At 37.6% G+C, this 72,089-nt stretch overlaps 1 protein-coding gene across 1 annotated transcript; it reads left to right on the top strand.

Moving 5' to 3' along the window:
• Nucleotides 1-12,506: 12,506 nt before the first annotated feature.
• Nucleotides 12,507-63,633, top strand: SLC38A11 (solute carrier family 38 member 11). The gene is made up of 12 exons (XM_082630983.1): nucleotides 12,507-12,701; nucleotides 13,190-13,307; nucleotides 15,073-15,147; nucleotides 21,289-21,423; nucleotides 22,303-22,368; nucleotides 25,820-25,926; nucleotides 27,920-27,999; nucleotides 47,470-47,540; nucleotides 48,539-48,700; nucleotides 51,960-52,072; nucleotides 55,032-55,163; nucleotides 63,177-63,633. The coding sequence occupies exons 1-12, from the start codon at nucleotides 12,663-12,665 to the stop codon at nucleotides 63,468-63,470; spliced, it is 1,392 nt and encodes a 463-aa protein (XP_082487109.1). The 5' UTR covers nucleotides 12,507-12,662; the 3' UTR covers nucleotides 63,471-63,633.
• The last annotated feature ends 8,456 nt before the right edge of the window (nucleotides 63,634-72,089 follow it).

Genomic DNA, 72,089 nt, shown 5'->3' with positions numbered 1-72,089 from the left:
AATATTATAAGCATACCCAGTGGGTCCTACACTGTTTTTCTGGTCAATGCCTGTGAGCTTACAGATATGTGACAGGAGTGGGCTTATACAATGGAGCCTTGTACATTCTTTCTCCTCATTATGGAGGATGAGTGGATAATCCTCTTGAAACATGAATGGATAATTTTTGCCTTCAACTGTTAGTATTTTGGATGTCCTTTGCATCTATTTAAAATATTTCTAGCAAACATTTGTAAAGCAGCACCTGTCATAGGTAGTTGAAAGGGTCATTTGGCTTGAGTCTTCAAGGTTTGAAAATTCTCAGAATTAGACATTAACTCTAAATGAAGTTATACATACAGCTACAGAGATACACTATAGAGGTTAAATTATGTCACTCACAATAAATTTTAAAATCATGTCCCATTAAAATGCCACTTCATTTTCATGAATTAGGAATAAATATATTAAATATTAATATATCCTATAATTATTGTATGAATCACAGAATGACAATGCACTGTATTTTGCAGTTAAAGACAAAGCATTAGTTTGTTAAATGGAAATATTTAAGATTACATCACAACTTTGTGTCACCCTGTTCCATAATTTCTTTATTTTTTCCAATATTCTGGTTGCACTAATAAATGGAGATGAGCCAGTACTTTCTCAGTTTCACAGAGGCCCTCAAGGCAAATGAGCATCATAATCTCATTATTGAAGTATTCTCCTGATGGTCCTTATTTCTGGCCACATTAAACTTATTCTCACCTAACAACAAGGCTTTTTACAAGCTGATTCCTCTCAAGATTGTTTCTTCCATTTGGTACTTTTTTTTTTTTTTTTTTTTTTTTTGCGTTACTCGGGCCTCTCACTGTTGTGGCCTCTCCCAGTGCGGAGCACAGGCTCTGGACGCGCAGGCTCAGCAGCCATGGCTCACGGGCCTAGCCACTCCGCAGCGTGTGGGATCTTCCCGGACCGGGGCACGAACCCGTGTCCCCTGCATCGGCAGGCGGACTCTCAACCACTGCGCCACCAGGGAAGCCCCATTTGGTACATTTTTAATGAGCAGCAGCAATTGTATGAATCACTGTGCTAGGTTCAGTGAAGAAAAAACAACAACAACATCATTAACAGATCAAAATAAATGTGATCCTTTCCTTTCCCTCAAGGAGCTTACCATTTCCACTGATAAGTTCAAAATTACCAACAGCACAAAGTAAAGGACTGGGTATTGTATTTTAGGAATAAATAAAATTTCCTGAGACCAGAGAGAAGGAGACATAAATCAGATTAGGAGATTTGGGAAAAGTTGGCCGGATCCATATTTCTACACTATGGGCAATCCTGGCTCTAGTCATAAAGTTCCTTTTTGTCCCTTTGCTCCCACTTCCTGATTTTAACCCCACTTGCCATTCTTGGCGAGAAAGAATATTTCTGGTGCACATCATGCAGGAGAAGGCAACGCCCCAGCTGGGAGAGGATACAGAGTCACAGTTGTCGCTAACAATTCTGCTGCCAAAATTCTGCCCTACTCTTTGCTCCAGGACTGCAAGTTCTTGAGCTGATATAGTTGAGAGTACTATCTTGCAGGGTCCCTGATCTTCCTATCCACCCATTTGAGGGGTACACGATACCCTTTCTCTCAGTTTAATTCAACTGACATGGGGCTAAAATATTGCAAATGAAACTTCATGAAAACAAAAGGAGAAGAAATATCACCATAGGTGAATGAGCCCTTACTTATTTTAGTGTAACCTTCATAGATGACCTTGACTGGAAAAGCACTAAAGGGCACACACACCCAATTTCATTTCTTCATCTCTGTCAGTGTGAGTGTGCTTCCTTATCCAAAAATGTGAGCATATTTATTAATAAGTGATAAAAACTGGTACTCTTTGATTATAAATCTCAGCTTGCCCACGTTTGTCATGAATTACGTTATTCTCATTGCAGTGGACATGAAGGGACTGAGCTGTAACAGCCATTCACATCCAGCTTCTGGAGCTTGGGAAATGGTTCTGATTTTACAAGGTAAATATTGTGAGCTGCAAACATGAAGGATCAAATCTGAGTTTGAATTCCCAATAGAAAGATTTGTTTCCACATAACATTGTAAATCAACTATACTCCAATAAATTTTTTTTAAAAAGATGCAAGAAAGACATCGTAAATTAAAAAAAGAGGAATATTTGTTTCCATGGAGACTTAAAATTGCATTCTCTATCACAGATGCAGAGAGGACAGGCAGTAGAGCAGAAGAAGCTGAACATACACTCAAGTCAAAGTCAGAGCTGCTGTTTTGCTGGGTCAGTTCTCAGGATAATGATTAAAGACTAAGAATCTGTGTGATGAGTGAAGCAGACCCTGAAACAAGACATGGACAACCAGTACTTTCCAAGCACCTAAGGATCTAAGGAGAGGACCAACACAGGATACACAGAAGAGGACCCACATCGTATTGAAGAGAGCGTATTCCCAGCCATATTAGCCAAGGCTTCTTACCAGTTCATTAGTAAGGCAAAACTAAAAATATCAAAATCTAACAATTTATAGTTTATTTTATATGCATGTAATTGTAAACTGTATATATATATATATATATATATATATATATATTAATAGAGAGTTTAATTAAGCACAATAAATCCTCCTATCACTTCCACAAGGAATTCGGTTAAAGGACCACATTAGGTGTTGTAATAGTGAAATATCCAGATTGAATGAATCTTATCTGACTATCAGAATGATAGTCTTGGTACCCAGAGGTTGTGTATTAATGAGGATTAGGTTTGTCTATAAATGACAAATCCCAAATAAAAGTACTTTAAACACGATCAAAGTTTATTTCCATCTCACATCACCTGAACAATCCAGATCTGGCATAACCAGCAGGGACCCAGATCCTTTCTATCTTGTTACTCAGCCTTGTTTCCAACAGGCGGCTGGTTCAGGATAAAACTCCAGTTTCATCCATTGTGCCTCTGTACTCCAGCCGGCAGGAAGGAGCAAAAGAGAGGTAAAGGTATTACCCTTCTCTTGAAGAACTTACATTCTGCCTACATTCTTGATCCTAACTTAGCCACAACCAGCTGCAAGTAAAAAGGTGAATTTTATTCCTCTTTCTAAGTGGCCATGGTCCAGACAAAAATCAGAGACTCTGTCATGGTGGAAGAATAGAGATGGTTTCTGCTGCAGTAGCCAAAATTCCCTCTACCATATATAATTTTAGCCTAACAAATTATTTTTCTGTTTGGATATAGCAGCAGCAAACATTAATTGAGAGCATATTCTGTGCCAAGCAATTAACTAAAACCTTTAAAAATACTGTTATAGGCTGAATTCTGTCCTCCAATTAAGATATGTTGGAATCCTAACTCAAATACCTTAGAACGTGACCTTATTTGGAAATAAAGACCCTTATTGGGTCTTTATTTGGGTCTTTCCAGGTGTAGTCAAGTTAAGATGAGGTCATTAAGGTGGACCCTAATCCAATATGGTTAGTGTCCTTATAAAAAGGTGAACTTGGACACAGGCCCACACAGAGGGAACAGTAAGTGAAGAGTCACAGAGAGAATACCATGTGAAGATGGAGTAATGAAGTGATGCATCTACCACCAGAAGCTAGGAAGAGGCAAGAAAGGACTCCCCTACATGTTTCAGAGGGATCATGGCACTGATGATACCTTGATTTTGGACTTCTAGCCTCCAGAACTGTGAAAATAAATTTCTGTTATTTTAAGTCACCCAGTTTATGGTACTTTGTTACAGCAGCTGTAGGAAACTAACACTAATAGGTTATTTCATTTAATCCCACAACTACTCCTATGAAAGAAGTAGTTATTTTTCCTTTTTTACAAATAAGGAAATTAAGGCTCAAAAAGTTAAGCAACTAGCAAAGATCCCTTGAGCTTTGAATGACCCCTAGGTTTTTCTGATTTCAGTCCCTCAACTCCTAATCTGCTATACTAACTAAAGAATTAACAAAAATCCTTGTTTTTTAAATCTTCCATCCCTTCTCAGTTTGGACACCACTGGAAAAAAAAACTATGAATTGCTATGCAAATATTTTGATATTATTATCCGCAGGTGCCTTTGTAGCATGATGTTGTAACTGATCCTCAAAAGTGGGACACTTTGGAGAACGAAAATGATGCGATTCATAATTACAGTGGAACAAGAATCCTAAACCAGGACTATCTTGGGCAAACCAGGTTTTACAGTTACACTAATTTTAACTCATTCCTGAGTGCCCCATCCACTCTGACTCCTAACCAAAAATATCATTATAGTGGCTTACAGAATTCTAATAATTAGGTTAGAAAACATCGAAGTACCTTAACTATGCAATAATAATAACATAGTACCACAAGAATAAGATATTCCTGGATAATGAGTAATATAGAGATCATACAATATAGTTACAAGAATGATTTTGTAAGATGATAAATCCATTTTAAAAAGAACATACTTTGATTATTTAGTCAAAAGTATCTGAGCAGTCCTTCCAGACCTCTAAAGACTGAGGACCCCACCTTTGGAAAGTTAAAAAAAACAAAAAAGAAAGGTTTATCTTGTTTCAGACTCTGCATATTAAGGCTCTACTAATGCTAGTAGAATTAATAATCTAATACTGTGGATCATATCAAGCATTCATTTTTACAAAAAACAAAATTACTCCTCTTCTAGACTCCTTTCCAAACCTGAGGAAAAAGTAACTTCCCTGGGGATGTGGGTTGAAAATTGTTGTCTTTAGTCTCATCCAAACTTGAACCCTAATGTCAGAAAGAAGTCAGGTTAGCTATCAGGGAGAGCTTTGTAAATTCAGACTTCTGCCAAGATACAGCCTTACCCGATTATTTCTAAGAGAGCCAGGTGCTCTTAGAGTTCACCTAGTCTGGACTGTAACCAAATAATGAAGAAAAGTAATAATTCTACATAAGCATAGTATACTACTTACATAATTATACAATCTGATAAAAAGCTCAAATTTAGGCTCTCTAACACTCCTGAAAGTCTGGCTTCCATGGCCTTTATCTGGGGCTAAGACAGACTCAAAAAAAACTGTTTACCTGCATGTGAACATGCACTTATCCTCTACTTCAAACACTGTATACTCTGAGTAAACTTCAAGGCTCTAAACGCTCACTGTGTTTACCTCTGCATGGAAAGATTTCCAGTGACTATGTGTTCTATTCTTTCTTCTTCATGTTTTTTCATTGAGAATAGAGTATTTTTGAAATTAAACAAATAATACTTTTTAAACTAGAAAAAAAAGATCTCTAAGAAAGATCATTAAAATAAGCATAAAGAAATTTTGGTTTCTGATCCAGCATATGAGAAGCTGGAATATGTCACTCTGTCTTAAAAAAACAAGTAAAGGGCTTCCCTGGTGGCGCAGTGGTTGAGAGTCCGCCTGCCGATGCAGGGGACACGGGTTCATGCCCCGGTCCGGGAAGATCCCACATGCCGCAGAGCGGCTGGGCCCGTGAGCCATGACAGCTGAGCCTGCGCGTCCGGAGCCCGTGCTCCGCAATGGGAGAGGCCACAACAGTGAGAGGCCCGTGTACCACAAAAAAAACAACAACAACAACAAAAAAAAGTAAAAAGCTAACCAACCTGAAAAATCAACAACTCTTCTGAGACCCTTCAGAGAAGTAAGGTCACAGGGCAAACCACTGCCCCCAAAATTAGAGAGACCAACAGACAAATACAAGGAATCACAAACCTCCAGGGGAACCAGCACCAGCTAGGGAAACCTGAGCTGTAACTGATGAATTTCTGGAGGCTTAACATTACAAGTCTGAGAGATAAAAAATCCAGGGGTACCTAGTCATCAGGGGCCCCCGCACTTTTGTGAATTTTACTTCCAGGAGCTCAACCAAGTTCTCACAGTAAATACTGGAGAAAAATCTCCTCTTGCTTCCTGCAGGAGAAGGGGAAAGGAACCATTTTTAAACACTCCAGAGCATTCTGTACTTCTTAACAAAGTCTGCCCTCAGGATAAACTATTTAACTAGAGCCTAACCTGCTGGGGTTTTATCAGAGTTTAACTGACCTGGGGGAAGAAAATACACATCTCCAGCCTACTATAATTATCCTGTTCCAACTACGGGTGAGGAGAGTATTGAGAAACACGAGTGGAGTTCACAGTCCAGAGGTACAGGCTTACTAAAAGACTGAGACCTACTCATAGGACCATAGAATGCTTCCCCTCCCTCCTCTTCATCATCATGTTACTAAAGGTCTATTTACAGCAGTTCTTTTTACCCAGTACATCATGTCCGGCTATCAAAAAAAAAAATTGTAAGACATACTAAAAGCTAAACAACAGTCTGAAGAGACAGAGCAAGCATTAGAACCAGACTCTGATATGGGAGGGATGCCAGAATTATCAGACCAGGAATTTTTAAACTACGATTAAGATGCTAACTATTCTAATAGATAAAGTAGACAGCATGCAAGAACAGATGGGCAGTGTAAGCAGACAGATGGAAATCTTAAGAAGGAACCAAAATAAAATGCTACAAGTAAAAAACACTGTAACAGAAATGAAGACTGCCTTGATGGGCTTATTTGTAGACCAGATATGGCTGAAGAAAGAATCTCTGAGCTTGAGGATATCTAAACAAAAACCTCTAAAACTGAAAAGAAAAAAAAAAAGACTGAAACAAAAAAAAAACACCCCAGAACAGAATATCCAAAAACTGTGGGACAACTACAAAAGGTGTAACAGATGGACAGTAGAAATACCAGAATAAGAAGAGAGAGGAATAGAAGAAATATTTGAGAAAACAATGACTGAAAATTTCCCCAAATTAATATCAGACACCAAACCACAGATCCAGGAAGTGCAGAAAACACCAAAGAGGATAAATACAAAAAAAATACTACACTTAAATATCATTTTCAAACTACAGAAAACCAAAGATAAAGAAAAAATTCTGGAAAGAAACAGGGGAAAAAACAAACACCTGACTTATAGAGGAACAAAGGTAAGAATTATATCCAACTTCTCCTCAGAGACAATATAATCAAGACGAAAGTGAAGTGAAATCTTTAACGTGCTAAGAGAAGAAAACCTATCAACCTAGAATTCTGTACCCTGCAAAAGTATCCTTCAAAAGTGAAGGAGAAATAAAGACATTCTCAGACAAACAAAAGCTGACAGAATTTGTTACCAGAAAACCTGCCATGCAAAATTTTAAAATAAGTTATTTAGAGAGAAGGAAAATGATATGTCAGAAACTTGGATCTACATAAACAAGAGAGGAGCGTTGCGGAAGGAGTGAGTGAAGGTAAATTAAAAACTTTTATTCTTTTATTATTTTTTTTAATTTTAATTTTTTTATTATTTATTTTTGGCTGCACTGGGTCTTTGTTGCTGTGCATGGGCTTTCTCTAGTTGCTGTGAGCAGGCGCTACTCTTTGTTGCAGTGCGCGGGCTTCTCATTGCAGTGGCTTCTCTTGTTGTGGAGCACAGGCTCTAGGCATGTGGGCTTCAGTAGTTGCAGCAGACGGGCTCAGTAGTTGTGGCACGCGGGCCCTAGAGCGTGCAGGCTTCAGTAGTTGTGGTGCATGGGCTTAGTTGCTCCACAGCACGTGGGATCTTCCTGGACCAGGGATTGAACCCGTGTCCCCTGCATTGGCAGGCAGATTCTTAACCACTGCACCACCAGGGAAGTCCCTATTCTTTTATTCTTAATTGATCTAACAGATAACAGTTTGTTCAAAATAATAATAGCAACAATGTATTCAATCATATGTGCTTATGTGTGTACTATTAGAATGGTGAAAATGTAGAACACTGACAACACCAAATGCTGGCAGGAACTCTCATTCATTCATTGTACCATTCAATATAAAAGCCACTTTGAAAGACAGTTTGGTGGTTTCTTACAAAGGTAAACATAAGCTTACCATAGGATCCAGCAACTGTACTCCTTGGTATTTACCCAAAGGAGATGAAAACCTATGTCTACACAAAAACCCACACACCGATGTTTATAGCATCAATATTCAAAATTGCCAAAACTTGGAAGGAACCAAGATGTCCTTCAGTGGGTGAGCGGATAAATAAACTGTGGTATAGACAATGGAACATTATTTAGTGCTAAAAAGAAACGAGAGGGGCTTCCCTGGTGGCACAGTGGTTAAGAATCCACCTGCCAATGCAGCACACCCGAGTTCAAGCCCTGGTCCAGGAAGATCCCACATGCCGCGAAGCAACTAAGCCCGTGCACCACAACTACTGAGTCTGCGCTCTAGAGCCCGTGAGCCACAACTACTGAAGCCCAGGAACCTAGAGCCTGTGCTTCGCAACAAGAGAAGCCACCGCAATGAGAAGCCCGCGCATCACTACAAAGAGTAGCCCCCGCTTGCTGCATCTAGAGAAAGCCCGCGTGCAGCAACAAAGACCCAGCACAGCCAAAAACAATAAAATAAAATAAATAAATTTATTTTTAAAAAAAGAAATGAGTTACCAAGCCATGAAAAAAAAAGGGAGGAAATTTACATACATATTACTAAGTGAAATAAGCCAATCTGAAAAGGCTACATGTTGTATGATCTCAACTATACAACATTCTAGAAAAAGGTAAACTCTGGAGACAGTAAAAATATTAGTGGTTGCCAGGGATTTAGGGGAGGGAGGACAGGGATAAATCAGCTGAGCACAGAGGATTTTTAAGGCAGTGAAACTATTCTGTATGATACTATAATGGTGGATACATATCATTATACATTTGTCTAAGCCCATAGAATGTACAACACCAAGAGTAAACTCTAATGTAAACTATGAACTGTGGGTGATGATATGTCAATGTAGGTTCATCAGTTGTAACAAATATACAACTCTGGTGGGGAATGTTCTTCATAGGGGAGGCTGTGGATGTTTGGAGACAAAGCATATACGGTAAATCTCTGTACTTTCTGCTCAGTGTTGCAGTGAACCTAAAACTATTCAAAATAAAATAAATTCAAAAATGCAAATTAATTAATAAAAACTAACCACCAAAAAAAATAGTATAGAAATCCTATCTTAGTTTTCTATCATCATGCAACAAATAGACCCCAACTAGTGGTCTAAAACAACAGTAAACATTTTTGTGGAAGAGAAAGGAGCAAGCAGGTTGGTTGAGTGGCCCTGGCTCAGGTTGCATCTGGGATGTTGGCTGGGGCTTCAGTCATCTGAAGGGTTGAGTGGGGCTAAGGGATCATTTTTCAATATGACTTACTCACATGGCATTGGCAGAGGGTTCAGTTTCTTCTATGAGACCCTTGAATTTCCTCATGACATTGCAGCTGGCTTTTCCCAGAGTGAGTGATCTGAAAGAGAACAAAGCAGAAACCACAATGACTTTTATGACTTAGTATCAGAGATGACACATGTCACTTCCATCATATGCAGTTTATTAGAAACAAGTCACTGAGTCCAGCCCACACCCAGGGAAGGGAAATGAAACTCCACTTCTTGATGCGAGGAGTATCAAGAATTTGTAAACATGTTTTAAACCACCCAGAGAGCTCTATTCACAAAAAGGAATTCACCACTGTCACATACACAGACAAATATTTAATATATTGAAAAAATGTATAAAGTTATCACTGAAAGTAGAAATACAAAATTTATTAAAAATTCTCCGTTTTACTTTACTCTCTACTTTTAAAAATCAAATATATTTCTTTGGTAGATTAAAAAAAGGAAACTTTTACAAGCTCTATAAATTTACACCACAGGTGTTTTTGGTCAATATGGTGAAACTAATTGTTTTTAATCAATAAATCAACTTGGACAGAATTGATATCTTTGGAATATTTTGTCTACTTATCCATGAATTTGGTATTTCTCTCCATTTATTCAAGCCTTATTTAATGTCTTTTGATTGTTACAGTTTTCTCTGAAGAGTTTGCGTGTCTTTAGTTGAATTTATTCCTAAGTATTTGGTAATCTTTGACACTATTATAAATTAGCTTCTTTTTTCATTATTATATCTAGTTGTTTGTTGCTGCTGTAAAAATTAATATATTTTCAGGCAAATCTTATATCTATTAAGCTCCCTAAATTCTCTTATTGCTTCTAATATTTTCCTTTAAAGTCTGTTGAATTTTTTCTTTTTAAACAATTTCATCATCCCAAAATGACAGCTTTATTTCTACGTTTCCAATCCTCATACCTATAAATTCTTTTCCTCTTCTTATAGCTTTAGGCTACGGACTCCAACATCATGTAAAATAAGGGTCATTATCATGTGCATTTTTGTTTCATTTCTTAGTTAAATGGAAATGCTTCCAAAATTTCCCCATTAATGAAGATATCTGCTATAGTTTATCAGTTTAAGGAAGTTGTCTTCTGTTTCTAATTTACAAAGAGGTTTTCTCCAATCATGAATTCAACATTATCAAATGTTTTATTCTGTATCTAGTAAAACAATTACATAGTTTTCTCTTGTAATCTGTTAATGTGGGAAATTATAGTTTTTTGGGGGTTAACCCATCCTTCCATACTTGGGGTATACTCAACTTGGTCATAATATTGTTAGCTTTTTCATACACTGTTAGTTTCAATCTACTAACATTTTATTAAGGATTTTGAATCTATATTTTTTAGTGAAAGGGCTATAATTTTCTTTCTTTTAATGTACTTGTATCAGGATTAAGATTACTAATTTTAAATATTTCAAAACTGTAAACTTTGCATGAAAAAAATAGCACAATTTTAAAAGAAAGAAGCTGGAAGAAGATATGTACAAAATATGTAACTGATATACAGTTGGCCCCCCACATATATAAATAACTTACAGATCAATAAGAAAAAGACTAACAATCAAATCAAATGGGCAAAAGATAAAAAAAAAAGAAATTAACAAAGAGGATAACCAAAATATTTAATTATATTCATTAAACATTATAAAAAGATCCTCAACATCATTATAGATTAAGAAAATACAAATCTATACAATATTTATATACCATTTTAAAGCTCATCACAACGTCAAAACTTAAAAAGAAACTAAGTCCTGATGTTAACAGTGCAGAGCAGGAATTCCATCCCTGCTGGTGGAAATATAATTGGGGCTATCAATTTGTTGACCAGTTTGGAAATATTTAGTTAAGTTGAAAATATGCATGAACTACTTCCTCATAATTCTACTTCTAGAGAAACTGTCATTTAATATGCTCCAGAAGAGTACAAAATTAGAAACAATCTTAATGTCTTTCTGTAGGAGGATGGTTAACTGAACAGTGACACATAAAATGAATATACTGTGTATCTGCATGAATCTATATAATACATCTTGAAAACAGTACACTGGGTAAACAACAATAATGCTAGGAGGAAAATAGTGCAGTATGGGACCATCTTTGTAAATCTTGAAAATACTCAAATCATTGTTATATACCATTTATGGTTACAAATGAATGAATTAAAATATAAAGCATGAATACAAAAGATATACACAAACTTCATGAATTGGATGAGTCTAGCAATGTAGGGAAAGGAATTCGGAAGGGCAAAGGGGTTTCTGTTGTGACATTAACTGTTTATTTTCGCCATTTGAAGAAAATATGACAAAATATTAGTATTTGTTAGTTTGATAGTTGAGAGTATATGAAGTTTATAGTTCTCTTTAGGTTTTTCTATGTTTTTTAAATGCTTCATAATTTTAAATAAATCTTTATGAAAAAAGAACCACTTGAATTATTTGAGAAGCAGATGTTGTGCTATATTACCGCTCCAACTATCCTTGAAACTCTTCTCTACGTATTCTGTCTCTTTGTGATTGAATATTCTCTGGGCCTGCTTCCTCACCTGTAATGTAAGAGGGGTGAACAGATGGTCATTTCAGATTCTTTGTAGCTCAGATACTCTAAGTGCCTTTCCTTCCCCATCCGCTGACACCCCATCCCGCCACCTTTTTAAGGTTCGTTACCTGACCCCATCTTCCTTTCCTTTCTCCAAGTCTCCTTTTCTGAAAAGTCACCCGGAAACATTTGACCAAAGCATGCTCAGTAATCAAATTTGCTAAAACTCGAGAAAAGCTTTTTAACAGTTCCACATTTTCATTTAACAGTCCTACATTTTCATCTGTCAGCTCTGACGGAAATCCGTGTAGGGAGCAGCAGGAGGAAGCAATAGAAAAGACGCTCCATGGGAACAGGTGTGCTAGTGCGTTCTTACCTGGACGTCAGACTCCGGCCAAGGAGCAGCTAATTTGGGAATGGACTATAAGGCCAGCTTAACTCTGTACAATCTGAGCAAGTCAGCGTGGACGCAGCATATTGTACTTTGCAGCTGTTGGTTGGGTGGGAGGCGAGGGGAGAGAGGCCGCAGCTGAAGGTTTAAAAAAAAAAAAAAAAAAGGCGAGGTGCGGGGAAAGAGGGCTGCCCGAATCAGAAACACCCTGTAGCGTCTCCGCCTCAGGAGGAAGGCGTATTTCGCAACCTCCGAGGGAAATCTCCTCGGCCGCGGCGTCCAAGTGAGCTGAGGCGGCAGCCCGCGCAGCCCGCGCAGCCCGCGCAGCCCGCGCAGGAGGTGGGCCCGAGGGCGCCCGGGAAGCCTTTCAACCCAACTCGCCCGCCGCGCGCTGACCCCGGGCTTGGAGGTCGCGGAGGAGGCTGTTCCGGCGAGTCGAGTACCCGCGCCCGCGAACATTCCACCTGCCCAGGACCCGGGTGCAGCCATGGGCTACCAGGGGCAGCGGCCCGTCATCCCACCACAGGTAACGAGACTGGGGCTGGTTCTGAAGGCAGGTCATTCGTTCGTTCACCCTGCAACAGCGTTTAGCTACCTTCACCCGGCGTCTTGATGTAGCACCACAGAAAGTTCTCCAGGAGAAAAAAGAAATTTTGCCTTGATCTTTTTTTTTTTTCATAGCGGGCACTTTTCAATGTAACCCCTTTAATTTCACAAAAATCACATCCTTTGCTCCCTAAGAGATCCTAAAGTACTAGGATTTCACGCAGTAGTCCACGAACTTGGTGCAGCTGTAATCAGGACATTTTAGGATGGAGTTTGTTCACAAGCTCTGTTTGAATTACTAGATATTGTTGTTACTCTATTATCCTAATTTTCTTATCGTTATTGGCATTACTTATTATTATTACTAATATCATGTTAGTCTCCTAAATTGCATATTTGTCTTACAATTTTCTGAATTTTTGAGCTAGTTAAATATTTTTTTAATTGCACTTTTATATACTAAAATAGAGCCATCTAGATGACAGAGAAACCCTCGTTTCTGAACATAAGCACAAAGGGAAAACTTGTCGTCAGTCTGCTGCTGTTTTTAATGTTGTCAACTCGATTATAGGATCTGGTATAATAGGTAAGTTTTTTTTTTTTTAATTTTCAGTGAAAAGGCCAAATTTAAGACACTTATTATGTTGCTAGTATTAATAGGTTAATTTTAAAGGAAAAAATCTTAAATGATAAAATTGGTAATTGTATTTTCATAAAAGTCTTCCTTTTTTTCCAATGTAACAATGTGCACACATCGGTCTCTCTTATACTAAAAATGGGGTGGTGATTCACACTCTTTCCACATTTGAGAGCATCCTCCATGTGTGATAGATTAAGGTGGAGCTGCAGATGGGAGATTGCTGAATTTTTTTTTCATAGGCTGCATGGTCAAGTGATAATGTTACCTAATTTACTTTTTTCCCTGTTCCTGGAGTGGCCAACCGTTACTTGAATCACCTTTCTATAACCTTCTATAGGTGTAGAACTTCCAGATACTTGCAAGTATTGGAGATACAAAAGTTTAATGTGAAAACATAACAATCGTGAAGAATCAAATCCACGTAATATTTCCTTACCCATTTATAGAGTGTTAAATTTTAAAGTACAAACTTATTATGATATATCAATTGTAAATATAATTTAATCAATAAATAGAAATGGTTTTTTAAATGATTTTTTAAAACAAAGGAGCCAAATAATCAGAAGTGAAAGAAATGAGCCTCTCGTATTTTCCCAATTTGAAGCAAAGGAGAAGTTCTGAAAAAATTAAGTGTGTTGCATTATAATAATAAAGGCAGTTATTTTTTCAGCGCTTTTGTTATTTGAAACATCCAATTTAAGAAAAAGCAAGGACAAAACAAAATCCTCATTGAGAGGATTTCTCATTGAGAAATATTCTCATTGAGAATATTACTTTTTCCTGTAAAGTTATGACATTTTAGTCTCAGTCATCTGGATTGAGTTACTTTTCTTAACTTTCACAAGTTGATGTATTTCTTGATTTTACTTTCCATATACAGACAATTTTTTTTTCAAATGGTAAATAAACTGTAGGAACCTGAGGCAAAGTAGTAACAAGTAGGCGTAAAGACTTTTTTGAAATTCAGCCTCCATGTACCATAGAGGTGTAGGCCGAATTCCAGAGTTAATTCCTGATATGAACACTTTAAGCTGATTCATGTCAACTTAAAAAGTACTTCTTAATTAGGCTCAGCAGATTTTTGAAAGGGGAGAGTTTTCAGAGAATAAATATTCTGGGTGGAATTATTTTAAGTACATTTTATTTTAAATGTTTCATTGTCCATAATCTAAAATTGCCCATTTCCAGAAAAGATTCATAAGAAATAACATTACATACTCCTTTCAGCTTTATAAAAAATATTTTTGCCTTCTCATTTTCCTACAGAGTTGCCCATCTTGACCCCAGGGTTGGTCTTTCCTCATATCTCATAGCCCTTCTATCCTCTTGTTATCATCTCTGCTTTCCTGGCCAGCACATAAGGAGAGCTCTGGGTCATTACTCTCCACATATTCTGGGTCATATGTCCCCCTCACCCTGAAGGGAACATTATTTGTGTGAACTGTCATCTGTTTTTCATTTGATGCTTTCTTATTCTTATTTTTCCACCTCATAAACTTGCTCACTTGACATGCCCTTAACTTACAACATTTTATTCTGAAATAGGTGTTAATATGCTAACATTTAATTTTAGTATTCATATACACTGTTTACAACTATGTCATATAAATATGTCAATTTACTTAGCCTATTATATACAGAAATTGGGGGAAAACTTCTGTTTCCATATGTTTTATTACTGTGATGGGTGGACATTTTATGTTTTTTCCAGGATTGCCTTATTCAATGAAGCAAGCTGGCTTTCCTCTCGGAATATTGCTTTTATTCTGGGTTTCATATGTTACAGGTAAACTGCTATGTAATTGCTTATTCCTGCAACTTAAATTGTGCAATGACTGTTTTACACAAACACACACACACGCCCTGTAATTGAATTTCCTAATTAAAAAGTGCATCAAATAATCCTAAAGAATTTAAACATTTGTGTCTGAGGAGATTTACTTTCCTTGCTAATCCTCTGAACAGATTAGAAAAGCATTATATATTACCAAGCCTAAATCCTTTTCATGTGCCTTTTCACTTTATGCCAAACGTGGTAGATAGAGGAGTCACTTTAAAGACTGATTAAGGCCAAGACCGTACTCTGAAAATGCAGACATCAGGGATTCCTTTCCCACAAAAACCTCGGGCAGGTGCACACAGATGAACAACCTTTTTGAGCTCTGTTTGTGCAGGTGGCACCAAGAGCCCCGGTGCTCAACCAGCAGGGGTCCCCACACCCTCCCCACCTCACCCTGCCTGCCCAGCCTCCTGCCTGCCACTGTCTTCAAGGGCAGCAATAAGGTGCTTCTGTATCGCTTCTTCTGTTCTGCTTCCTGCTTTCCGTGTAACATGTTCATTCACACCCATTCCCCCGTCTAAGTGCAGGCTTTACAACTCCTAATCATCTTCTCTTCCTGTTGTTCTCACCCCTGCCCCGTCGCCCCCCCCCCCAGTTCACCTCAAGGCAAACACAAGGTCTTTCCTCTACCTTAGTATCACTGTGGAAGAGGCAGCAATCACAGACACCCACTGCAGTGGTTGCTGCTAGGGGGCTGCTATGTGTGATCACCCAGATGCCCTTTACCAAGTAGTACAAAACACCTCAGCTGTCCCCTGCTCCAGAGTGGCGACCTGGGCCTTAACAGTATCACCTTCCTGTAAGGTTATGAACCCCAGCCACCATTTCCCCAAAGACTGACTAACGGGAAACCCAGAGCTGTCCTCCTTGCCTCTGGGAGGGACCAATGTGCAGGGCAGTTGGAGCTCCAGAGCGCCACCACTGCAGGGCTTGGGTTGCAGCTGCTCTCCCCCAGATAGAGTCCTCGTGAGCTGTTCCCCTGCCCTATCTTTTCACTCCCTGTCTCCTAAGAGCACTCCCTCAAATCTCTTGCCCAAGAATCTCTGTCTCAGCTCTACTTCTAGAGACTCTGACTAAGATGCCATCCCTCATAAAATCTCAGGCTTCCAAAACCAGCCTGTAACTCAGCTGTTTTTCCTCAGGCTGAGGAAGAAAGTAAAGCATGCAGCAGATATCAGAGTCAGAGCTGCAGAGGCCCTCAACTCCCTTCCTCCCTGCTTTCTTCTCAACACCCACCACTCCCTAAACCTAAGATGCTTTTAGCTTCTACAGCTCTTAATTTGTAGCTTAAGACCCATAATTTAGTAATGTGGAATCTGTGACTTTGTGCTTATTCAGAGTTGTTGGTGTTTAAAAAGTGTATTTTATTTATGAGCACATTTATCACACTCAAAAACCCTATTCAAGGATTTACCCTTGTCGTTTTTAATTTCCTGTCTTCCAGTCAATCAGTACTGACAAATAATTAATTTCCTCCCAGGCATAATAACCATGGCTTGTTTAAGTGCGTTATGAACATGTACACACATTGTAAACCAGTAGACAGAAAGCATTTAAAAATATATATCACCTAAGGATTCAATCAATAATTGAGGAGAATGAATAGTTTCTTAAAGCCAAGTCACGTTATACATACATAGATCATAATGTGAATAACTCTCTCTTGCTATACGTAAACCTACAGCAATGTCTGTGAGCAGTCCTTTGCAAAGTCATATGTTGCAACTAATCAGCAGAAATTAGTTACTCAGTAATTTGGCTGCATGATGAAAATCCTTAAATAATTTTGATAAATTAAGGATGACCACACAGACACAAAAAATAATTATAGACTGTGATTCATTTTGTTCCTTAATTAGGATTTTAAGAGCAAAATCTACAAGTAGGGTTATAATATTGAATTGTTCTTTAAATTGACACTGTAATTATACAGTTGTTTGTCTCTACAATTATTCTTTTGTCTTTTTAAGGCCTTTGTCTTTTTAATGAGTTATGTCCAGTTCAACAAGTAGTGTTTCTAAGTTCTGTTTTCATGTTTGTGAAATGTTGGAGAACAAGAAAGAATTGTAAATATTTACAACAAATGATTTTATTTTAATTTACTTTAAGGTTCTCATATTTGTTGATTAGAGTAAAATAATTTTTATTGTCCAAGTATACATAATGATGTAAAAGAAAATTTTCCTGTTAAATAACGTACACTCATTCATGGATTATCTAAAATTTTCATACAGTACATTTAAAAGGAGATCAAAATGTTATAGTGATATTTGAGATTCCTAAAATTTTTGAGAGCTTTATCTATAGCCCGTATAGCATTTGTTATTGACTAAATTCTTAGCAAATTGTTACTTTTAAGTAGTACATTTTTAACTGTTGTACAATTCAGCAGTCTCATCCCAAGCATACAGTTCTTCACCAAAACTTTACAACATCTGTGAAATTGGTTACCCCCTGTTACTCCAGTCCTCACTGATTCTCTTCCTTGGCCAATAAGTTGCTATTTAGTTTTCCTGCCTTTAGCATCTGTCTCTTGCTTTCTGATCCGTCCTCCATATTACTGCAAAAGTTATCTTCATGAAACCTCAGCCTGATCTGATATTCCCCCAGTCAAAACGTTCCAAGACTCTATAATGACAACAGAAAAAAAATTATTGCATTTAAATTCTTTCATGGTTCGGCCACAGTCTGCATTTCTGGTCTTATCTCCCACTAATATGACCTCTCTTTCACCCTGTCACTGACACTGCCCTGCTTGGGACTTATGTTTTAGCCATTCTGGACTATTCCATTACCCACATATAGAATATACCTTCACACTGACTTCCCATGGATAGTCCCCCTGCTTGACATTTTTTTTTTCTTCTCTACCTGGTGAAATCCTGTTTATCCTTCAAGGCACTACTCAACTCTTTTGTGAAGCTTTTCCTAGTTTTAAACAAAGGATGTAGGATGAATTACTATGTCATTTGTGCTTGCAGAATATTTTAAAATATATTTATTAAGTCATTTATCGCATTACATTTGAATCAGATATATAGACACCTAGCAATCCTGCTTTATTGATCACTGATTCATTCAACAGATATTTACTGACACTGCTGCCATTATAACAGTGATAGCTATAGCAATTATAGCATTATTCCTGCCCACATGAAGCTCACAATGTAGTATGTTAGGCAGAAAAAAAACACACATAATTATAATACTTCATGAAAAATACCATAATACAAATATGTGCATGACAATAGGGATACTGGCATTTAACCCAGCCTTAAAGGAGCAGACATGTTTTGGGGAGGAAAAGACAGCTTCACTGACTGTTTATGAAAAAATGTGAGTGAGCAAAGAAAATGGAAGGGTACTCTAAGCAGATGGTAATGTGGAAGTGCAAAAGAGAACTATGTAAGTGATTCAGCCTGGCTAAAGTATAGGGTTGATGTTGGTAAGTGGAAAGAGGTGAAGTTAGAGAGGTTTGCAGAGACCTTTATGAAGGCTCCCATGTAATGATAATCATTACCATTTCCTGAAGACTGGGTAGATGCTAAGCATAATGCAGCCACTATACTTAATCCTTCTGACTCCATAAAGTAGGTAGTCATGTTCTACTTTTTATGGAGGAGGAAATTGAGACCAGTAGGTTAACATGATTTGCCCAAGGTCTGCAGTTACTGGCAACAGAGTTGAGATTTTGGTTAAATGCATGGATTCTGGGGCTAGACTACCAGGGTCTGAGTCCTGTCTCTCCTTTACTCTGTGAAATTTAGCCATTTACTTAAGCTTCTGTGCCTCACTTTTCTCATCCATCAAATGGAGGATCATAATGGCACCTACTTAGGGCTGTTGTGATGATTAAACATGTTAATATATATAAAGCATTTAGAAAAAGGTCTGGCAGACAAAGTGGTGTGAAGTATTTGCTAGTGTTTTTGTGGTTGTTATCATCGTTACCATCATTATCATCAGACTCCAAATACAATGTTTTTCCACCACAACACGCAGCCTATAGAAGATAACTAAAAATAGCACGAATTCTCATTTATTTAGCCTCCATAGCATGCCAGGCATTGTGGTAGGCATTTAAACATCATCATCCTCATAGACTTTTCAAGGTTGGGGTATTGCCTTACTTTACAGATGAAACTCAGAGTCCTTCATCCCAGATCCCACAGCTAATAAACAGTTTTTTTCTGAAAAAAAATATGAAAAAGTGTTGTTTTTTTATCCAAAGGCATCAAAGGATTCCCCTGGAGGATATTAAGCAGAAAACACGGTCAGATTTATGCTGTGGTCAGATTCATCTGGTAGAGGGGGGAGGTCAAGAAAGTCTTAGTTGGGAGGGGATGGTGGATGAGAGAACTAATAGGAGTTTTTGCAGTAATCCGAGCAAGAAATGATAAAGTCCCAAGCCCTAGAATAAAACAGGTTAGAGACTAGAAGTGAGGAGATATAGTTGAATAATATATGATGCAGTAGTTAATGGACTTAGTGACCAAAGGAAAATAGAAGGTGATGGATAATGAGACGTCTAGTGTGATTCTCAAGTTTCTCTTGATATTATTCACAGTTTGGAGAAATATGAATGCAGAAGCAGGTTCCAGAACAAATATATAAATTATAATTTGGACATCTAAAATCAAGATGCCTATGAGGTCTTCAAGGTAAAATGTTTATTAGGCAGCTAGATATAGAAATCTGGAGTTTTGGAAGAATCTGGGCTGGAGGTACAAATTTGGGAGTTACTAACATCTTTATGAAAATTGAAAGCATGACCATGAATAGGATCACATTAGGACATCTTGAAGAGTAAGGAAAAAGCCCAAGAATCCAAGGTTTGAAGAGAGTTAAAGAAACGTGAAAAACTAAATGGCCCAAAAGATAAGAGGAAATCCAAGAGAAAGTGATGTCAGAAAGGCCAAGGGAGGATGGTTGAGAAACAAGGGAATGGTAAACAGGGATAAAATGCTACTGAAAAAGCAAATATGATTAATATTTAGGAGATCAATTGGATTTATCAACTTGGAGCTCATTGATGAACTTGTTAAAAGAAGTTTCAATGAACTGGGGGTGGGGAATCAAGGTGGAAACAACATTGCAATGATTTGTATTTTCTTCTTTGTATTCTAGTACATTTCCAAATAACTAGATAAAAAGTTCACCTGTGATGGAAGCATGAGCAAGAAAAAAGAAAAAGCAAAAATCACACCCTCTGTGTAGCTGTGTACCCAATACAACTGCAGTGTCATTCACTAGGTGTTCAAAAAACATTGGGTTAAATGAAAGAGACTTTTAATTATATATTTTCTGTATATTTTTGTCTTCAATTTCAACACTAAAAGTAGAACTTGGGAATTCTCTGGCATTCCAGTGGTTAGGACTCCGAGCTCTTACTGCCAAGGGCACGGTTCAATCCCTGGTCAGGGTACTAAGATCCCACAAGCCACACGATGTGGCCAAATAAATAAATAAGTAAACAAAAAGAAAATTGGCCATCTCTGTTTTTTTTCAAAAAAAGTGGAACTTAAATCTCTAAAATGTAAATTTCACAAAAAAATTCTTAGAGTGCTCTCTTAACTATAATAATAATATAGTAAAGTAAACCATAATAACTACAAAGTTACTAGTTGTACTTTGTTATAAAACAAATGATCTGATTCTCCTAAATCTATTTTTTGTTCTGAATGTTTCCAGCACGTTTTATTCTCAGTCTTCACACATTGAATGCCTATGAGATATTGGATTACCTACATTCTGTTGCTTGGACAATTGAGCCACATCCTGTTAATAGTCATCACACTGGTTAGGTTAAGAAAGTAAAATGGAAAACTGAAGCTTTAACTCTAGTCTGCATACCCTCATTTGTCCAGTTCATTGCATGGATATATGAAGTCTATTTGCATCTCGATTGAAAAATATATAACTGGAAACAGTACAGTTTTATGAAAAGAAAGTAAGACTTGCCATGCTAATTTACTGTAGCATTAAACTCTTCTTTAAAGTTCTTTTTTTCTTTAAGTCAAAACACTAAAAAAAAAAAATTGTATTAAATGTAATCTGACATTTGTTTAATGGTTATTTTTACCACAGACTTTTCCCTTGTTTTATTGATAAAAGGAGGGGCCCTCTCTGGGACAGACACTTACCAGTCTTTGGTCAATAAAACTTTTGGCTTTCCAGGATATCTCCTACTCTCTGTTCTACAGTTTTTGTATCCTTTCATAGGTAAGGATGAATGTGAAATTGAATATTGTAAATATTTTCATAAATGGCCATTTCTGAATAAAATAGTTTTAAAGTCATTAAAGAATACTAGTAATTGAAATATTTTCCACATTAAGTGTTTATCTTTAGCCATTTTTCCCTTGTTTTCTGTTCCTTTTGGTCAGTTTTCTGAGTATTTCATTGAAATAAAGTGAGCGTGATTCTGAGTTAATGCTTGTGATTCCCTAGTTTGATGAAAAATAGAATGATAGATTTCTTCTAAGGCTAAAATTTTTTTGAAAACCTAAGGATTTGTGGAAGTCATATCCAAGGCCAACATGCTATTTAACGTTTGCACCCAGCACTTCTTAAATAAGCAAAATGTTAACGTTCATCAGTGGCCAAATTGACTTCATTTTCAAAATAAGTAATACAGAAGCTATTGTTCAAACTAGTTTCTTATGTCTCTACAGAAAGCTAAGAATATATTTCTCCAAAATCTTACTTTTTCAAATAAGGTGATATTTTGGAGCCTTGACAGTTTTCTATTATTGTTCCTCACTTTGAGCAAAATATGTGTTCCTAAAGAGTATTTGGAAACTGAACTTTAATAACAAAACAAATTGCATTTTAAATGACTACCAAAACTCACTATTATTTAAAGATGTTCTGGAAAGAATCAATTTGTGAAGTGAAAATCTTTTTGTAATACAAACTGATATTCTCCCACAAATCTGCTGTCTAGTTATTTTTAAAGTTGTACATATTTGTAATCACAATATATATTTGAAAGTAGACTATGCCAGTATTTGGGAAGTGATAACTGATTACTTTCAAAATATTCAAGATGAAATATGTGATGTCTTGTTGGTGACTGTATTGTTTTAATTATGTGTTTAGCTATGATAAGTTACAACATAATAACTGGAGATACTTTGAGCAAAGTTTTCCAAAGAATCCCTGGAGGTAAGTCAGTCTATTTATTTTATATAGTTTTTCATAGTTAATGTGATTCATAATAATTTAAAAATAAAATATTTGCAAGTGGAGGAATTGGATGACTTCAAATATCCAGTAATATTCATGATCCAATCTGATCCTAAAGTATTAATCTCCTTTTATATATAGTTTAGTTCTAATTTAGCTGTTTAAAAATTATTATTTATATAATTAAAATACTTTATATTTTAAATATCTTATGTATCACTAACTCTCTGTAGTATCATTTTTCATGTAGTGTTTATGCTACATCATTTCTTAAATAAGCAAGCTAATCTTTGTCCCCATTATTTGTATTAAGGTATAATTTAATATAGTAAAATTAACCCTTTTAAATGTATAGTCCTATGAGTTTTGACACATGCATATAGTCATATAACCACAGCCACAGTCAAAATACAGAACCATTCCATTATCCCCCCAGATTTTCCTCATTCCCCTTTGTAGTCAAACTTTCTCTCATCTCCAGCCTTAGAGAACCACTGATCTGATTTCTCTTCCTACTTTTGCTTTTCCCAGAATGTTAAATAAATGGCATCTTATAGGAGCTAGCCTTTTGGGTCTGGCCTCTTTCACTTAGTATAGTACATTTGAGATTCTCCATGTTTTGGGGTTTATTAGTAACGTGTTCTTTTTTTTAATTGCTGAGGATTATTTCATTATATGGATATAAACATTTTATCTATCATCCAGTTGAGGGACATTCGGGTTGTTGCCTGTTTGGCTTGATTCTGAAAAAGCTGCTGTGAACATTTTAAGCAGACCTTTTCAGCATGTGCCACAACGCCACTCCCTGTTCATCCTTTCACCATATCATGGCTATTTGAATAATTCAGAGATCTTGAGTCTTTTTGCTTTGAAGAGTTCCTCGTCCAAGCCACATAATCCCCATTTCATAGTCACCTAACTTTATAGTTGTTATTATCCTTCAAATTGATACAAAAACCCCTTTTCTCTTAGTGTGTGGATCGCCCATCCTAGAAACATGCCAACAAAATAAAACAAAATGTAAAACTGGAAATTGTGCCTATTCCTCTCACAGGGTTTAGTGGAAACTGAAACCAGGGAGATTTGAGCATCAAATCACTGGCCCACTACTTGCTAGCTGTGTGACCTTGAGAAGGTTAATGCCCTAGCTGAGTTCTAGCCCCTCATCTCTAAATTATGAACTAGAGTATCACCTGCTTCATAGAATTATGGTGTGAAACGAGAGACAACGCAGACAGTGCCTAGCATATAGGAGGTGTACCCAGCACTGTTAGCTCTTATCTGTAGGTGCTGTCGTAGCCCCCAACCTCCAAATCCTGTTTTCATAAACTGAGATTAGGTGAGTGGATAGAATGTTAAGGAAAATGAGAAGAATATAATACCATATATACAATATGATCTAAATTATGTAAATTTTCTATTTCCATAAATAAGGAAAAAAAAACATATATTCACATATAAACTGTGGTTATCTTTTAATTGTGAGATTCATGGGAATTTTTTGTTTCCTTTGCTATTTTTTCAGTTTTTCAAAGGAGCATTATTAATTTAGAAAAAAATCTTTCTTTTTTCTTATTTAAGAAGTAATACATATGTATGAGGAAAATGTTAGAAAACATAGCATAGTCTCTTTCTCTTGGGACAACCAAGTAGGCATAATCCTACCAACACTTGCTTCCTTCTTTCCTTTTCTCCTTCCTTTTCAATCTATACTTCCAGAATTTTAAGGATACATGTAACTTCAGACATCCGTATAAATAAGATAACACTATATTAGTAGAGCAAACAGTTTGAAAGGGTAAATAGACCAGATATACAAATAATTTAATTCATATTATGTTCACCAAAAATATGTAAATAGTTGAGTTCAAGGGTTTTGGAACTTGACTTTCCTGTTTTATTGTTTTGACTCACAACGTTATGATGATTGTTTAGTTATGACTGAGTTAAACAAAAACCCACGATTAATATTTCCATTCTGGTATATACGTGTGTGTGTTTGTGTGTGTGTGTATAACTTATGCCATTTTGAAATTCCCACCTTGGAACTTCCTTGTACGTTAGTTTATTAGCCATATAAGAAAACTAGTCTTACTTTTCAGAGTAATAGCTCTCTTTTTTGTTTTTGTTTTTTTGTTTTTTTTTACCTCATTCACTTACTTATTTGACAGACTTGGCTTCTACAGATTTTAGATTTTGCAGAAATTAATGCACAAAGACTTGGTACCACTGAGGACATTTCAAAAGTATAATCATATGATCTCTGAAGGAATTCAATATGAGCTAAAAATTTAAACAATAGTGTCTTCATTGGAATAGATACATAGCTCCTAAAGTGAATACTGTGATTAGCACAGCTTTAAATATATATATATATATATATATATATATATATATAAATCCTTGTAAGTATGTTTTATTTTATGTTTACAAATTTGGTTTGTATTTGATCACACACACACAAACACACACACACACACACACACACATTCTATTATTTCCTTGTTTTGATAGCCAAGAGTCTGCAGTGAATACCAGGTTTCAGCAGCTTCCCTATGACATCTTCCCTATCCAAAAAGTTGCTTTGTCTGTTTTCCTTCAGGGAAATCACTTCTTTCTCAATAGAAGGGTAAAAATATAGTGAATATTTTTATCAAAACCTTGAGGTTTGAAATTTTAAGTTGTACTGATCAAGTCTCTCTGGAATACAGAAGTTAGGGGAAAAAAGCCACAGAACATACCATGTCCCCATGTTGCTTACTTTATGAATGAAGGGTTTTGCCATTAGAGGGTTTGGGACAAGGAGTGACATAATGTCTTTAGCTTTTGGAAAGGATCTCTGTAGTTTCTAGGTTAAAAATATACACCAAGGGGGCTTCCCTGGTGGGGCAGTTGTTGAGAGTCTGCCTGCCGATGCAGGGGACACGGGTTCGTGCCCCGGTCCGGGAAGATCCCACATGCCGCGGAGGCGGCTGGGCCCGTGAGCCATGGCTGCTAAGCATGTGCGTCCAGAGCCTGTGCTCCACAACAGGAGAGGCCACAACAGAGAGAGGCCCACGTATGGCAAAAAAAATATATATATATATATATATCTATCTATCTATCTATCTATATATATATATATATATATATATATACACACTAAGGGGACAAAGGAAGGAAGAAGAAGCAGGAAAACTGATGCAGAGGCTACTAAAATAATATGAATGCAAAATATTATAATTTGAATTATAGGTTCATCCTCAAGTTATTTTGTATTTACATTTTTTGTGGATTATTTCTGTTTTTACGTTTCTATGGAATTTATTTATTCAAAATTGTCATTTATGTAGCGCTTTGTATTAATTAAGTCATTTTTTAAATTAAATATTTGACTACTTGTGTCACTGGTGTTACTCATAAACACTTTATAATATTTATTGTGTTTTAGTTGATCCTGAAAACTTGCTTATTGGTCACCATTTCATTATTGTGCTTTCCACTGTTGCCTTTACTCTGCCTTTGTCCTTGTATCGAGATATAGCGAAACTTGGAAAGGTAATTTTTACATTTTAAATAGGCAAAGAAATGTACTTTGTTACCTGAATTAATTTTGTCAAACTACTATCTCTATGGCCAAGTTCTTGATTACAGTATTCATCTTTAGTTTCTTTTAGTTTACTTATAATTGTATTGGAGTAAACTATGTTTGATATTTTATCTTATTTGGGGGAACTGATGGTTAAATACTTGATGACTATGACATAAATAGGTCCTTCCTTTTCTTTTTTTAAGGTAGATACTCTGACACGGACAGCACACTTTAATTTTAGAAAATATAAAGAACTCTATTTAAACCAAGTCTATTTACTGAAAAATCTAGTCTATTTTCTATCATTCTTTGTAGATAGTCATTTAAACAATTTAAAATTATATTAACTTTAATGAAGTAAGAATGAATCACTTCATTGGCTTAAAATGTTTTTGTAAGTTACAACATCTATTGTGCCCATTTTTTATCCAGTGAATTTAAATGTCAATATTTGATTAATTGTTGAGAATTTGGCCAATATTTATGATTCTTATTGCTAAAGAGAAATGGTGATTTATTTCTAATGAAACCAACCAAGTATGTATTCAACTCACCACATATGCTTATCTGCATGCATTAGCCTTTATCTGGCTGCATTTTATTTCCTTACTCTCATGAAGTGTTTGTATTTTACCCAGAATATTATTGGTGTTGCATCCTCATTATGCCAAGCATTCTGATGAAAAAAAAATTTTTTTTAAGTTATTCATCTGTTTTTACATTCTATTTTGAAAAATCCAACAGTTAATTAATTTTACTTTTCACTGTGATGTTTCGTGTGTATCCACAGTGATGAAGCCCCTTCTTCCAGGTAGAGCTGAGAATGGGGATGATATTCCAGAGTTTTCTGACCATGCTCCTTCCTTCCATAGCAGGCATCCAGAAATAAACTAAAGTGTATTAAAAGGGACTTTTTTGGTGAATTTTCTGAAATGTCTGAACTGTTTTCCATTCCACATGCTCAATGTAGGCATAAATGCTTTCTTCTGAGAGCAAAAGGCAAGGCATTTATGAAAAGAAAACTAATATTCTATCATATTACTAATACTTGAACATTTTGACCCTAAGTGTCCCTTAAAAATGTCATATTGATGTATTTAAATAAATCTCCCATGAGCAAAGCAGAGTAGTTAGAAACACTGATCTGGAGTCAGGCTAAGCATCTGAGTTCCCCGTTGGCCACTTTCTAGCTATGTGACCGGATTCTTTTCCAATATCTGAGTGGATCAGAGGACTTATAATAGAACCTTCTCTCTAGTTAAAAACTAACAATCCAGGAAACAAGATTAATGACAATCAAATGAAATAAAAGCAATTTTATATTATCAGACAAAAATTTCTAAATTGTGCTTATCCATTTAAAAAATTAAGAGTAGAACACAGATTTAATGTTAAGAGTGCAACGGACACATATACACACAGACCAGTTTATATTGTAACCAGTTAAAATAGTGACAGAAGAGAGAGGAAGTAGCAGAGAAGACTCTAGAAACACAGACCAAAGGACAAAACCACAGAGGAAAACTAGACTTAATAGAGCTAGAAAGCAGCAAGGAAAAAGCAGAGGCATCCGAAAATGCGTGTGAGTGGGTGGGGGGACGTTGTGTAGGAAGGGGCAGGGTAGGATAACGACAGAAGCAAGAAGCAATTATAGATAGAAAAAAGCACAAGTCAACACTAAAATAAAACCTGAAGAAAAATGAAAACATAATTTCCCTTTATGAAATAGTCATATTTGGTACTTGTTCTATTTGGGGGGAAAAGAACTAAGACTATGATCTGATAAAAAATTTACCTGCCTTAGATTATCAATACCAATCTGTAAGAATAAACTACTAAAGAATTGTACTTTTAAAATTGTACATAAGTTTACTCAAGTAAAAAGCGAATCACCTAATATTTTCAATAAAATTGTCTCTATTCTAAACTGACCATATATGTTTACATTTTCTTTTTCAGATCTCTCTTATTTCTACAGTTTTAACAACTCTGATTCTTGGAATTGTAATGGCAAGGGTAGTTTCATTGGGTCCACACATGTAAGTTTTGTTGCTTCATTGGTTGATATTTGATTTATACCCATCATTCAGATGTTCATATGATATAAATGCAGAAACATAAAGTTATATGGTACCAGAAGCATCATTTATCTTCAGTATTTGACAAAATGAGAGAAAATGATTACATTTAAGTAGTAGCTGATGAGATTAAACTGAGTTTGCTTATTATTTTAATGGCCTGCCTAAAGAATTAAAATAAGGAAGGGATTTTGAATAGTGAGAAATAGGAACAAAGTAGAGAAGTGGTAGATGGCAGAAGGGGGAGAAATGGTACATGGTAGAAATTTCTGTATCTATCTCACAGATGGATTTGTTCTTAACAAAGTTTTCACCAGTCTAGGTTGAAATGACAAGAATAAAGAATATAGTGGATGTTTTTCTCTATTTAATGAATGTGGTCACCTTGAAAACCACCCTTTATTCTCTACTAAGATTATATTCTTTAATTGTGTTAAAATGCTTTGTCATTTGTGAACTAATAGTGATAGTTGGTAATGATATTTATTTGTTTTTTAGATTATTATTTGGCCAAATAAAATGTTGGGAACTTGGCATTGGTTCCACAAATTTTAAAAATGTTACTTATCCGTGAAATTCAAAGTAGAGAGTCTACTGATCTAAACCACACAGTTCTTATGCTTTGATTATAGAATAGATTTATCAGATAAGGACTGGGTAGTTTGTATCCACAGTCCCAAGAGAATGCCTTAATGAAACTAGCTTAAAATAGCTTTAAACACAAAATTGGGTTCCCACAATGCACAATAACTATTTGTTGAATAAATTAATAAATAATACATTATGGAGTTTCCATGACACCTCAAATATTTTCTTTATCCTACATAAGACAAATAAAATTAATTTAAGACAATCTCTAACATAGTGCAAGTAACATGCTGGGTCTTCAGTTGTTATCTGTGAGGAAAAAAAGAAACCTGGTGAATAGCTATAATTGATAATGCCAGCCCCAAGGTAACTTATTTTTTTCCTACTGAACATTGTTCTGCAAAATCACTTCATCTTCCACTATATATGACTTATGTCAGGCTTCTTAATTGACCAGGAAAATACCAAAAATTATGCCTTAAACTTATTTGAAAGGAAGTATGAAATATCTAGACTAACTACATTTCATATGGTCTTTTCTTTAAAACAAAAACTTTTTTTAAGGATTTCAATAAAAGGAGATAGCATAAATATCTGTAATGTTTATATTAATGTTCTCTTCAAATAACGTAATCCCAGTTCATAGTTGTATTAGTCAGTTTGGCCTGCTGGAACAAAGTACTACAGACTGGGTGACATGAACAACAGATATTTATTTTCTCATAGTTCTGGAGGCTGGCAGCTTGGTTGGTTTCTGGTGAGGGATTTCTTCCTGACTTGCGGATGCCTGCCTTCCTGCTGTGTCCTCATGTGGCAGAGGGAGAGAGAGCAAGCTCTCTGGTGTCTCCTCTTAAAAAGACACTAATCCCATTAAGAGTGTCCTACCCTCATGACCTTTCTAAACCTAATTATCTCCCAAAGTCCTCATCCTCACATACCATCACGAATTTGGGTTAGGGCTTCAACATATGAATTTTGTGGGGAGCACAATTCAGTCCATAGTGATAGTGTTTTTGAAATGTACCTGGTTCACTTCAATATGGCCATTTATTCCTTCATCTAGTAAACACTTATTGAGTACCTATGGCTTCTAACTATTTTGCTGTGCAGCACTTGCTGCACATTGTTCACGATCAACTATGGATGAGGGATTTATTTTAAAAACAAAAAGAAAAAGAAATGACAATACAGTATTAGGAGTGCAAAATAGAAGCATAAATGAGGGGCAGTGTCAGCGCCGAAGAAGAGAGTTCTTGATAGTCTGAATTAAGGAAGGCTTCCTAGAGGAAGAGAAATATGATCTGGATGTTTAGAAAGAGGAATCTGAATTTTTCCAGATAGATAAGGGTGTAAAAGGCATTACAGGCCTGGGAAAGGTAAGCTTAAAAGCACAAAAGCACATATTAAATTCTACTAGATGTATTTAACATCTATAATATTGGTACTGTATTCGGCTCTGGTTTTCAAAAGCTGAATTCACAGCAACGAAAGGCTAATAAGTGTATCGAGCAAAATACAATAATAATTTTTGCTTAAAATTTTTACTTTTATAAGCCAGAACTATTTCAATTGAAGCCTTTATCACGTAGAGAATAAATCAAGTTATAATAAAAAGTGTTATAGATTTGGTAAATAGAATACTATGAGGGAATATTGAGGGAAAAAAAAGCAAGCAGCTAAAAGTTGGAAGTAAATAAATAAGCCATTAGTTGAGCCCAAGCAGAACAGTTTAAAGCAATGATTTTCAACTCTGGCTTCACATTAGAATTACCTGAGTAGCTTTAAAAAATGCTGATGCCAGGGCTTCCCTGGTGGCGCAGTGGTTGAGAGTCTGCCTGCTGAGGCAGGGGACACAGGTTCATGCCCCAGTCCGGGAAGATCCCACATGCCGCGGAGTGGCTGGGCCCGTGAGCCATGGCTGCTGAGCCTACGCGTCCGGAGCCTGTGCTCCGCAACGGGAGAGGCCACAACAGTGGAGGCCCACGTACTGCAAAAAAAAAAAAAAAATGCTGATGCCAGGGCCCTACTTGCAGAGATTCTAAAGGAATTGATGTAGGGGTCAGGCAACTGGATTTATTACTTAATGGTTTTGAGTTTGTGAACAAGGATCTAGAGCCTCTTGGTTTGAAGAGATTAAAATCATGAGTACACATTTTAACTGACACATTTCTAAAAATAGGCCAAAGATTTTGTTATTTTAGTTACTGTTGTGTCGTTATTTCTCATGATTCATCCTTCAGTTATTTTTTTCAGTGTCTTCTATATACAAAATGTGTGTGAGATACTATTGTGAACACAAAGAGAAAGTATCTCTACTCTGAGGGGTGCACAGTTTAGTGGGGAAGATAAGATGATACAAATGACTGTCATATAGGCAGTGTATCTTGATACAGAGGAAGGAGAAGCCACTTCCTGGTGGTGCTAAATGAGTTGATTTTTATGGCCAAGAGCTATTTATTTCTGTTATAAACAAAATGTGACCTGTATCTTTTTAACCTTCCTCTAGTGCTGATGATCATATTTTATCTGAGTCTTTGAAATTTTTCTAATAACAGGGATTATTTAGTTAACTCTTTCAATATTTAAATATTTAGGAAGTGTGTTTTTTAATACTGTGCTGCCTTTTATTTCTGTTTGAATACTACTGCAAACAACTTCTGTTTGTCCAGATTTACAATCAGGCTAATCAAACTCCATGTTTAGGGGCTGGCATAGTAGCTAGTCAGGCAGGCTTTCTCTGAAAATATGACAGCCACGAATGCTTATAATCCATAAAACATGAGAAATTCAATACTCCATGTGTGTTTTTCCTCATTTTTTTGTTCAGATGAATGATCAGAAACCTTGTACTTTTTCATAGGACTTTTAAAGTGGTATTTGAAAAAGATCTTTAAACCCAGTATCAGAAAAGAGGAAGGTCTGCAATGGCGACTGGTATTGACCTTGTTACTATGGAAACACCTTTGTAGTGGTTGTGTTTTAAAAATAAAACATACAATTCAATTTCCTTTTCCATAACTCATAGGGCCATAAACTCTTCTTTTTGATATGATTTCAAATATCTCACAGTCCAATGACTTTCATTTCTTTTTGGAAATAATGCTCAGTTTTATTGTGTTTTCTAACCTTTTGCTTTCTAAAAACTGAGGTGGCAAGGCAATCTAATTGCTTTCCAGAAAGTGTGCTAGTATCAAAATGCAATAACACGTTTCTCCCATTTTTTTCAAACTACAATCAGAGGCATTATCACTGTGAAAACCTTCATTCTGTGCCTCATTAATATTCAATTCTTTACATTCAGGATGGAAATGATAGCATGCAGTCCAAATTTATAACTAGTCTCCCTTCATATAACATCTCTTTTACAGCATTTTAATCAATAGTATAGTGTTCCAAACATAATTTCAAAAAATGTATCTACACTTTTAACAGGTATTTATGCATATAAAATGTGCCTTTTCCAAGGATCTCAGTACCTACTAGTTTTGATACCCCTTATTCATTCTAACCCTGAAATTCCACAATTATAGGTATATATAAAGAGGAACTAGAGGGGATTAAGGAAGGATCAGAAAAAAATGGGTAAAGACAAAGGAATAGTGCATATTTGAAAAGGGAATGATTAGTTCTGGCAAATACCAGCCACTGATTTTTTTTTTGATGATGCATAAATTATTGCCTTTTTTGTTGCAGATGACAACAGCCATAGAACCATAACTGGTTGAGGCAAGAGAGAATTTATTGACACACACAGCTATAAAGTTCAAGGCTGTTTCTGTTATTAGGTTTGGTTGGATTTCGGAGCTCAGTCAACAAAATCATAGTTTTTCTTTTTTTATCCTTTGGCTTCATATCCTATTTTGGATCTATTCAAGTCCAAGTCCAAGTCCATAAAAATAGAAAGAGCTTTCTCTTTTATTTTACCTCAAACCTCACTTCCAGTATTAGTTCTGATTGGCTCTAGTGAGGACCCATGGCGATCATGCCTTGTATTGAATTGCTTATGTTTATGTTACATGCCTACCTTTGAAGCTAAAGATGGGATCAGCTCAACTAAAGCACATAGACTCTGAGCAGAGGAAAAGGTATCCCAAAGGAAATCAAGGCAATGATGATGCCACAGGAAGAGGGAGTAGACTTTGCGTGGTGTAAACTACAGATGTCCACTTGAGGTGACAGGAGGTTACTGGTGACCTTCAGGCATTTCAATCAAATGATATAGGTGGAAAGTAGCTTAGACAGAATTAAGATCTAAGTGAATTTGACCAAAAAAAAAAAAAACCAAACCCTTTTGTTTTTTAAGAGCCTCAATGAATGAAAATCTCAGGACAAAACAGTGGCTTAAGGCAGTAAGAAGTCTAAAAAATACCATTTTTACCATGGGAGATATGGAACATGTTATAGATCAAGGCAGAAGATGGAGTGAAAGTCCCCCAGGAGATCTTGAAAAGTTGGAATTCATGATATAGGGTGCTCCTTGGAGAGGACTGAAGTCATGAGATAATAAAAATGATCTTAGGACATTAAAAATGTCATACAAAAACAATCTCTGGCAAAGAAACTGTTCCTAAGGTTGCCTCCATGCTAACAAAATTTGCCCACTCATTTGCTAAAATACCATTTGACTCTGTTCTGTAGCACTGCTAGAGCTAGTGTAAGTTTTCCCAGACCAGTTGCTGACATGAAGCAACAAACAGAACCATCATGTGACTTGAGTCTGCGTGAAAATAGAAAAAAACAGCTGTAAGACAATATGTTCTCCGAGAAGATCAGTCCAGTCCCTGTGTTAGTGGAGCTGAAAGAGCAGCCTGGGTTGCTCAGTGTTAAGGACTCATCCCACTCATCATCAATTTTTTTTTTTTTTTGCGGTACGCGGGCCTCTCACTGTTGTGGCCTCTCCCGTTGCAGAGCACAGGTTCCGGACGCACAGGCTCAGTGGCCATGGCTCACGGGCCCAGCCACTCCGCGGCATGTGGGATCTTCCCGGACCGGGGCACGAACCCTTGTCCCCTGCATCGGCAGGCGGACTTTCAGCCACTGCGCCACCAGGGAAGCTCATCAATTATATTTTATAAATGGCTGCCTTAGTGAAATGTGCCACCTGTGTGTTATTTCCGATTAGAAGCCAGACTGGTCTGTGGTACAGATTAACAACCAAAGAGCAAAAATCGAGTCACCTGTTCTTTCAGCTAATAAGCATTTATTAAATGTCTGGCTTATGCCAGTCACTCTTCTAGGTATTGAGGCTGCCAAGATGAGGAAAGCACAGTCCATGACCTCAGATATTTATAGTTTGTGAATGGGGAAAATAGACAGTTAATCTCAATATAATATTTAATAGAGTTATGGCAAAATGCAATGGAAACAGGAAGGGCCTTTAGCACAACCTGGGCAGGCAGGTAATATTTCAAGATAAGACAGTATGTGATCTGCTGTTTTTAAAACAATGTACTGGGATTAGCTGGGTCAAAAAAGGAGAAGGGGGCTTCCCTGGTGGCGCAGTGATTGAGAGTCTGCCTGCCGATGCAGGGGACACGGGTTCATGCCCCGGTTAGGGAGGATCCCGCATGCCGCGGAGCGGCTGGGCCCGTGAGCCATGGCCGCTGAGCCTGCGCGTCTGGAGCCTATGCTCCGCAACGGGAGAGGACACAACAGTGAGAGGCCCGTGTACTGCAAAAAAAAAAAGGAGAGGAGGGAGGAGTGGGAAGCTACTGTTGGCAGAAATGAGTGAGGCCCAGAGGTGTGAGGTGTATAATGACCTAAAGATTTAACGTTAACAGGAGGTACTTGGAGAAGAAGGACACTGCCACTGGTTGGGGGAACTATCAAAGAAAATAAAAGTGCATCCCTTGAGAATTTTCTCAAAAACTCTATCTTGCTTTTATGTTTCTCCTCAAATATATATTTTATCATAGTTTTAACAATGGTCACGTCTCCATATTACCTCTTTTGAAAAACTGCCGAATATGGTGCTTTCCTAATCTACTGACCTCTGCTCTCTCATCGCCACCACCTATACAGCTTCTGTGTTAGGGAAGTAACTAGAATGTTGGTGATTCTGAGTTGAAAGTTCAGCTAGAGTGAACAAAGAAATGATCGTAGAGAGGTTGGTAGAGACCAACATGGAAGGAAAGCTTTACATGTAGTGCCAAGAAAGTTGGATTTGTTCTTTAGTTGATAGGACATTGAAAGTTCTTCAGCAGGACAGTAACCACAGCGAGTCTTCATTTTGGACTTCTTGCACCACAGAGGTGAGGATAGATGGGGGTTAAAGGCCTGGGAGGAGGCTATCTGGAGGCAAGCATCCAGGCAAAAGACAACTGGAACAGTATAAAGGCAAGGTTGGCAGAAAAGAAAAGGAAAAAGAGGAGGGTGTTGCCAAGGTTTCCAGCTTGGACAACCAGAATTGTAGATGGTCCAGAACTCACCACCAAAAGGAGAAAATGAAAAAGTCTGTTTATCCAGTAAGCATTTACTAAATGCTTGGGAACATCGAGGAAAAACCCCAGCTTCTTTTAAGTTGTTAACAAGGATAAAAAAGGAAGCAGGTCTGGAAAAAAAAAATAAGTTTTTAATTTTAACATCAGTTTTGAGTAACCCTTGGGGTGCAGAGAGAGGAAAAAGAAGTTTTGGAAATGCAAGTTTGGAGTTTAAGGAGAGTCTGATATGAACAGGATTGTACAGGGACAGCATATAATAATAAGGTGGGGAATTCCCTGCCGGTCCAGTGGTTGGGACTCTGCGCTTGTACTGTTGGTGGGGAGGGAGGGAGGCACGGGTTCGATCCCTGGTCAGGGAACTGGGATCCCATATGCCGCATGGCACAGCCAATAATAAAAATAATAATAATAATGTGAAGAGAGGTACGACACAAGTAGAACCCCAATGGTAAATACAATTGACCCTTGAACAGCATGCATTTGAACTGCTCGGGTCCATTTTGGGATTTTTTTTTCAATAGTAAATACTGCAGTACTACACAATCACAATTGGTTGAATCCACGAATGCGAAACTCAGATAGGGAGGGTCAACTATAGGTTATACTTGGATTTTCGACTGCTCTGAGGGTCAGTGCCCCTAAGCCCTGCATTGTTCAAGGGTCAACTACCATCATCTGGAGCTCACATCTGAAATTACATTTATTTTAATATAAACCTTGAGCACTTGCGTTTAAGAACAAAAGGATCCATTTTGATGTTTAGGATGATACCCAGGAAGAATGTTCCTGAACAGCTGTATGTGTTCCTGTCGACCACAGCTGTCTATAGAACAGACTCAGAAGAAAAGTGAGCTGGGAGCGAGGAAATGGCAGAGAGCTGTCAGCCAATGCGGAGCTAGGGAAGTGGGCAGATCTGCTTATGTCACTAATAGCTTGTGGTGTGACAGGAAACATGGAGCCTTTGTGTGCCAGCCAGAGCACTTAACTCCCAGATGTATCTGGTTGAAGAGGTTAATATGTAAGGCTCTCTTAACAAAAACGCAGGCTCTGCCGAGATTGTATGATTTGGAAGGTGCCTGTGTTTAGCTGAAAAGAGTTTGCTCAGGTACAACAGACACATGTGGTGTCCGATCCTCCTGATCGGAGGTCAGATGTTCTGGTGATCAGAAACAATCGCTATGCAGCTTGTTTTCTCCAGTTTGTGAAGACTGGAGATGTAGTTGGTGGGACTTGCTTCCTACTTGCTTATTACTACAAATCTACTGTTATAAAGATAAGGAAAAGTATGTCTTTCAAAATAGGATGCAAAACCTGAATCCAAGAACCCAAACTGAGATGATTTTGCAAAATGAATTTAAGCCCCGAAAACCTCCCCACCTCGCACACATAAGGAAAAGGCTTCTAAAAATTTTATAACTAAGCATGTCTGGATTTTTCAGAGTAAGAGAAGCAATCATTCTTGTAAAAGTATTTGCAAACTGCTACAAGCCAATCTGTATTTCTGTCAGTATTAAAATATGTTAAAACACTGGAAGCATTGCTTCTTAAATGATCTGAACCTTATAATAAACCTTCATTATGTTGCCATGATTTATTTGAAGTTTTGTAAGACATTTTAAAAGACCCTGCCTCTTCCCAATATTGCTTTCATTTGGATTTATTTTTCTCAAAAGAATATTCACATATTTTTACAACATCAAATATTACAAATTGCTTTTAATGAAATAGAGCTACCTCCTACCAAATCCTTTCCTATTTCAGCTGTATCTTTTGGCATTTACATTTTTACTTCTAGGTAATGTGCTTGTAACTGCTATTTCTGGATTCTCACTGTTGTCATATAGTAGATGAGGATTTAGCTCTTTCTAATTATTTTTCTTCTTCTTCCATATCATAATATGTAAAGACTTAAACAAGTTTCAAAGTTAGTTATATTTCCCTTCCGTTACATTTTTTCTAGAATTGAGACTTGCTTTTGGTTTTGTTTTTAATCATGTTTTGTTGGATGTTCAGTTTAGCTTTAAAAAATATTTTTTGATTTTTTCAAAGCAGTTTTAGGTTCACAGCAAAGTTGAGAGAGCGGTACAGAGATTTCCCACAAATGCCCTGCCCCACACATGCATAGGCTCCCCCATTATCAACATCCCCTACTAGAGTGGTACATTGGTGACAGTTGATGAATCTAGGTTAGTCCATCATAATCACCCAAAGTCCATAGTTTACATTAGAGTTCACTTTTGGTATTGTACATTCTGTGGGTTTGGACAAATGTGTAATGACATGTATCTATAACTATATTATCATACAGTGTATTTTCACTGCCCTAAAAATCCTATGTGTTTCCTCTATTCATCCCTTCTCCCCCACCCCTAACCACTGGTAACTACTGATCTTTTTACTGTCTCCACAGTTTTGCCTTTTCCAGAATGAAATACAGTTGAAATCATATAGTATATAGCCTTTTCAGAATGTCTTCTTGCACTGAGTAATATTCATTTAAGGTTACTGTTTTTTCATGGCTTGATAGCTCATCTCCTTTTAGTACTGAGTAATATTCTATCATCTGGATGTACCAGAGTTTATTTACCCATTCACCTTCTGAAGGCCATCTTGGTGGGCTCCGAGTTTTGGTAATTATGAAGAAAGCTGCTATAAACATTGGTGTGGCAGGTTTTTGTGTGGATCATATGTTTTCAGCTTCTTTGGGTAAACACCAAGCAATGTGATTGCTGGATCCTATGATAAGAGTATGTTTAGTTTTATAAGAAACCATCAAACTGTCTTCCAAAGTAGCTATACCAATTTACATTTCCACTAGCAAAGAATGAGGGTACATATTGCTCCACATCCTCACCAACATTTGGAGTTGACAGTGTTCTAGACTTTGGCCAGTCTAATGGCTGTACTTTTTTTTTTCTTTCTTTCAAGGTGTGTAGTGGTATCTCAGTGTTGTTTTAATTTGCACTTCCCTGGTGACATATGGTTTGGAGCATCTTTTCATATGCCTGTTTGCTCTCAGGATCTGTTCTTTGGTGAGGGGTCTATTAGCGGGTCAGTGGATCTTTGGCCATTTTTAAATTGAGTTGTTTGTGTTCTTATTGTTGAGTCTGAAGTGTTCTTTGTATATTTTGGAGATAATGAGTCCTTTGTGAAATGTGTCTTTTAAAAATATTTTCTCCTAGTTTAGCTTTTGACTTTGATTATTTTTGTTACTCCTTTTCCAAATGCTCGAACATGTAAGATAATCTACTAATCTTATTATTTTTCCTAGAGAGGAGTCTCAGAGCCTTTGTCCTCTTGCTCCTTTCTAGATAGAGTGATTTCTCAGTTTGTTGCCCCATTGTTTTTCTAGGACTTCCTTTCACCTCTTTTTTTGTGTTAGACACCCTACTTCGAGTTTCTCATATCTTTCTTTTTTTCTTTGTTGTCTCCTTTTTCTGGAGCATCCTGATTAGCTTTCTGGTATGTCTGAGTCCTCTACACACGGGGGTTTAGCAAAGTGAGCTAGCTCTTTCACATCTTTAGCTCCCTCTATGTCGTTGTAACTTAACACCAAGAATAACCCTTAATCTATGTGCATGTGTGTATAGATAGAATCTTAAAAATGTAAAAGGTTAATTTTATATTTTTTTCCTTTCAAGTCGAAGATGTAATCCAAGTGGTGATTAAATAATCAGGCAATTTGCCTCTCTATCCATTTTAGATGTCCAATATCTTAAGGTGTAATGAGTGCCCTCTTTTATTCAAACATTGAATTATCTTCCACTGGTGGCAGTCTCCACACCACTGTAGCAAAATTTATATCAGCACAGAGAAGCTATAGCTTAGCTGGGGAACTGATAGCTGGGCTAAGCTGTACCCTGGAGTGAGATGAGCAGCTCCACGTGCCCTGAGATTACCCAAGGGGTTTTCTGCAGCTGGAAGCTGCACGAATTTGGCAGACCCAGTTGTGCAGAAAACTGTATGGGGTATGGTGGGTGGGATGGAATACCGAACATTTATCTGTCAATATCTAAAGCATAAATGAATCTTTCCATCTTTTTCACCATAATCAAAACCAAACGGCTGCCCGTTTGGTTGCATTTGTATCATCTGTTATCAAGATTAATCGTTTGCTTATTTAAAATAAGATAGCTTGCCTTTCTCAAGGTCCCTTCATTCTCTAAAAGAGTATGAATACCATGATGAAGATTGCATTTCACAAACTTGCAGGTCCTTACACCCAGACTAAGACATGTATTGTTACTTTAGTGATAACATGAGGAAAGGGAAAAAGAACAGAAGAAGGTCCCATCTAACACTGATTGTCCACTATATACCACACTCTCTCATTCATTTTCTCATAACCTTTGTTATATACAAAATACAATTAATATCGTCTCTGTTCTACAGCAGAAAACACTAAGACCAGTGTCATTAAGTAGTCTGCCCAAAGTCACCCTGCTAGTATATCATAAAGTTAAAATTTAAATCCTGCAGCGCCAGATGGAGGCACACGTGGTCACTGTGTGCAAGTGGCTGTCCTCCTGGACGCAGGGGGACCCCGCCAGCCCCTCCCTCCCGGCAGATCACGCCAACCCTAGAGGAGACACAGAGCGACACAGTCAGAGCAGGGCCATGAGAGAAGGCTTTGGCATGGTGACCGCCGAGCATCCCCACCCCGAGTGTTTGTAACTGCCCAGAGGAATGTTCTCTTCTCCGTGTTATTTATTTGACTGTGTGCTCTATATTTGTCTCAGAGATGAAAGTTAAGTTTTGTGTTTACCGTTACAAGGAGTAAAATAACAAAACGAGAGTCGAGAATTGATAATAGTCATTTGCAGATCACAACCAGCTTTTCCCACGAAGTGACCAAATCTTAAAAGCCTAATTTAGGTCTCAGTGAGACATTTTTGATTGTGTCTGAAGGGTTATTTGCAGAAGGAGGTATCTTAGGCATGACCATAGACGCTGCTCTCGGACGGTCGCTGGTGGAGACATTGCACGGCTGGGTCCGGTTTCTCACTTTCCTGTCTGATTCAGAAAGAGCTTTATTTCCCTGCAGGAGTGAGACTTCATTTGCACCTTTGGTTTTTATTTTATTTTGTTTTCAATAACCATCTCTCCGTAGAATGTATATATAAATACCGGAAATCATAATTTAATCTTTAAAAACTTTATGCTCATATTATTTAAGAATGACCCGAATTGTCTTTTTATTAATTGCCTTTTGAAAATCTGCAGTTAGGAAGTAATGTACATGTAGGATTTAGGAATGTCAGTCAGAAAATTATATTTTAAGAAATGTAATTATTTTATTTACCTTCTAAAGCCAAATATTCTTAGGCAGAAGTTCTTTGTTATTTTAGTTTCACTTTCTTTTGAGGGTCTTTCCTTGTGATGAGTGCACAACGCCCACCTGTTTGACCCATGGCCCTGCATGGCCTCATTCACCTTGGCCAACCCCCGAGCAGGCCTGATGGCCACCAGGACGCCCACACAGACACCACGGTCAGCACACGCTGACCTGATGCGGGAGGCGTGGAGCAAAGCCAGAAGAGAGGAGGGGAGGGGAAGCAAGGAGGAGGGGCAGGGCCAGGGCTCCCGCAGGCTCCAAACCAGGGAGCAGGGCTCCCCCAGGCCTCACACTTCTTGGCCCTTGTGTGGCAATGTCCACCAGCGCCTGTGTGGACATCAAGAGATATGCTGGCCTCTGTGTGGTGACAGCCTTCAGAAGGGTGAGAAGGCCCTTGACCCTCTCATCTGGAGAGCAGCGAAAGGGGCAGGTCAGCATGAGAGGGTCTTCCAAGGCTTATTTGAAATCAGACACCCCAGGTGTGTGAGGTCCCACCTAGAGTGACTGTGAGACTCGAGGTTTGTAAGCTTGCCCCTAGTTTGCTAAGATGATCTAAAATAATGTTTACTGTTCCAAGTTAGAGAAGAGGGAGAGAGAGAATGGGTCTGTGCGGCCCCCTGTGCAGGTCGGCTGGTCTGAAGATGAAGTCTGTCATGTTACTGATCAGGCCAGACACGCTCGTGTCACCGCATCACCTGGGTCTCTTTTGTGCAGAAAACAGCACGGTGTTTTTAATCTGCTTGTGTTCTCTCACAGTATGCTGTTAGAAGGTTAATTGATAAGATTAAAGTAGCCTTAATCACAAAGATGTTTAGTGTTTAAAAAAATTCCCCAGCAAGTATTGGAACTTCTAAAATACGTATATTATTCGTACAGGGTTAATCTTGGAAATTATACTTGAAAACTTTATTCTACTCTTCATTTTAAGTTGGAAATTGTTTTTGACAAAATTGTTTTGTACCACTGGAAAATAAAAATGGTAATTTATGTTCTTAAAAAAAATTTTTTTTAATCCAAATCTGCCTGACCCCAAAGCTCATTATCGTTTTCTATTTCAGCTCGCTGTATTCCATATGTTTTTCCTTAGTCGAGAGAAAGTTCCTTCACAGTGGAAATTAAGTTCATTATTGTTCTAGTTGTTCCTTATTGACAATATTAATCACAGTTTTATCTATAGCCAGCAAATAATCACATTAAATGAAAGAAGCAAGTAGGAGCCAAATGGGGATAAAGAGCTGGTTTATGCATTACTAGGTAACATTAACAGTTGCTGAAGAGATGCTATCGACTGCAGTGGACTAACTTCAAAACTGTTGGCTTCCATTGCAAACTCTAGACACACACCAGTAAATGTGGTTGGTTTCAGTTCTCAGGGAAATGAACTTTGACAGGCACCAACAGAAGAATGCAAAACAAAAAGAAACCAGAGAGTAGTTCTTATTTTGGGGTTTCTTCAGAAGAAAATTAGACTCTCTTTGTACAAAAGAAATACTCCTGAAGAGTTGTATGTTAATATGTTTGATTTTGAAAAATCATTTGAAAACCATTTCCTGTTACAGGTTATTTATTGTGAATTATTCTTTAAAATTAAAAAAAAGGAAAGTGCTCATCCTATAATTTAATCACTTTGTAATAACAGATTAGTCTTTACTTGGTTCATATTTAATAATATTTCAATATGACTACTATGTACTGTGTTTTCCCCCATGTCTGTATTCATAATGACAATTTTGATTTGTTTCTCCCAGTTTATTTTTTTGCTTTCTTCGTCTTCTTTTTCTTTTCTTCTTGTTTTTTTCTTTCTCAAATTCTCTAGTAGCCATGGTTCTTTATAAGTTAACAAAGTATTCTTCTTGTCTACTGTTACACTCATCTCCTCCATTCTTCTACTTGCCTCTCAGGAAGTTCAGTTGGTAAATAGTAGCTGAAACTTACAGCATAAGCTACACTGCAGGAAAAATAAACCCTCTTTAAGTAATTTCTTTAACTCTTCTAGACCATTAGAAGTTAATTAGGTTTTCTGCAACAAAAGTTACCTATACCTCTCCAACACAGTAGCAATGGATCTATGTTGTGGATCTATGTTGTAGCAATGGATCTATGTTGTCCAACACAGTAGCAACCAGCCACATGTGACTATTTTTTTTATTTTATGATTTTTTATTGAAGTATAGTTAATTGACAATGTTGTTAGTTGCAAATGTTAATTTACAGTGTTGTTTACAGCAAAGTGATTCAGTTATACATATAAATGTATATATCTAAATATATATGTAGTCTCTTTCAGATTCTTTTCCATTATAGGTTATTACAATTATAGGTTATTACAAGATATTGAGTATAGTTCCCTGTGCTATACAGTAGGTCGTTGTTTTTTACCTATTTTATATATAGTAATGTGTATATATGTTAATCCCAAACTCCTAATTTATCTCCCCCCACATGTGACTATTTAAATTAGATAAAATTAAATAGAATTAAAAATTAATTAACTCTAGCCATAATTTTAAATGCTCAGTAGCCACATATGTATAGTGGTCACCATATTGCACAGCACAGATGTAGAACATTTCCATCAGCACAGAAAACAATTGTAGGGGAGCAAAATTTGCCATGCCAAAATGTGTCTCTTTGGCAGGTGGATTATCTCGAGCTGAAAACAATCAAGACCCAAAAGACTCAGGAAGTACCTTTGACCTTCTTCCTCACTGCCTAAAAGAATTCAGATAGAGGGACGTTCCTGGAATAGAGCAATCACCAGAGATACCTGCAAAGAATATGTGCTAGGTGTGGTGGAGAAACTTGGCAAGGGCTAGAGATCAGGGTCCGCTGAATGTCCCATGTCTCCACATGGCCCCCAGCAGACATTTCTTTACCAAACATTTACTTTTCCATCTTCATGTGAATTGCCTTCCTCCCCTTTGAAGTCCCAAACTACTACCCCCAACATCCTTGTTTGTCTTTAGCTAAAGAGATGGTATTTAAGGTGAGGGCTTTGGTCATTTTGGAGAGTTACTCAGTTCCCCTGGGTCTCTCCCATGTATACATGTCATTAAACTTCTGTTTGATTTTCTCCTGTTAATCTGTCTCATGTCAATTTAACTCTTAGAGCAGCCAGAAGAACCTAGAATAGCAAAAAATGTCTTCCTCCCCAACACACTATTGTATGCTGCTATTCTAGATTATCATACAGAATAAAAAATATTTGACCTCTTTGTTTTGTCTTTTTCTCTGCAGCATTTCCAGTGGTCATAACACTGATTGCCACATTGGTAGTGTTCAGCAAATATTTGTTGAAAATTGAATGATTTGAGTGACTTTCCAGCAGGAAGAATATAATTTCAGTTGTAGACTATTTATGGAAATTTAAGCTTAAAAATTAAGTTCAAATCCAAAAAGGTTTCATGTAGAAAATATTGTATAATTATATAAAGTTCAGAAAGCTTTAAATTGGGCTAAATCTTTTTGAAATAATTTTCTATATTTGTTTCCAGTCTTTATCAACAATAGACTATCATATTTAAAAGTCAATTTACTTCTCTTTCCATAGCAGTAACTATAATTCTTAAGTTGGATTCATTTTTCTTTTCCCAGATATAACTATTATTCTTAAGTTGGTTTGAATCATTCCTGTTCATGCTTCTATACTTATACTATGCATTTATATATTAGTATTGATTAGTATGTTTGTAAAATATACATAAATAATCACTATGGTAAAAAAATATCCATTCTCTAATATAACTCACTATTTTTCCCTCAATATCGTATTCAGTATATTTCCATTTTGATAAAATTAGCACTGGGTGACTCTTTTTAATTGCTCTACAGCATACAATCTGATGGTTTAGAAATTTAGAAATGTAACTGTTTGCTTATAAGCTTTGAGTGCCTTAAACTTTACTAGATATTGCCAAGATCTTCTCCAAACTGTTTTATAGTTTACAGTTCCCTCCATAATAATTGTATCTTGTTCTAGCAACTTCTCAACATTGCTATTATTGAATTAGGTGTAAAATTTTTTTTAATGTATTTCATTTGAGTTTTTCTAATTATGAAGGAGGGTGAGCAACATACAGCATATTTGTTGGCCATTCTCATTTCCTTTTCTGTCAGTTACCTGTTGTCTATTGTTCATTGGAATATCTTTTTATTATGATATGCAGTAGCATTTAATATACACTGGATAATAACCCTTTCTTGGTTATATGCAAGACACATTTCATCTCCCAATTTTTAGCTTTTCTTTATTTTTTAACTTTGAATATGAATTATTTTATTATACAGACATTTTATATTAATATTTACCTTCCATTGATTTTATCAGGTTTATCAATTTTTACCTTTATGGTTTTTGCCTTTATAGGTTGGTTTGTTTGTTTGTTTTTGCCGTACGCGGGCCTCTCACTGTTGTGACCTCTCCCATTGCGGAGCACAGGCTCCGGACGTGCAGGCTCAGCGGCAATGGCTCACGGGCCCAGCCGCTCCGCAGCACGTGGGATCTTCCCGGACCAGGGGCACGAACCCGTGTCCCCTGCCTCAGCAGGCAGACTCTCAACCACTGCGCCACCAGGGAAGCCCGCCTTTATAGGTTTAAAACAATCTCTCCATCGATATTATGTTTTATTCTTTGAAATTAAATATTAATTTGGAGAGAATTGACATCTACATGATATTGAGTCTTCCCATTCATAAATATGGACATGGTATATCTCTCCATTTGTTTGTCTTTCAATAAAATTATGTCATGCCATTAATATTATGCATATCTTTAAAAATATTTAGTGTTTTTGTTGTCACTGCCATTTAAAAAGCATTTTAACTGGTTCTTTTTTGTATACATCAACCCTACTAATTTTTGTATATTGAGCTTGTATCCAGTGAAGTTGCTGAATGCTCTTATTAATTCCAATAGCTTGTCAGTAGATTCCCCTGAATTTTCTGTGTATGTAATTATATTGTGTCCAAATAATTTATCACTTTCCAATGATTACATATCTTATCACTGTCTTATTTTATTGCATTAGCTAAGAGTTCCAATAGTATATTCTGAAAGCAGTGATAGTGAACATCCTCATCTAGTTTCTGCCTTTAATTGTAATATTTCTAACTTTTCACTTTTAAATATGTCACTTGCTATAGGTTTTGGTGTATATTCCTTATTAGGTTAAGGAAGTTCTACTTTAATAATAGCGTGCTTAGCAAGCTTGTCAAAATAAATACTGGATTGTACGCTTTTCTGCCTATTCTGAAATCATCAGTCATAAGCTTTTTTCTCCATTAATCTGTTAATGTGATGACTTATACTAATAGATTTTTCTATTACTGAACTACTCTTGCACTTATTGGAAAAAACTCTTCTTAGACATGACTTTTTTCTTAAACATTGCTTGATTGCATTTGATAATATTTCATTTTCTATTTCAGCATCTATATTCTAAAGTCAGAGCAGTCTATAACTTCATTTTCTCATCCACATTGAGTATCAAGGTTTCATAAAATATACCAAGAAACTTTCTCTTTTCTTTTTTCTCTGGAACCATTTTTCTGGAACTCAATCCCAGGCTAATTTATAAAAGGTTGGAAAACCATATTCAATGTCTCTTTCCTTCTCTTTATCTAGATTTGGACACACATTTTTTCCTATCTGTAACATGTTTTTGGTATTTTCCATCTTATAAAATCAGCATCATTAAGCTGAACACAGAAAATCCAAAATCATCATAGGTACTATTTCACACTCCATCTTATCTAGGAATATCAAGGAACCATATGGACCAGGAAAAACCTTTCCAACTTAAATGAAAGAAGAAAAATAAAAATAAAACTCCTACCTTTTCATTACTAATATAAGAGTTAAAAAGTAGGGCACCACCACAATCTGTACTGAAAGGAAAAATGAATATTATTCACCTGGAAATACCCTACCAGGGAAAGTAGATCATTTACAACATATTAGAAAGTTAAAAATCTTCAGGCTTCTACAATTGTTAGTGCTGCCTTTTCTCAAAAAAATGTTTAAGGACTGTGGACAAAATTTGTATTTTTCCACATTAACATTGGAATTTGACAGGCATGCTGCTGTTGGTAATGTTCACTGCAATGAGTAGTGGAAGCAGCAGGTGGCAGCAGCTCCCACTCAACAAACTATGGGTTTCTGAGCAGCAAGGACTGTAACAGCAGGAGGCCTCCCTTGCATGCTCCTTAGTTCTTTTGTGTCTGTAATGCTCATTTCAAATATGGAAAGAAGTAATATAATGCATAAATCCCACTAACTCACAAAACAGATGAGACATTTCTGTGTCTACACTGAGAATGAATAACAAACTTAGGAAATAGATGGATTTATACCTAGTGCCTTTATGCTTTCTAGGACCCTTCTTCCCTGTCCCCCTCTTCTATCTTATGCCTTTTTTGGATCTCACTGAAGCCTTTCTTTTTCAGGGAAGCTGGCCATACTTTTGGACATTTGCTACCTTCTATTAAATGACACTGTATAATAATAACAATGTTAATACATAAGCTGATAATACTAGTGACCATTTATTGAATGCTTACTGTATGCTAGGCTCTCTTCCAAAGTTGTTTTTTTGTTTGTTTGGTTTTTTTTTTTTGCGGTACGCGGCCCTCTCACTGTTGTGGCCTGTCCCGTTGCGGAGCACAGGCTCCAGACGCGCAGGCTCAGCGGCCATGGCTCACGGGCCCAGGAAGAACTTTGCATTATTAATGTTTGAATCTCCCTCAACAAGTATCTCAAATGATGAGTGCATAGCAAATGTTTGTTGTTAAATTGATAAGTAGATAAAGTCACAGAGTTAAGTGGTCCATTCTAAATATGTAAAACTAGAGTCTCTCCAAGTCATGGGCATGCATTTTCAAGGACTGAGGTTAACAGTAACATTGGTATTCCTGGGAAATTTATTTACAATTTAAAAAGATGAATGGGAGCCCCTTATTAATTTCTGACTTAAAGATGTTCAATTTATAGTGTGACATCATTTTCTTGTTTTCTTTTATGCTTATGCTTGCATTTGTTTAATTCATCAAATTAACTGATTTCTCTTCTAGACCAAAAACAGAAGATGCCTGGATATTTGCAAAGCCCAATGCTATTCAGGCTGTTGGTGTAATGTCGTTTGGTGAGTAGGTGGTTTCCAAGGCCCTTTCTCAATATGGAGTCTTCTGTACCATGAAAAAGTGCTGTGGGGCTTCCCTGGTGGCACAGTGGTTAAGAATCCGCTTGCCAATGCAAGGGACACGGGTTTGACCCCTGGCCTGGGAAGATCCCACATGCCGCGGAGCAACTAAGCCCGTGCACTACAACGACTGAACCTGAGCTCTAGAGCCCGCAAGCCACAACTACTGAAGCCTGCGCACCTAGAGCCCGTGCTCCACAATGAGAAGCCACGACAGTGAGAAGCCCGCGCACTGCAACGAAGAGTAGCCCCCACTCACCACAACTAAAGAAAGCTTGTGCACAGCAACAAAGACCCAACACAGCCAAAAATAAATAAATAAATAATTTATTTATTTTTTAAAAAGTGCTGTGTGTCTGGAGAGCAGATGTCCTAAGTTTTAGACTTCCCATTAGCAGCATATGATCCAGTTTGTGCCAACATAAAATTAGGCTCAAACTTTTCTCACTCATCACCAGAATTTGCTTCAATTTGGACAAGTCTCTTCCTCATGCAGAAAACTCATTTAAGTCTTCTTGTTTCTTAACTTGAAAATCTAGCAAGTGTTATGGACTTCTTCAAAACCTTGCACACAAAGTATTGTGAATTGGCCATCTAAAGTTACTCTGTTATATCCCAGATGGGAAAGGAAGCCCTGGACTGAAAATATGGTGTTGTTTAGATTTCCTTTAAGATTGGAAAGGCCACTGGGAAATGGGAGAGAAAGTTGGCTAGGCCTGGTATATATCAAGAGTGACATGAGGAGAATATAAGCCTAATGTGAATGAAATTTCTCATTCCTACATCTGTTAGAAAGATTATTTCTGACATATTTAGTAAATTAGTATATTTGAACTTCAGTTCATTAGTATTTCAAAGTAGCATAGATCTCTGAATTTTCAGAAGGAAAGGGAGAACTATGGTGCTTGCTTTAATAATGCTTTTTTTTTCTTGTATTGCAGCATTTATTTGCCACCATAACTGCTTCTTAGTTTATGGTTCTTTGGAAGAACCCACAGTAGCTAAGTGGTCTCGCATCATCCATGTGTCCACCTTGATTTCTGTATTTATCAGTATTCTCTTTGCTACATGTGGATACATGACATTTACTGGCTACACCCAAGGTAAAATGAAAAATTCAGTATTAGCATATATTGGGGTTCATATGGAGTGGTGCTATCACTTCTCATTTTAACTACAATTATACCCAATGTTCTACTTCAGAGTAGAACCTATTCTCTCCTCTACCTTCCTGCCTCTCCTAATGTTCCTAATTTTCTCCTTTTTAAACTGCTAAGCTTCTTCTGTAGTCCATTCTCCCTCCTTCCATGGTGTCACTTCAAAGCACATGAGTTCCATCTTCCCTCTCTACTAGTCCACTGCAGTTTCACTTTCGAGGACACCAATATCCTCCCACTCTTCAAAGCTAACAGTCATCTTGGTTGTGATTTTCATGGACCTCTCTGAATCACTTAACAGTTCTGTACATTCTTTCCTCCCGCAGAGAAAAGAGCACTACCATACCGTCATTCACTCCCTTAATATTTTTTTCTCTCTGAGTGATTCATCTTTACTTTCTCCTACCTCCTCTCCCTCTCTCCCCACAACCCCCATTAACTGGCTCAAGCAAGTTGGTTTTTTTTCTCTCAACAAATTCTTGGAGATATTTATTGTTTTAACTCTAGTCCAGGACTTTCTTTTCATCTCCAGCCTCTTGCCTGCAGGACATTTCTACTTAGTTGTTTCACTCTTGCCTTAATCACAATATACATCTTTCCCACAAAACCAGGCCTTTCCCTCCTCACCCCAACTCTCATCCCAGGACCCCACACTGAACTCACTTCTCTTTTCTTCTGTTCATCCAGGCCCAACTAATGAATGGTCATCTCTTCTACATCCTTGACCCTTACATTCACTCATCTCTGTAGCGTGAGAGTTAGGGTATTCTGACAGCCTGCTAAATACTATGATTCATGCATTTCACAGCTTTTGCAGGTCTGTTATCTCATTTGACCTTCAGACAACCCTAGGAAGGTAAGTGGAATAACTAGTTTTACCCCCTGCCTAGAACACAAAGAGGCGGAGTAACTTGCCCAAGCTGGCTGCTGACAAAGTAAAAAACACATCACCTAACTTTCAGTCGCATTTTCTTTCCATTCCATCTTGTCGTCTACCCCATTTTGGATACATATGGCCCATTAAAAACTGTCTCTTAGCCTCTAGTTCTGCTTAGCTTACTTTTCAGATGACACTGAAGTACTCTTGGGTGGGTGGTACATGGTTCCAAATGCAGGTTACAGGTGACTATGATTATAGGGAGAGATTTCTCAAGAAATAAAGAAGATGGCTTCATAAAAGAGTGATGAATAACATAATCCCAGTGCCATCAAAAATATAATACCGGGCCTCCCTGGTGGCGCGGTGGTTGAGAGTCCGCCTGCCGGTGCAGGGGATACGGGTTCGTGCCCCGGTTTGGGAGGATCCCATATGCCGCGGAGCGGCTGGGCCCGTGAGCCATGGCCGCTGGGCCTGCGCGTCCGGAGCCTGTGCTCCGCAACGGGAGAGGCCACAGCAGTGAGAGGCCCGCGTACCGCAAAAAGAAAAAAAAAAAAAAAAAAAAATATATAATACCTGTGTGTGCCATTAGATTGCAGTAATGAAGTGACCTTGAAAATCTTGATAAAAATTGTTTCAAAACGTTGCCATGTATCACTATTGCTACATAGTTTGCAAAGACAAATAGCCTGTAGGCTCCAGTCTGCACAGGACCTTGGTTTTAAATGCCTTTTCTATAAGACATAAATCCTTTTTCTTAGTCACACCTTCCTGGTGTTTTTATCATTAGTAATTGTGCAGATATAATTAAGTCTTTATATAACAAAGCTGACAGGTTGGTTTTGCTTTTGGTTGTCTGCTTTTGTTTTTTTTTTTTTTCTTTCTTTTCTAGCTATAATTCCCTAAAATACACTTAGACTCAAGCTAGAATAAGCTGAGGTTGTTTCTTCAGGCCATTTTGCCTTAGGCAAATCTAGTCTTGTTTGTGCACACTGGATGCTTCTTTTCCCTTTCATTACATAAACTCCAGCTTGTGAGGCAGTGAGAACTCTACATTGTTCTTGAATTTCCCAGTGACTTTTGAAAAGGTGCAGGGCCTGTTTTTTAGTGGAGGTTAGTGAACAGGGAGCTTTGGTCCTTTTTTCTCAGAGTGTTGGAACCCTTTCAATCAACCTTGGATGAACCTCTGCCACTACTGCTTTGTGGTTTAATCTCCTTCTGCCCAAAAGGAGCACTAAAAAGTAATGTACATTTACTCCAATTAACAGGGGGAGGGGAAAAGAGTCACTTAAAGTAAGTCTTGGGAAGAGGCAGGTCATTTAGTCTTTTAATGAAGAAAAAAGTACAGAAGTATTATTATTTTGTCCTCTTTGTAAACAGTGTGGTAGTGTGTGACTTTTATCTAATTTTCTATTCAGTCTCATCGAAAAATGTGACCAACATTTTAAAATGTAAGCATGTTATATTTAGGAAATAAACAGTCTCAAATCTTCTTTGTTTCTATATTGGGAAACTTTTTGCTGACATGATCTGTGCCCTCATTATATCCCTGCATTTCCTCACAGGTGTCTAAGAAAATACAGTCTCTAAATAAGAATTGGTTCAATGTATATGTGGTCCATCGTTTAGTTTGGAACTAATTAAATATAATACTCTGCCTGGGAAATAACCATATTTTCACAGTTCTGAATCAGTGCATTTACCTCGGGCTCATCAGATACTGTGGAAGATAACGTATGTTTGGATTTCCTTGCTGTGGCCCTGAGTTTGTGATTAAACTCTATAGCGTGATATACAGGAAATTCAGCTCCCTACATGTACTAGTCTACTGTTCCTTTCAGGATTGTCCTTGATCTAAGAATAACATTTCAAAAGGAAATTTGTTTATTTTAAGACTTTTTTTTTTTTTTTTTTTTTAATGAAGTCACTTACTTACCAGAAACAAAGACCAGAAGCAAGTTTATAAAACCAGTGCACAAGAATTTAGGGAGTTGATTCTGGTGTAAGAAGACAATGGATAAAAGTATTTTTCAGAACTTGGTACAAATATAAGGCTAATCTTCTAAAAACAAACACTGAGAGTAAGAAAAAAAACTATTAGTGATGAATTTGCTTTCAAGTGGAACATGTGCTACTTTTAATACCCATCAGTAATTATATAGTTTTTGAATGCAAAATTTATGTTTAGATTTGGCAGTCTATTCTATTAAATTAAATGACATTTATGTAGCTTCACTTATATAATAAATACCCAATATCTCATTTATTAGATATTTATGTCAAATACCCAGTATCTATTAAATAAATCTATTTTATATTATTCTCTAGGAGACTTATTTGAAAATTATTGCAGAAATGATGACTTGGTAACATTTGGAAGGTTTTGTTATGGAGTCACTGTCATTTTGACGTACCCGATTGAATGCTTTGTGACTAGAGAGGTAAGCACAACTTCTTTCCGACACTTTACCTAGGTCATCTCTCTACTGCATTAATTTGGGGCGATTTATAAATCATTTGATTTTGCAAATTCCCAAGTGCATGACAAGTAATATAATGTATAAAATTCTCTCTTTTAACCAGTTTAAAGATAAATTTATATTCAAATGTTTACAAGATATTTTTTCAAAAGTTGGATTTGAAAATCATGTTTGATAGTTTAGTTTATATTAACGTAAGTATAAATATTAATACAACTGCATTCCAAAGTGAATGCCAGCCTTTAATAGAGTCAAACCAAGATTTTATTTTACTCATTCTTACAAAGAAATTAAGTACTAAGGTTTAAAACATGTTTTACAAAATTGTTTTTTGGCTAAAATGTTTTATAAGTCAACATGTATTAAAGGCACCACAGGACAGATTTGATGAATTTTATTAGTTTTAAAAAACTAAAATATTTTATTTTTCATGTAAACCCAAAAGTCAATTTAAACCATTAGTTTTACAGATATATTTAATGTATATATTTATAAATTTATAAATGTTTATTTTATATAAATGTAAAATAAACATTTCTTTATTCATAAGTTTATAAATATGTTTATTATGATAAATATATTTATCTATTTATACTTATATACCATATAAAATAATAGAGAGTATATTATTTACTTATATCTCTATATTGATATATTTCACTTATAAAGTCAACTCCAAGTTATGTTATATAGCCCACCTGAATTTGTAGAGGAAGATTAGGTAAGAGAGAACTAATTCTTTTTGTGTAAAATTGGATAATGTGGCTTGTCAGGAATCCCTTAAACAGTAAGCTAAAAATCCACTGTACCATTTAGCAGAAAAACATGATCCTACTTCATAGTGGTTCTTTCAGGAATCACACTGAAAAGGCTTAGTCTTAGGATCTATTCCTAGAGGCTGTTTACACAGTGCACCATGTCAGTGGGTCTAATGTGTGAAGCAAAATGCCTACAGAGCTTCAAATACACTAACTAATGGGCAGGCTTCTAGAGGCACACCAGTGCTTACCTTATGCTAATTCTGCGGATAGGGAACTGCACAAGGAAAAGGAATGAGGACATGTTCAGCACTATGTATATCCTTTGCAGTTATCACTTGTCCTCACTTACAAATGTACAACTCATAGGCCAGCTCTCCTCAAATATAGGGAGCAGTAGACTGAACTTGATGAATATTTTTTAAATTGAAGAGCCTTTAAAATTTTTGCCAACTATTGTTGGATGCCGGAAATGGTTTTATTTTAGTTTCTGCCCAGTACTTTAGGTTCAAATCTGATCTCTAGATCAGCAACAATAAATGGTGCATTCTCATGTGGTTTCTGGTGAACTGCTCGTGGTCTGTCAGAGTCACTCCACCTGTATAGCTTATGTCTTCAGTACTTGGAACTTGTGTTTCCTTTCTAGCTGCCATGACAGGAAGACAGAACTGAACAGAGATCTCTGCCATGATAGCAAATACTAGGCAGAGGAACTTTGTATATACCTCACCCATTCACTTCCTTTTTCTTTCCTTTCTGCACACACACACACACACACACACACACACAAAATATATAGTTAGCCTAAATATAATCAAAGCTGTTTCTATTCACAGGTAAAGTAGCCAGCCAAGTACAAGGGTGCCACAAAGCCAGTCTGTGCCTAATAAATACTCTCACTAGCCTGCCCCACTCAGTGATCTTCATCTATAAGAATGAACTTCAAATTAGATAATATTTGCAGGGACATTACCAATTGTAAAACTATAAATGAGTAAGAGTGATTAGTATCCCCATTTAATTATTAACAGAGTTATGGCAGTATCCCGTCAATGGGGGGCTGTTACTCAACTAGGAATGCTACTTATCACAGTCATTAAGGTCCCCCAGCATCTGACCCTCTCCCACCATTTCCAATACTTGTCTCATGGTTCTTTTGCATAAAGCTACCACCCTATTCAGGCTGTCTCCTCCTTGTCCCCCATAGGTATCTTTACTGTTCTTACCTCTTTGCTCTTTTTCACACTGTTGCCTTGGTCTATAATTCTGTTCTAAATCCCACCCATGTTTCAAGTCCTACCTCAAGCCAAGGTAGGACAAGCACATTTCAGGAATACTGTAAAGCCAATTACTCTCAGGGAATCAGATCTAGATAACTAAATCACTGTCTAGTTCTGAATTGTATTTGATCTTTTTAATCTGTCAAAAATTGATCACTATTTGTTTCATTAGATTGGTTGGATCTCTCCAATTAGGATGTTAATTTCTGAGAATAGGAATCATCTCCTAGACATTTTCTCTTAGCAAGTCATAACAAACTGTGGGACACAGTAAATTAGTAACTGTTGATCGATTTCCTGATCTGAGTATCAATGGAAAATGGTAATCAACTCTTTTCCATTTTTGTTGAGGAAAGGCGAGATAAAATAGACTTGGCTTGTATCAAATAGGATTTAGATTATATGAAATTAATTTCCTGTTAGTAAAGGATATTATACACCCATTATTATTAAAGGATATTGTGCTAACCCCTTCCTTAGAGGTCATTCAAATAATCTAAATAGCATCTGTAGTTTGTGTAAGTGGTAACCTTGTTGGACTCAAGGAGGAAGGATAAGGTAACTTCCCAAGGTCTCTCTTACACTTGAGAAATATATTTATTCACACATTAGTATGCCATGTTCTGAGTCTGGAATGTAATCCACTGCCTGTCTAATAGTTCAACAAAGAATACTTGTTATTGATATGTGTGTGTGTGTCTATGTGTAAATACTTTGGAAACGATAGAACATTCATTCATATGGCTTTGGCTTAAGATTTGATTGATTGCCTAATTCGTAGTATTTTATACAGTCCTAACTACTATAATATAAAATACTCTCCTAATAAGTCCTGCACAACTCTGAGACTCCCTCTCTAAATAATCTGTTTATATTTGGCAGGTAATTGCCAATGTGTTTTTTGGTGGGACTCTTTCGTCAGTTCTCCACATTATCATAACAGTGGTTATCATTACTGTGGCCACACTTGTGTCATTGCTGATCGATTGCCTTGGAATAGTTTTAGAGCTCAATGTAAGTACATTTAAAGATTCTAAGAATCCCTTTTAAAATAATGTTTACATTTAACATGAGATGTGTTTCCCCTTAACAAAGGTGTCACTTTCTAAAGTGGAATGAAAATGTGTTTGTTATATTATAGTAAATATTTATAAAGATGATATTGTGTACTTTATAGGACTATATTTTTAGAGCAGTGGTTCTCCAGTGGGGGAAATATTGCCCTTCCCTCTCCACCTGCAGGGGACATTTAGCAATGTCTAGAGACATTTTTAGTTGCCACAACTGGGTAGGCTGGTGCTAGTGGTATCTAGTGGGTAGAGGACAGGAATGTGGCTAACCATCCCACAATGTGCAGGGTAACCCCTACTACAAAGAATTATCCAATCCAAAATGTCAATAGTGCTGAAATTAAGGTATTGGTTTAAAGGACTTTTTTCATATTCTATTTTCTGTAGAACATACATATTACTAAAAATAACAATAAATTAAATGCATCTGGAAAGTCCTATGCAGAGTGAAGATAGGTCTAGAGAGATTAATTAAAATATGTAATGAAGAGACTTATATCCACACCCCACATTAACTTACCCTGGTGCAAGTTCTTCTTTTTTTCTTTGAAGTATTTTTTTCTGCCTCTAGACTTTCCTTTGTAATCTCTACTGCTGCTTCCCAAATCTAGGTCCTCATCATATCACATCTGAATTAGTACTGGCGTTTTGCTTCAACTAGCATATATTTAAGCTCTGCTTCCAATTTATCACCATCCTGCTTAAAAATCTCCACTTTCCTACCAACAAGCATAAAATCTGTTGCCTTTATGATCTGAACCCAAATCTTCTATGGAAAGTTTTTTACCGTTAACTTCCCAGAATCTGCCCTCAGCTCTAGTCGATCTTTTTTTTTTTTTTTTTTTTTTTTTGCATTAAGCGGGCCTCTCACTGCTGTGGCCTCTCCCGTTGCGGAGCACAGGCTCCGGACGCGCAGGCTAAGCGGCCATGGCTCACAGGCCCAGCCGCTCCGCGGCATGTGGGATCTTCCCGGACCAGGGCACGAACCCATGTCCCCTGCATCGGCAGGCGGACTCTCAACCACTGCGCCACCAGGGAAGCCCTGGTCGATCTTATTTTTGACCTATGAGTAAGCCATATTAATTCTTCATTTTATCCTTTGGCTTATGTTTATTCTTTCCCGTAATTATTATTTTCCTTTCCTTTCTGTGCAAATATTACAAAGATTTAAAATTTAGTGCATTTTCTAACTTGTTTATTTGTTGATCAGATATATATTGAATAATTACAGTTGACCCTTGAACAACATGGGTTTGAACTGCACAGGTCCACTTGTGTACAGATTTTTTTCAATAAATATGTACTACATGAACCTCAGTTGGTTGAATCTGCAGATATGGAGGAATCAAGTATGTGGAGGGCTGACTATAAGTTATACATGGATTTTCAACTGCTCAGAAACCCCTTAACCCTTACATTATTCAAGGGTCAAGTATACTGTATTCCACACAACAGAGATACAAGGATGGGAGGAAATCAGAAAGGATCCATGCTATCGTGGAGCTTACAATCTCACAAATGAAAGTTCAGCTGCTATATAGGCAATGAAGAGAAGAAAGAGGTATAAGTAGACTCCTAAAAGACATTTTTGAGAAAAGATTGACAGAATTTGGTAACCAATTCAACTGGGAGGACAGGGGGATAGAGGGACACATCAAGAATGACTTCTTGGGATCCAGCAATTCCTCTTCTGGGTATTTATCCAAAGAAAAACAAAAACACTAATTTGAAAATATATATGCACCCTGAAGTACATGGCAGCATTATTTACAGTAGCCAAGATATAGAAACAACCTAAATGTCCATCAATAGATGAATGAATAAAGAAGATGTGGTATGAATATACAATGGAATACTACTTGGGCAAAACAAAATGAAATCATAGTTGGATCCAGAATGTATTATGCTAAGTGAAATAAGTCACACAGAAAAAGACAAATACTGTATTGTCTTACTTATATGTGGAATCTAAGAAAGATTTAAAAAAAATGAAAACAGGCTCATAGATATGGAGAACAAATGAGTGTTTGCCAGAGGGGAGGGGGTAGGGGGTGAAATAGGTGAAGGAGATTAAGAGATACAAACTTCCAGTTATAGAAGAAATAAGCCATGTATATGTAATATACTGCATAAGGAATATGGTCTATAGTACTGTAATAACTTTGTACGGGGACAGATGATTTACTAGACTCATTCTGGTGATCATTTTATAATGTATGTAAATGTCAATTCACTATGTAGTGCACCTAAAACTAACATCGTGTGTCAACTATATGTCAGTTTTTAAAAGTGACCAAAAAATAAAAAAAGAATGACTCCTTGGTTCTACTTTGTGGAAGTAGGATAATGATGGCATTTGGTGAAACATGAATAGAAGTGAATCTACCACTTTAGAGTCTTTCATCTTCCCCTTCTACAGTCCTAATGAAATTTCTACTCAGAACCACACCACTTAGCATTTATCAATCATGCCCCCACAGGGAGGGCAAGCTTTTCAGATGGAATCCCAAGTTATCATTTACTCACTCCACTGGGAGTTAAGGGGAAGGTATTATTGTCAGTGCCCGAGACCCTGTTCCCTCCAGGTGCCATTTGGATTTGAAGGTCCAGGCAAAGGTAGTGGAAGATTCAGTCAGGAACACACTATTGGGAATTTTCCTGCATCAGAGTATATGGAAAGTAGGGAGTAGGCAGCTCCCCCAAAACCGCATGGGACTAGGGAAACATCTGTTCCACTAACAATGGAAAGAAGGCTCATAGGAGAGATGGACCATTATCAAAAGTAACTTTTACCTACGTCCTAATTTTACATAGGCCAAAGGCTAGTAGGTTCACTCAAAATCATTTCATGTTCCAACCTTGGTCTACATAAAGGGATGGGTGCTACCTAAATGTGCTAACTTGATTTATGTATTATCTTGTATCATGTATTGTTTGGACTGTCCATAAGCTTGCCTTGCCTACCTATGTGCAAGTTCTTTGGAGACAAGAATGGTACTTAGCTGCCTCCTCCATCTTCCACAGTATTTAGCACAGTGCTAAGAACACAGTGTTCCAATTACTCCATGGGCGATTGCCCTTGGGAGCACAGTTGAGGAACTATTTCTACAAATGCCCCTGGACATAAGAGACATTCTTAGTGTAGCACCAGGAAATTAAGTGTTACAAGAAATTGTTGGGGTTGACAGTAATGGTAACCCTCTAATTATGCTGAGGACATGATCGGCATGACTCCCAGCTCTGTTATTTCTTATTTTGTGAAATGTCTCATTTGAGTTCGCATGTTTGTTTGTTTGTTAGACTATTGTAGGATTGTCATATGAGAGAAAATGTCTTTATCAAGTGCCTTGCCACTCACTCTTTTGATAGCCTAAGAATGTTTTGTTCCCTTTAAGTTAAGCAAGCATACACATATTGCTTATTTTTCAGGAATGATATATATATATATATATATATTTTTTTTCTTTTTGCGGTGTGCGGGCCTCTCACTGTTGTGGCCTCTCCCGTTGCGGAGCACAGGCTCCGGATGCGCAGGCCCAGCGGCCATGGCTCACGGGCCCAGCCGCTCCGCGGCATATGGGATCCTCCCAGACCAGGGCACGAACCCGTATCCCCTGCATCGGCAGGTGGACTCCCAACCACTGCGCCACCAGGGAGGCCCAGGAATGATATATTTTTTTATAAATTTGACCATTACTTTCTGTTAACTGTGACTCTCCCTCACACTCACACAATAAAATTATAAGCACATAATCACATTAAATATTCCCTGTTATGCTTATGTTGACATTTTTTTGTGGTTAAGACAGAATTCTGGTGTTGTAGTCAAAGAATAATATCTGGTGAATATCTGTTATTAAGTCAAGATCTGAGCTGGCTTGGAGGACTATTTTTAAAAATTTAAAACATGATTCTAGATCCTTAGATTTTTTAAAAACCTGGTTATATAAACATTCATAAAAAACAGAGTGTTAAATTGTCATGATCTGATAACTCAATTACACTAGTTTTAAAGCACTTTGTAGGAATTCATAAAATCTAAGATCTCCATTCTCTTCCAGACCACTTGAGTGCATATTTTTCCAGTCAAAAAAAGTCTTTTGGTTAGCACAATATCATAGTCAGGTCTTTGTTCAACTCCGTTTTGTGTGGGCATTTGTCATGTTTCATAAAGCCAGATCAAGCATCATTTCTGTCAGTAATGCAAGCCAGGTCACGCAACACTTTAGAAGTAGCTAAAGCATGTGGTGTTCCCCTTCTGAACAACAGTGTGAGCTAACATGTAGGGAGTATTTACTCTGTGCCAAGTGTTTTGCATGCATTATCCTCTTAATCTGTATTAATTGTATAGATGAAGAAACTGAGGCACAGAGTGATTGGAGTAATTAAATAGGTCACACTAGTTTTTTTTTTTAATTAAAGTATAGTTGATTTATAATAGATTACTTTCAGGTGTACAACATAGTGATTCAATATTTTTATAGCTTATATTCCATTTAAAGTTAATGTAATAGCTATATTTTCCTATGCTGTACAATATATCCTTGTAGCTTATCTATCTTACATATAATAGTTGATATCTCTTCATCCCCTTCCCCTATGCTGCCCTTTCCACCTTCACCTCTCCCCACTGGTAACCACTAGTTTGTTCTCTATATCTGTGAGTCTGTTTCTTTATTGTTATAGTCACTACTCTGTTTTATTTTTTACATTCCACATATAAGTGGCAACATACAGTATTTGTCTTTCTCTGATTTATTTCACTAAGCATAATACTCTCTAGGTCCATCCATGTTATTGCAAAATGCAGAATTTCATTCTTTTTTATGGCTGAGTAATATTTCTCTCTGTGTGTGTGTATGTGTATGGATACCACACCTTCTTTATCCATTCATCTGTTAATGAACACTTAAATAGGTCACACTAGTTTTAAGTGGTAGAATCAAGAACAAGTAGAGGGCTTCCCTGGTGGCGCAGTTGTTAAGAATCTGCCTGCCAATGCAGGAGACACGGGTTCAATCTCTGGCCCAGGAAGATCCCACATGCTGCAGAGCAACTAAGCCCGTGCACCACAACTACTGAGCCTGTGCTCTAGAGCCCGCGAGCCGCAACTACTGAGCCCATGTGCCACAACTGCTGAGCCCATGTGCCACAACTACGGAAGCCCGCGGGCCTAGAACCCGTGCTCTGCAACAAGAGAAGCCACGCACCACAACAAAGAGTAGCCCCCACTCGCCACAACTAGAGAAAGCCCGCGCACAGCAACAAAGACCTAATACAGCCAAAAATAAAAACAAATAAATAAATTTATTTTTTAAAAAAAGAATAAGTGGAATATGGACCTTTACAAATGAGATGCGTAATAGAATCAGACCTTCAGTTTGCAAAGTTAGGGGAATGCTGTTACTTAGTATAACTAAAATAATACAGAATAAATTATTCAGGGTTATATTAGTTATTTAATAAAAAGCAAAACCCCATTTAGAACTTAGCTTCCCTTTTATTTTATTGTTTTCATGGCAGCAGACAACGACATATTTTCCAAGGCAAATGCACCCTCAATTTTAAAGGATTCATTTTAGAAACAAATAAAATAAATGTAGGTTCCATTCTTGGTAATAAGAATCCAGCATCTTGGCACTGACGTTGCTCTTAGAGAGAAGAGGCATCTGCAGTAATTGGGTCCTATGGGTTTCTACGTGCAGCAGAACAAAGAGAAGAGATGAAGCAGCTGGTGCTTGTGGTCGGAGTAACCAGCCCAACAAGCACTGTGTGCAGCTTACAGTGGAAGGAGGACAGCAAACCAGTTACCTACAAGAGCCCACATACAGAGTGAGGGAGCCATAGTCCAAGCTGCCAAAGACCTCTGAGCTAGAGTTTCTTTTTAAGGTATAGGAACACATTTCACAAGTCCAAATTGATTACAAAGTAGAAATTTTCAATATGTATAAGCATTCTTTTTTTTTTTTTTTTTTTTTTTTTTTTGTGGTACGTGGGCCTCTCACTCTTGTGGCCCCTCCCATTGCGGAGCACAGGCTCCGGACGCGCAGGCTCAGTGGCCATGGCTCACGGGCCTAGCCGCTCCGCGGCATGTGGGATCTTCCTGGACCAGGGCACGAACCCGTGTCCCCCGCATCTGCAGGCGGACTCCCAACCACTGCGCCACCAGGGAAGCCCTGTAAGCATTCTTTTATTTAGTTTTCAGCTTCTTTGCATCAAATGAGAGGTTTCTATTCAGGTAGGAGAATTCAGATACTTTTCCAATCTGTATTGCCAGTAAATATCTTCAACACTTTGTTATTTCCCTCTTGCAAACTGCAAAATGTGCTGGCATCTGTGGTGTTATTATCAAAGGATAGTGCTTCCCCCCACCCTTTATAATTAAAGCTATATTTTCTTGTCTCCTTGATAAACTGTTATGGTATTTATGTCCTGTCAAGAAATTTCAAAAATTATCCCAAAGCCAGTGGTGTAACTTCAGGCAAGGCTATATTAGATAGATCAAATTAGCTGGACTCATTTATAGGGAATAGAGCAGATGGAACTGTTCTATCATTTTACTGATGATCTTAGGTCCTAACAACAATCTCTAGCAAGATGGAGCTCTCAAATATTAGGAAAGTAACCGCTATCAAGACAAGATACTCAACTGGACTTCTTCCAGTACAAACATCAGCTATACAGTTTTCCCACTACTTTCTCAACCCTTAAAAATTATGGCATAAACAGAACACCCATTACTTTGCACTGCCCAGCAAGTTAGGTTTGGAAGAGTCTGAAAATGCTGACTGATGACAGCTTCTTAGCAGCAGCTGGTGGCAGTATTCATCCTGATAGCACTTTCACACTCCACAGTTCCAGATGAAGTAGCTTCACATGTTTGTTCCTACGAAGAGAAGAGACTCTCTTTCTCTCTCTCCACACACACACACATGTACATATATAATTGTTTTCAAAAATTATTTCATAGAAATCAAAGGATAATTATTATAAGCACAGATTGAGTTCTACAGTATTTTTTATAACTTGAAAAACATTGTCAGTTTCAAGTGACATGATGGAGCCTAAGGAATCCATAATTCATTTAACTCTGGCCATATGAAAACTAATCCTTTATATGCTGTGTACCTTTTAGGTAATCATTTGTATTCATGTGCTATGAATAGCAAAATTATATTGTCCATATAATTTAAATTAGAATATGGTACCTCTTAGAATTTTCTCATTCTTATATCTCTGACTGCAGAAATATTTTCCATGAAGTGTGGTCCCTTCTATTCTTCCCCAGATTTTTAGATGCTGCCTGGCTACTCCGACTTCATAATTTGTCCCCCTCAATTGATATTTCTCCAGACTTTTGCTGTTTTTGTAAAAATAAAAAGTTACTTTTTTTTTTTTTTTTTTTTTTTTGCGGTACGCGGGCCTCTCAATGTTGTGGCCTGTCCCGTTGCGGAGCACAGGCTCCGGACGCGCAGGCTCAGCGGCCATGGCTCACGGGCCCAGCCGCTCCACGGCACGTGGGATCCTCCCGGACCGGGGCATGAACCCGTGTCCCCTGCATCGGCAGATGGACTCTCAACCACTGTGCCACCAGGGAAGCCCTGAAATGAAGAGTATAAGGAAATATGATGTGACTGAAAATATGGGAACTTTTAAGAGTTTGCCAGGAGTCAGTCTTACCATCTGCTTTATTTTATATTATTCTCTGATTATTATTTAAGCCTGATATACTATTATATTATTTTGCTTTTCTCATTTATAAATATACCATCAGTAAGGGAAAAACCTATTCCTAAGTCTTTCTTGGAATTATTTTTCTTTCCTCTGTTTGATTTAACTGAACCTATCAAACTTTTAACATGCATGATGACAAATACATTTTGTAAATGTTTTTTAAAACTGTCCAAGGAACGCTCCATTCAATAACATTATCTTATTTTTTGTTTTGAATACGCAGGGTGTGCTCTGTGCAGCTCCCCTAATTTTTATCATCCCATCAGCATGTTATCTGAAACTGTCTGAAGAACCGAGGACACACTCAGATAAGATTATGTCCTGTGTCATGCTTCCCATTGGTGCTGTGGTGATGGCTGTTGGATTTGTCATGGCTGTCACCAATCCTCAAGACTGCACCCACGGGCAGGAAATGTTCTACTGCTTTCCCGACAATTCCTCCCTCACAAACATCTCAATTTCTCGTTTTCAACTGACAACACAACTTTCAATTTTAAACGTCAGCATCTTTCAGTGAGTTGAGTGCTTTAAAAAATAGGTATTTTTCATAGACTTCTAAACTGCACAGTAACATTCACACGTTTTAGTCTCTATTATAAAATTATTACTTTGGCATTTATCAAGACTTGGTTTTTCTTTACTCTTTAGTCCAGTACAAAAGATAAAAAGGGGGGCTTCCCTGGTGGTGCAGTGGTTGAGAGTCCGCCTGCGGATGCAGGGGACACGGGTTCGTGCCCCGGTCCAGGAGGATCCCACATGCCACGGAGCGCGAGCCTGTGCATCCGGAGCCTGTGCTCCGCATGGAAAAAAAAGATAAAAAGGAGGGAATTCCCTGGCGGTCCAGTGGTTAGGGCTCCATGCTTTCACTGCCGAGGACCCTAGTTGGGGAACTAAGATCCCGCAAGCCACACAGTGTGGAAAAAAAAAAAAAAAAAGATAAAAAGAAAAAGAAAGTTGAATGTATTTTATCCTAAACTGGGACAAAATAATGTTTTGTTCTAATGACTGGGCTGCGCTAATCTTAAATGCAGGAGAAGCAGTGAAGCCTGTGGCGTCTGCTACCACCCTCCCAAAGCAGTATTCTCTTATTTAATATGTGAGCCAATATACTGTGCTGTAAAATGAGTAGATGATTGTGGGTTGCAATTTTGTGTATGTGGCCTTTATGAGAAAAATACGGTTTTTGTCTTAAAAGGAGGACTCAGAGGGAAGGAAATCTCAAGACAATTAAAGAGACTAGATATCCCAAGAGCAAAGTGAAGCTGTCCATTATGATTTCAGCAGCATCCCTCGTTTAGAGGAAAGTGAATCCCTGGAGAAATGAGTAAAGTCCTTCACATGTTACAAAGCGTGACTAATAGACTGGGTATACAGAGCAAGGTGTGTGAGGAAGCAAAATTACCTCGCAGTTTTGATCCTGTGGGAATATGATGGTGGTGCCATAAAATGAATTATAAAATGGGGGAAAACCACAAGTTGTTCTGAGGCACAAGCTTAAAGAGATCAGTTCTGCATCAGCTTTGGACCCGTTGAATGTGAAGTGCTGGCAGGAATAAACAACTGGAAGCTGAACTTTCAGACTAGAGCCTTGAGAGAAGAATCAGGGCACAGAAGAGGCAGTCTCACTGCTCCAGGGGGTCCTCAGAGAGATTCTTGGGTGCTCTCGTTGACTAGATTCTCCAGAAGCAGACAGTAAGAAGGAATTTGGCATTCGGGGTATTTATTAGGGATTATCACTAGTGGGACAGAGGGGGAAAGCAGGATCAGGTGGGCAAAATGGAACTGCAGTGCAGGCTGGCAAAGCCTTAGCCAAGTCCATAAGGAGTCTGGAGCATACGTGACCCATCAGAGTTGTCTCAGTTCAAATGAAATAGCCTCGTTTTAATACTGCTACTTCCATCAGTCCTTGAATGTGGGCAGCTCTTTGCAGCTGAGCAAACCCTAAAGGGACTGAGAGCTAGAGGTGAACTGCTGGTGGCTGGGACACTAATGCTTCCTTGTGTGGGGTCTGGGAGGCACAGCTGTGTTTGCCACAGCTGGCCTCAGTTTTTAATGAGAATTTTTTTATATCTCTTAAGGAGGATTTCATGTTTTCATATCTATGACAATGTTTTAAAAGTAACAAGAAAATTTGGGCCCATCTGGATGGCTACCTTAAATCACGTATCACCCACGATTTCATTTCTCACCTTTTCATCTGTATTTCAATCAAGTTGACAATCCATAGTACTGCTTTGTTGTCGAATAGTGAGAAAATATCACAAGCAGAGAATGCACACCTGACGTATCCGTAAAAATCACAGGCCAAAAAAAAATATTCCCACAGGAAGTGTAAAAGGGATAGTTTCACAGCAGATTGAATACAGAAGTGGTGAAAGCTGAGTTGTCATGTAACTAATAATAAGAAAGGCCTCTTGAAAGCAAAGGAAGCTGCCCCTTAGCCAGCAGGGCCGTGCTCAGGCTTTGCGTGGTAGCATTCGCTTCAACAAAACATCATCCAGGCCACTAAATTAATTTAAATTCTATTGGATGTATAGCTTTTCTGTATTTCATTTGTAGAGTTGTTTTTTTATAGTTGGTTAAGAATCATAAGGTGATTTGTGTCCATATTTAGATCAATACATGTTTTGGTAAAATGCTTATAAAAATACTTTCATTCCATACTGAGGGAATGTAAGAAATTTTTGCAGCAGTCCATCTCTACATTACTCAGGACTGAGAAACACTGACCTACATAGTTGTTAGATAAAGTCATGAGAGAGGAGATTTCCAAGGGTGTACAAAGAAAAGTACGTCAAGGATAACGTAATTTAGTACTTAACCTTCTATTATCTTTTACTCTTGCTATTGCTACAGATACATTAACCTTGACTCAAGTAGGTGAAAAGCTCCGCTAAGAACTGAGTGCTGCGTTAATGCCTAATAAATATTTGTTCTGGTTTTGTGTGTATGTTTTCCAAATCAACTGCAGAACAAGACTACCTTGGGCCCAGTTATTAGCTGCAAGGATTACCACTTTCAAATTATGATAGAATAAATGTTACAAACACATCTATTTCACAGGAATACTTATGTTTATTTTGCCAACGTGCAGAACTTTGAGAACCACCCCCATCGATGTTCTGCCTCAATTTAATGAGATTTCCACTGAAACTCATTCCCTCCCTGCTACTTCTTGCCTGTAACAAGACAACTTGAATATTTAATCCGGTTTTTGAAGTTGTCACTACATTTGACCTTATAAAGTGCTTCTTAATTTTAAAGAGGAGGGGAGGGAATAGTATATTTATACACAAATGCAAACATCTAGCAATACATTTCCTTTAAGGATATAGATTGGACGGCATCTGTATAACTTACAAATCAGGTCCTTATGCATGTCACTTATAATTGGTTCTTTAACCTCAACCCTAACTTGAACCGTCTTCAAATATCAGAACAGGTAGACTGCTTTGCCTCTGACCAACCCCAATGGTGTCAAGCAATAATTGTTGCCTCTTGGGCTTCCCTGGTGGCGCAGTGGTTGAGAGTCCGCCTGCCAATGCAGGGGACACGGGTTCGTGCCCCGGTCTGGGAGGAGCCCACATGCCGCGGAGTGGCTGGGCCCGTGAGCCATGGCTGCTGAGCCTGCGCGTCCGGAGCCTGTGCTTCGCAACGGGAGAGGCCACAACAATGAGAGGCCCACATACCACACACACAAAAAAAATAATAATAATAATAATTGTTGCCTCTTGTCTTTCCTAAAAGAATTCTGAAATTCAAGTTATCTAACTAGGAAGATCCCAACTAGTCCTTTGCTGGAGTCATACTGCACACATCTACTTAATTAGATGAGAGATAAAAAGATAAATTTATTGGATAGCAGCATGCCTCCTTCTGGTTGATCTGTGGCAGTCTTCTCAGGGAAGTGGTGCTAGTCCATTTTTTAGTGTAGCTGGCCCCTGACAGGACCAGGCGTTGTCAGGTATTCTCAAGCTTGGACCAACCAATGACCATGAGGTAAGGTACCCATAAATGCTTAACTGACCTTGATGGAGGTAATAATTAGCTACACCAATCAGATAACCTCCTTGAATAATTTGTAATTATTCTAAAAAGAGTATAAAGGATTTGCCCGGATTACAGAGTAGACACGCAGAGTGGACAAGAGGCACCATGACCTAGAGAACTGGGAGACAAAGAAAACAGTACAGTCATTCTCTAGAGCAGTGGTTCACAAACTTCAACATGTGTCAGAATCATTGGCGGGCTTGTCAAAACACAGATTGCTGGGGCCCACATGCAGAGTTTCTGGTTCGGTGCTCTGGGTGAAGCCCGAGAATTTGCATTTGTTCAAAGTTCCCAGGTGATGCGGTTGCTGTTGAGTCAAAGATCACGTTTGAATAAGGATGGAGGTTGGACATAATAGAGATGCCAGATGGGGCCATGTGTTTAGAGGCTGGGCAGGGCGTAGAATGCCAGGTTGGAGGTCAGGAAGAAACTGAGAGTGGAGACAAGAGGGAGAGCTGTTGTCAGAGAGTAACTGTACTTATCCTTCATCTCTTTGAAAAATCCTTTGGAGAAGCTTACAGAGGGGAGAGGAGAGACCAAGACAGCGAGATTAGGGAAGAGTAATGACAAGGGAGGGGAGGAGAGTTAACAAAGAAGAAAACAGAGATTATGGTCTAAAGTCAACACAGCTGCAGTGGTTAAGCTACAAACCTGGTTTGGAACCTACAGGCATTCAGGGAAGATTGCGTGAGCTTCATAGCTCTTATTATGAGAAGGAAGAAAATATACCGGTTCCTCAAAAGTACAGCAAGTTTTCCTAGGGCTAAACTCAATAAAATGTCTTACTTGGAAAAAAAATCTTATTTGGAACATGAGTAAAATTGGGTCATACTCATAATAACATCATGCTGATAAAGAATTCATGTGGCTATCTTTATAGGACATTTCAGTAGTCATTTTCTAATATTTGCTCATTGAAAATGAAGATTATGAATAAATTTAGCTTTGGAATTTTTATTATATTGTTCACTTTTAGCAATATGCTAAATGTCTCATTTTAAAAAAAAGGCACATACAGATTTAATCTGTCCTTCATTCCTAACACCTACCTGATTCTGGTCCTTACCAACTCACACCCAGACTAATGCCACAGCCTCTTACCTGAGCATTCTGCCTTCAGGCTCTCCTCCCTTCAAGATGATTTGTGCATCACTCCAAGAATCATCTTATTAAACTGACGCTTTGATAACACCAAATGCTTGCTCAGAAGCTTTTCATGAATCTCTTGTGCTTATAGGATAAAGTACAAACTCCGTGACCTGTATTCAAAGTTTTTATAGAATGGCCTCAACTTTTATATCTTGCCTCATCTCCCATGACTGCAGGAAGGAACCCTTTTTTCTAACGTAATTAAGCATTGTTTCACTAAAATTGCTTTCTGCCCCTTTTGCCATTGCCCTTGAATTCTTGCCATCCTCTCATCTGAAATATCCAAATCTTCCTTTCCCACCCTCATCAAATTCTGTCAATCCTCCAATCTTCTCCCTGTGCCATCCCTGACAACTCTAGCTGCAGGTTAACATTCCTCCTTTGGAATTCTGTAATTCTTATGTTATATGAAGAAACCATGTCCTGCCAACCAGACTAAAAGTTCCTTGAGTACAGTGTGTTTTAAAGCCTCTTTTTACTCTTAATAGTCCATGGCATGGTACCTTGAATGTACTAAACACTTAAGTATTTGAAGTGAGATTGGTAGTATAGAAGGGAAAATGGCTGATTGTACCTATAGCCATACATATTCTTTTAATTGGATTTTTCCATCTATAATGATTGTCATTCAGTAAAGTAGCAAGTTAATGTAATACAGTCATTCATCCAACAAGGTGGTTTAGATAATTGAGTTTCTCGTTTTGCTTTATTAAGCATCAACCCTTCAGAGAATTTATTTAGAATATTCTTTTTTTTACATATAAGCACATATGTTTATTATTAATTTTAATATTAAAGACACATAATTTACAAATAATAATAGAGTATTCAGTACTGTATCATAAGTTCTTTATAGCCAATTGAATATTACAGGGTGCTTTGGTTGACTGTTGCCGAACTCTCATATCTGTAAGCAACCTATGATTGTAGTTTAACCATGATTTGACAAATGGAGTTCCATTCCAATTCACTCATTTCCCAATAAATTTATTGTCACTAAATCTGAAATGTGATCTACTATTAAACTATTTTTATCCTCATATAAACTATACTCATTAAATTGAAATTTCTTTCAATTTTAGCACTACATATTTCAGAACCTCATCACCTGTCAGTGAAGAGAGTGACTATTGTGTTGAATTGCAAAATAGTTTTCAAATACTGGAAGAATATTTCCTTAATGTTCTGTGCTATTCATAATGTGATGGCCACAGATACACCACACTTCTGGTTTAATCTGCATTTTTTACATTTTTCTCAATTATTTTATGTTTAGACTATTTGGAATATTGTTAAAAGGTCTCTTCAAATGCATACCAATCAGCACATAGTTTTTCACTTGTTTTGACTGCTAAATAAAAATTTACTTGTCTCTTTTTTTTTTTTTTTTTTTTTTTTTTGCGGTACGCGGGCCTCTCACCGCTGTGGCCTCTCCCGTGCGTTGCAGAGCATAGGCTCCAGACGCGCCGCTCCGCGGCCTGTGGGATGTGGGATCCTCCCCCACTGGGGCACGAACCCGTGTCCCCTAGCATCGGCAGGCAGACTCTTAACTACTGCACCACCAGGGAAGCCCTTGTCTTTTTCTTAATTACAAGTTCTTTGAGACCTAAGACCATGTCGTATTTAGTTTTATTTTTTGCCAGTGTATGCTCATATATCTTAGTAATTTGAGATGCTTGGATAAACATTTAATGACTTGAATTTACATAATTCAGATGTATTTAACTAAAATTTATAAGTTACCAGGAAAACTTACCCTAATTCCTTCATTTAATATTATTCCTAAAGAAATAGTCAAAACTTTAACGCAAAATGTGTTTATGGTTCAGATACAATTATCACCTTGTTTAATCTCATCTGACTGCTCAGTAATTTGATAGAGCACAAAAAAGAAAAGGTGGTTTAGGAACGTGCAGGCAACAATTTAAGAAAAACACCCCAGACAACAAATGAGTTTGCAGTTTAAAATTTGAAAGACTGAAAAATTTTATTTCCAAGGCACAGTGTATTATCTCTTAATTTTGTGTTGCCGAAGGACAACAAGGCCAGTTCCAGAAAAATAAATCCAGTCCAGGCTTCTTACAGTCACGTCTCTCTCAGAACAGTATTGTTCTTTAATTCTTTAGGTTCTGGGAGAAAAAAATAGTAAAGCGTCTTCTAAGACAGAGGAAAAATTATTGTACCCCAGAATGGCAGCCTTTGGGTGACTTCTGACTTTTCCTACACCACTTTGCATTCTTATAAAGTCCTAAAAAGAATTTTCTAAGTTACGCCTTTTAACTGTTGTTTCTCCATGTGCAAGACATAGACAAACTGGAAGTTGAGTGATACGACCTTGGGTTTTATGTGCTTTATGTTTCAAAGCATTTCAAAATGAATTTAGATTTGTTTAAAAAGCTGTAAGAATAGACAGGGAAGGAAATCAACATCAAATATTTAGAAAAATAGGGCTTAGAAAAACTTTGGGTTTTGTAGAAGTGGCTAGTTGATTGCACAAACACAGCAGGAGATGCTCCCTCTTCTAGAAGACAATCTGACCCTTCAAAATAGACATTTTAAACAAGAGATTAAGAAATTTTAAAATATTAGCTTGAGGTAGAAATTTGTCTCAGAAACAAATGCTTTTAAACGTGTAACCTAAATGCCAGCTGAGGACTCCTCACCCCCAAGTGAATTGGTTAAACTTGATCTTAAACCCCATTCCACACTCAGGAGCCTACTCCATAATTCTGGTAAATTAGCCTGGCTTACATTCTCACGCTTCTCTATGCCACCATAAAGCAGGGTTCTTTTACTCTGTACCTGAAAAACTCCACAATACTCCAGATGCAAGACACACAGTCCCTGCATCATTTTCCATAAAAATCTATTCACATCATGCATTGTGTATTTTTTGTGTTGTTGTACCTTTTGAAGATTTAGAGTGCTTAGGAGGAAGGGTCACACCCTGGGGCATGGCCTTTGACCAATCTTTAGGCTTCACCTCCTAAACATCTCTACTCTTCATTTTTCATCTCCTTCAGATTAACAAGGAAATATTTCCCTGTGACTTTCTCAGCGAGGTCCCAGAACCTCCAGGCCTCTAGAAGACCCCTATTCCACTTTACCCCATACCTTGTCATTGTATTTTTTTGACACAAATGCCATTCTCTTCCTAAGAAGAATTCAGGTGGAAGCTGTCAGCACATCCATATTTTTCCATTTCCTGACATATAGGTACTCTGTCATTTATATTCTGAATTGCACTTCTGGACTTTACTCTCCGTAAAAAGAGAAACAAGGGGCTTCCCTGACGGTCTAGTAGTTAAGACTCAGTGCTCCCAATGCAGGGGGCACGGGTTCTGTCCCTGGTCGGTGAAGTAAGATCCCGCATGCTGCATGGCGCAGCTAAAAAAAAGAGAGAAACAAGAAGACTTCTGCTTGCATAAAGTTAAAACTCGGTTCATGGCATTAAATAGGAGCGGTTCTGGGCTTCCCTGGTGGTGCAGTGGTTGAGAGTCCTCCTGCCGATGCAGGGGACACGGGTTCGTGCCCCGGTCCGGGGAGATCCCACATGCCGTGGAGCGGCTGGGCCCCTGAGCCATGGCCACTGAGCCTGCGTGTCCAGAGCCTGTGCTCCGCCACGGGAGAGGCCACAACAGTGAGAGGCCCTCGTACGACAAAAAAAAAAAAAAAAAAAATAGGAGCGGTTCCATCCAAATGGGTAACACAAGGTTGACCAGCACCCGCTGTGGTTTCCCAACAGTGAACCCTCATGGCTTAAAGTTGTGCTCCCACAAGCCCCTCTTGTGTATCTCCAGCCATTGTAGTTTCTCACCTCAACATCTGTACTATTCTCCAAACAACCGCTGTGTGTCTGCCTACTTCCTTTGCAAGCCAGATAAAACTGGCCTTTCAGAATTAGATTACTGCAGGCCCAGCTGTAGTAGGTGGATAA

Source organism: Mesoplodon mirus, assembly GCF_964341445.2.
Source record: "Mesoplodon mirus genome assembly, chromosome: 8".
In the NCBI taxonomy this organism is placed as follows: Eukaryota; Metazoa; Chordata; class Mammalia; order Artiodactyla; family Ziphiidae; genus Mesoplodon; species Mesoplodon mirus.
The sequence above is the reverse complement of the archived record's forward strand: the minus strand, read 5'-3'. Positions and strand labels throughout refer to the sequence as shown.

Excerpts from the sequence above, each read along its gene's own strand:
- SLC38A11 (XM_082630983.1), top strand. The coding sequence starts at position 12,663 with ATGGGCTACCAGGGGCAGCGGCCCGTCATCCCACCACAG. Across the intron at positions 47,541-48,538 it reads TGTTGGTGTAATGTCGTTTG|CATTTATTTGCCACCATAAC; the intron begins GTGAGTAGGTGG and ends CTTGTATTGCAG. Across the intron at positions 55,164-63,176 it reads GAATAGTTTTAGAGCTCAAT|GGTGTGCTCTGTGCAGCTCC; the intron begins GTAAGTACATTT and ends TTGAATACGCAG.